The following is a 72,089-nucleotide window of genomic DNA, read 5'->3' as shown; positions in this document are numbered from 1 at the left end:
AGAAAGCCTCATCTACCTCATCCCCCTGGTCCGGTGGTCTATAGCAGACTCCCACCACTACATCACTCTTGTTGCACACACTTCTAAACTTAATCCAGAGACACTCAGGTTTTTCTGCAGTTTCGTACCGGAGCTCTGAGCAGTCATACTGCTCCCTTACATACAGTGCTACTCCCCCACCTTTTCTGCCCTGCCTGTCCTTCCTGAACAGTTTATAACCATCCATGACAGTACTCCAGTCATGTGAGTTATCCCACCAAGTCTCTGTTATTCCGATCACGTCATAGTTCCTTGACATCACCAGGACCTCCAGTTCTCGCTGCTTGTTTCCAAGGCTTTGTGCATTTGTATATAAGCACTTGAGATAACCTGTTGATCGCCTCTCATTCCCAGTATGAGGCAGGAGCCCTCCCCTCACAGACATTCCTGCCTGTGCTTCCTCCCGGTATCCCGCTTTCCCACTTACCTCAGGGCTTTGGTCTCCTTCCCCCGGTGAACCTAGTTTAAAGCCCTCCTCACTAGGTTAGCCAGCCTGCTGGCAAAGATGCTCTTCCCTCTCTTCGTAAGAGCCACTCTTAGTCTCTATTCAAGCCTAAGTTAATTGTATCCAATTTGCAAATGAATTCAAATTCAATAGTCTCTCGCTGGAGTCTGGTTTTGAAGTTTTTCTGTTCTAATATCGCAACTTTCATATCTGTAATCGCGTGACCAGAGAGATTGAAGTGTTCTCCGACTGGTTTATGAATGTTATAATTCTTGACATCTGATTTGTGTCCATTTATTCTTTTACGTAGAGACTGTCCAGTTTGACCAATGTACATGGCAGAGGGGCATTGCTGGCACATGATAGCATATATCACATTGGTGGATGTGCAGGTGAACGAGCCTCTGAGAGTGTGGCTGATGTTATTAGGCCCTGTGATGGTGTCCCCTGAATAGATATGTGGGCACAGTTGGCAACGGGCTTTGTTGCAAGGATAGGTTCCTGGGTTAGTGGTTCTGTTGTGTGGTATGTGGTTGCTGGTGAGTATTTGCTTCAGGTTGGGGGGCTGTCTGTAGGCAAGGACTGGCCTGTCTCCCAAGATTTGTGAGAGTGTTGGGTCATCCTTCAGGATAGGTTGTAGATCCTTAATAATGCGTTGGAGGAGTTTTAGTTGGGGGCTGAAGGTGATGGCTAGTGGCGTTCTGTTATTTTCTTTGTTAGGCCTGTCCTGTAGTAGGTGACTTCTGGGAACTCTTCTGGCTCTATCAATCTGTTTCTTCACTTCTGCAGGTGGGTATTGTAGTTGTAAGAATGCTTGATAGAGACCTTGTAGGTGTTTGTCTCTGTCTGAGGGGTTGGAGCAAATGCGGTTGTATCACAGAGCTTGGCTGTAGACAATGGATCATGTGGTGTGGTCAGGGTGAAAGCTGGAGGCATGTAGGTAGGAATAGCGGTCAGTAGGTTTCCGGTATAGGGTGGTGTTTATGTGACCATCGTTTATTAGCACTGTAGTGTCCAGGAAGCGGATCTCTTGTGTGGACTGGACCAGGCTGAGGTTGATGGTGGGATGGAAATAATTGAAATCATGGTGGAATTCCTCAAGGGCTTCTTTTCCATGGGTCCAGATGATGAAGATGTCATCAATATAGCGCAAGTAGAGTAGGGGCGTTAGGGGACGAGAGCTGAGGAAGCATTGTTCTAAGTCAGCCATAAAAATGTTGGCATACTGTGGGGCCATGCGGGTACCCATAGCAGTGCCGCTGATTTGAAGGTATACATTGTCCCCAAATGTAAAATAGTTATGGGTAAGGACAAAGTCACAAAGTTCAGCCACCAGGTTCGCCGTGACATTATTGGGGATAGTGTTCTTGATGGCTTGTAGTCCATCTTTGTGTGGAATGTTGGCATAGAGGGCTTCTACATCCATAGTGGCCAGGATGGTGTTATCAGGAAGATCACCGATGGACTGTAGTTTCCTCAGGAAGTCAGTGGTGTCTCGAAGGTAGCTGGGAGTGCTGGTAGCGTTGGGCCTGAGGAGGGAGTCTACATAGCCAGACAATCCTGCTGTCAGGGGCCAATGCCTGAGATGATGGGGCACCCAGAATTTCCAGATTTATGGATCTTGGGTAGTAGATAGAATATCCCAGGTTGGGGTTCCAGGGATGTGTCTGTGCAGATTTGATCTTGTGCTTTTTCAGGGAGTTTCTTGAGCAAATGCTGTAGTTTCTTTTGGTAACTCTCAGTGGGATCAGAGGGTAATGGCTTGTAGAAAGTGGTGTTGGAGAGCTGCCGAGCAGCCTCTTGTTCATATTCTGACCTATTCATGATGACCTCCTTTGTCAGCCTTTTTGATTATGATGTCAGAGTTGTTTCTGAGGCTGTGGATGGCATTGTGTTCTGCACGGCTGAGGCTGTGGGGCAAGTGATGCTGCTTTTCCACAATTTCAGCCCGTGCACGTCGGCGGAAGCACTCCATTTAGAAGTCCAGTCTGCTGTCTTGACCTTCAGGAGGAGTCCACCTAGAATCCTTCTTTTTGTAGTGTTGGTAGGGAGGTCTCTGTGAATTAGTATGTTGTTCAGAAGTGTGTTGGAAATATTCCTTGAGTCGGAGACGTCGAAAATAGGATTCTAGGTCACCACAGAACTGTATCATGTTCATGGGGGTGGAGGGGCAGAAGGAGAGGCCCCGAGATAGGACAGCTGCTTCTGCTGGGCTAAGAGTATAGTTGGATATGTTAACAATATTGCTGGGTGGGTTGAGGGAACCATTGCTGTGGCCCCTTGTCGCATGTAGTAGTTCAGAAAGTTTAGTGTCCTTTTTCTTTTGTAGAGAAGCAAAGTGTGTGTTGTAAATGGCTTGTCTAGTTTGAGTAAAGTCCAGCGACGAGGAAGTTTGTGTGGAAGGTTGGTTTTTTATGAGAGTATCCATTTTTGAGAGCTCATTCTTTATCTTTCTCTGTTTGCTGTAGAGGATGTTGATCAGGTGGTTCTGCAGTTTCTTTGAGAGCGTGTGGCACAAGCTGTCAGCATAGTCTGTGTGGTATGTAGATTGTAATGGATTTTTTACCTTCAGTCCTTTTGGTACGATGTCCATCTGTTTGCATTTGGAAAGGAAGATGATGTCTGTCTGTATCTGTACAAGTTTTTTCATGCAGTTGATAGATTTCCACTATTATACATAGTTATATATATTATACATAGTTTACAATAGATAAAGGCAGGCATATGAGATTAAATGATTAGCCCAGGTTAGACAGCAATAGCTTTAAAGTCAAATAGTATGGGTTCTGACTACTGGAAAGACCATCACGCACTCTGTGTTATATTGTAGTAGTTGAGGTTATCTAAGGCACTCAAGTTAAGCCATTTCCTCCTCTCCTTATGGTATAAATAGGAAAGAGCATTCAGCAAGTCATTCCCAGTCATGTGTCACTTGCACTGAACTTTGATGCTCATCATGATAAGTTTTAGGACCCACCTACCTATAGCCCCAAGCACCTCTTCCATTTACAAATGTAGGCATATCTTGATCCTGGAGTGGGGGAGGCTTGACCAGGGAGCTGAGGTACGCTGTGATGGGAAAGGTAGGGCACCTTTTCTCTGTGATTCAAGGAGTCATGGTTGTGTTCCATTGTGGAGGCGATGCGGGGGATGTCTTTTTGTGATCTTGCAACTTAGTGAATTGTACCATTTTAAGTTTATATGCGCCACTCACAGCACCAGATGGATGCTTTATAAACAAGAATTAATATAATAACTACAAGTTTGGATGAGAATCAATACAACATATGTGACAGTTCTCCATCTCTACAAAGACAATTGCTTTACTAATTAAATCTTTGGCAGATATAGTATTAAGACCTGTCATTTTGGGGTGGAACTCTGAGGGGAAGAAGCGGTTAAAAAAGACTAAATCAATGTAATTCTGCACTAATCTCAAACCTTTCCAAAGAACCTAAATCTAAATCCCATACCTGATATGTGGACCAAATCTTGACTATGTAAGTGGCCAAGCTCACTGGGGGTGACATCCTGCCCCCGCCCAAAAAAAGCAGCATCTGTCTCAAGCCCACTGCAGTGATTTTCAAAAACAATTTGCACTTTATCTCTGTGAAACCCAGAGATCACACATCAGCCAACATAGTGCCAAGTATCAAAAACAAATCAACGACTGGCCTACCTCCCATGGTGTGTCCCCTGGTTTTATCATCACTGACAACAGAGTCAGTGTTGTAAGGGCAGTGAAAAATGGCCAATTTATAGGTGTGCTAGGCTTTGCATGTTAGCTAAACCTACCGGGGCATGATTTCCTTGAGAATGATGATAGTAATTAAACAATTTCTGGCACAAGTTCTCAAAAGGGTCACCTGATTTCATCCATCATTTGAAGGCCATAAATGTCTTTCGGAACAGCAGGATAAAAAGTATCCAGTCATGCACAAAATACAAAAGGATGTAATCGCTCAACTTTTTAGATGTTGGAAGCAAAAAGCCACGCTAAGCATATGGAGGCACATAAAGCAGGCACAGAAGAGGCCTCTAGCCACTGTAAAAGAGCACCAGGTTTTTCCACCCTTTTTAGAGGAGGCCACACATATTGCCAGTAAATGGGAAACAGCTGGAAAGTAATCTCTATAAGTCTGAAGCATACTGGCAATCTGAATAGCAAGCTATATTTTGCAGGTGACACTACTTGTTCTGCCATGCTGGAAGATGTTTTATCTGAGGTATTTGATAGTAAAAGAATTTTCCAAACTAAAAATCAAAAGAAGTATTCCCAGTTCATTTTCTCTTGAGAATATAAGAAATTTTAGGAAAAGGAAAAGATTATCGCCACCCAAGAGTCTGTAGTGTTAGCACCCAAGCCTGGTCCTACAGAAATCAGTGGCAAACTCCCATTGACATCAGTGGGACCAGGATTAGGTCTTTAAAATGTATCTCTATTTATCACACTTACTTGCATACCCTTCCATCACCTCCTCCAGTTACAATCTAGGAGTATCTTGAACCCATTTATAGTTGTGCTTCAATCATCTTCTAGTAACTTATTCCATGTTTTAACCCTTCACATCCAGTACCCTACTTACTCCTACCTTCCTACTTCTTAGATCTCTTCCCTATCATATATAATTTATTACCATATTATAAAGTCACTTGACAAACACTTATAGCATGAAGAGGTGATAAGTGCACTGCTCTCTGTTTGTTTGCATCTGACTGATTTTTCTGTAGGTTTCTGATAGAAGAGAATAGAGACAAGGCAGGTGAGGTAATATCTTTTATTGGACCAACTTATTGGACCCAAGGTTTAATAGAAAAAAAAATCACATTAGAGCTTCAGTACTAAGTGATATCCAGCATGGGTATGCTGGGCTCTTTTAAAGAGTCTGAATCTGCTTCAGTCTACTGTTGGTCATACTTATTTGGCCCAATTTAGCTCCACATATTTTGGAGTGATTGGTAAGTGGCTACAAGGCAGTGGAGCCTTAAAGATGGCTCTTCACCTTCTCAGCTGCAAGTCAAATGAAGAATTAGTGTCCCTGAAAGGAGAAATGAGTAAAACTTCTACAACCTAGCTCAGCTTTTGCCCAACATCTGGAGTCCCTGCCTCAGAACAATGAGAAAAACTCTTTATTATGAGAGAAGGAGACACTTCTAGTGAAAAATTTGGTTTAGTTCAAAACCCAATTTTTGACCAAGCCTGCTTCTTAATCCAGGAAGAGCTTGGGGAGGGAATGCGCCTTCTGACTTCAAAGGTTTGAATGCTGCACCATCCTAAAGGAAGGGAGCAGCCAGTCCTCTTGGTGCTTCCGGCCGACCCTGCAGGTCCATGCAGAGGGAGATGGGACATGGTCCTGCATCCTCTCCACGTTCTATCTGTGTGAGATTATGCATGTCCCTGGACACAAAAGGAAGGAGAAGCTCCTGTGTATCTTTGAGTGCAGAGACCTCTCTTGACCTTGGGTCTGTGTGAGTTGTGCAGGGGTGAGGTAAGTGTGGGGAGAAATGTTCCTTGCACTCTCCCTGTTCACCCATTCAAGGGTCTATCACAATCTGTGCCTTTGTCTCCTTTGTCAGTGAAAAGCTTTCACATAATAGTAGGGGCTCTGACAAAACCCAAATAAGGGGTGACTGTGTTTGCAAATTATGAGGCCTTTTAGTTGAGCTAAAGAAATGTAAGCATTAATTGCTCAAGGAGAGGTCCCCCGGGCACAGTTTTGTGTTCCCTAAAGCTCAGCAGCCTCAGAAAAGGATTTGGATTAGCTATAGAAGAAACAAAAACAAAAACCCAGCACTTCAGTAGAGTGCTGAGACTGCTCCAAATAGTGAGGTAAGAGTACATCCTCCCAGTCCCTCGAAGTTTTTCCTTTTAATTCAGGAAGCTATTTTTTCTCTTTCTTTTACACTTTACAATATTTTAATTTTATGCTTTCTCTTCCAGTTTCCATTCTATTAGCTTTTGATTTGACAAGAAACTTCGGCTAATATCTGAATATAACTCGGAATCTATCCAGGAAAACAGCTTACTTACCATATTGATAGCCTTAGGAGCTTGCCGGTTTCTTACTACCCAGTGCACAGAACGATATTTAAAGCAGAGCACAGCTTTAAACAAATATTCAATCTAAAATCTAGGTCACCCTTCATACTGAAGGACAGATAAGAGGTTTGTTCATTTCCTAATGAAAAATCATTTTTACTGGTTGACTTGGTGGTTTGAAAAAGGGGAGGAGGGGGAATAAAATAGCAGTGATATAGGTGACCATGCAGTTAAAAATCAGGAGTAATTTCTCTGCATTGGGCTGGACAGTGTTCAGATGTCAGGGATCAGAATGATTACGACAAATACCTGACACTCTCTTTACAATGCTGCTCTTGTAGCCCTGCACTCTCTTGGAACATAGTTGCAGTCAGGTTAATGTTAATGAGGATTTTCTAACAGTTTTCAAATGTCAACGTGTTTAGCAACCAAGGAGGCAGGCCTGTATGTCCAGGGCAATAATACTATGAGATACAGTACACAACCCTCTGCTAGTGTCATATGTGTTTGTTTTGATATAAAAGCAAACAGAGTGTCCTGACAGAGACTTGTTTGCTCTTAATAATTGTAAATCATAGCCCTGTGTTATCTGATCAGTGCTCAGATTTCCAGCTTTCTTATTTGTTTCACATTCACTCAGTAGTGCCAGGTAAATCTCTCTCTCTCTCTCTCTCACACACACACACACACACACACACACACACACACAAAATAGTCGGATATTTTTTAAATACAAACACCGAAAGGCGGAATGACTTGTTATACACTGCTTTTATAATCACTGCAATTAAAATGGATGAAACAGCTGTTATGCACATGTGAAGGAACAGTAAGATGGTAACCAGGTCATAGACGCTACAGATAAATTTGCTTATCACTGAGGACGATGAGCCAGATCCTCAGCCCACTGCACCATTCCAGTAGCACGAAAGGAACTTAAAGTGCCCGTCACCCAGCACAATGGCAAAGGAGGCATACTAGGGTGGGAGGTTGTAGCATGCTGCACTCCAGGGACCTTTTGCCAGTGCCATGGCTCTTCGGGTATTTTTATGAAGTGGCGCAATTTAGAGAAGCACGGAAGCTGCTGTATGCTAAACGGAATCCAAGCGGGCACCTGCACACTCAAGACCACAGAGGAAGAAAGGTCTTAGAAAAATATTACACCTGGGAAGGGGACCAAGATATTAAACAGGTTTCAGAGGAGCAGCCGTGTTAGTCTGTATCCGCAAAAAGAAAAGGAGTACTTGTGGCACCTCAGAGACTAACCAATTTATTTGAGCATAAGCTTTGGTGAGCTACAGCTCACTTGATCGGATGAATGCACTGAATGCATCCAATGAAGTGAGCTGTAGCTCACCAAAGCTTATGCTCAAATAAATTGGTTAGTCTCTAAGGTGCCACAAGCCCTCCTTTTCTTTTTTTGAAGATATTAAATGTAACTGTGGCACCCTTGGGGAGTCTATCTGATGTGTCAAAATCGGTCCTAAGTTTCACCTGTGTAGCTTTGTAGCAGTCAAAGAGGTTTCTGCCTGGGAGAAACTGAGGGAAGATTGGGCCCACAGGGTACCTTTTTAAAGGGGGAATTAGAATCTAACTTGCTGAGTACAAAAACAATATAAAACTACATAAAAACTCAGTGAGGTTTAACACAATCTGTCCAACAAATTGTCAGACAAAGCAATAAGGCAGCAATAAATGAGCCTCTGGTATCTACATTTTTAATTAACTCTGAAGAACGGTGATGACTCAAAAAAAAACATACTACATGACTCTGTCTCTTCCAGTGCCCACAGAACATTGTTTAAAGAACACAGATTTAATGGTGGAATTAAAATGAAAACAAATGCCAGAAGTCTTCACAGAATTCTGTCCCCAAAATGAAAAGCCTAACCTCAAAGCAATCTGAGCTTAAAGCTGCATTTTGCTACATCTTGCTAGATGTCTCTACATTTGAAGTAATTGTGAATTTGTGCTGGAAATGACCCAACCTGATGATCACTTTAGATAAGCTATTACCAGCAGGACAGTGGGGTGGGAGGAGGTATTGTTTCATATTCTCTGTGTGTATATAAAGTCTGTTGCAGTTTCCACTGTATGCATCCGATGAAGTGAGCTGTAGCTCACGAAAGCTCATGCTCAAATAAATTGGTTAGTCTCTAAGGTGTCACAAGTACTCCTTTTCTTTTTGTGAACTTAGAATGCATCACACAGCCTTTCAACTATGTCTGTCAGAAGGCTACAAAAATGTGGGGCTATATAACAAGCATGAACAATACCAAATTGATGCTAAGTGCTGAAAAAGAAACATTTTGACCCATGATAGTGCTTCAAAAATCCAGTGTTTTAATTTTAATTCCACCATTAAATCTGTGCCCTTTAAACACCTTTCACTATATCTGATTTATCAGTCCTCATCCTCAAAAGAAACCTTCAGAACACTTTCAAAAGACAAGCCTGGGAGCTTAATTTCATAGCGTTGCTACATGCTAAAAATCATGGAATAGAGACACTGGATTTCTATCTTATTACAACAATCTGTGACCCACTAACAACTGCCCCAGCTGCCTTTCCCTGTCCCCTTCCTTTCCCCTCTATGACTGGAGGGCTGTTAATAGGCCACTTCAACTTGAATGGGCCCTAGAAATGTCTGATAACTACTTATGCTAAACAATTTGCTCCACCTTGTATTTAGCTGTGGCACTGTGAGTACATTTCCCAGACCTGAAGAAGAGCTCTATGTAAGCTCTAAAGCAGGGGTTCTCAAACTGGGGGTCAGGACCCCTCAGGGGGTCACAAGGCTATTACATGGGGGGGGGGGTTGCGAGCTGTCAGCCTCCATCCCAAACCCTGCTTTGCCTCCAGAATTTATAATGATGTTAAATATAGAAAACGTGTTTTTAATTTATAAGGGGGCAGGGTGTCACACTCAGAGGCTTGCTGTGTGAAAGGGGTCACCAGTAAAAAAGTTTGAGAACCACTGCTCTAAAGCTTGTCTCTCTCTCACCAACAGAAGTTGATCCACTGAAAGATATTACCTCACTCACCTTGTCTCTCTTCTCTTCTATCAGACACATAAGAAAAAATCGGTCAGATGCAAACAAACAGAGCAGTGCACACTTAATACCTGTTCATTTGTTTATGTTATAAGTGTTTGTCAAGTGACTTTAGAATATGGTAATAAATTATATATACGGTTCAAAACATTTTTATACTGTAGCTTATTTAACATTAGCAAGAAAATATTGAAACACCCTAAACTAGATTGTAACTTTACAATCTAGCCTAAGTAAGGGCAGTGTACAGCTACTGTGTCCCAGTAGCAGTCCAGAGAACCATCGGCTACTCAATCACAATTCCTGATCCACCTTGCTCTGGGGTGAGGGATAAAGGCCCAGGACTTCAAGGGTATTGAGGCCCCCTTATAAATTACCTCCCTTTAAAATCAGTGGGAGATGGGTGTCTAAATACTTTACTTCACCACTTTTCCTGAAGCAGCTTATTCCATGCTGTGGTTGCTGTGCACCTAGCCAGCTGGTCTGGCTGATGAAAATGGGGAAGAGCTAGAGCTCCTTCCATGCACTGCCCCACATGTGTAATTGATACACATTTTTCCAATTTACATACTTAATTTTGGGGGAAGGAGAGGTTCATGCTGCTCCTGGGTTCTCTTTAAAAATTACCATTGTTGGGTTGTCATAAATATAAAGGGAAGAGTAAACCCCTTTAAAATCCCTCCTGGCCAGAGGAAAACTCCTCTCACCTGTAAAGGGTTAAGAAGCTCAAGGTAACCTCGCTGGCACCTGACCAAAATGACCAATGAGGAGACAAGATACTTTCAAAAGCTGGGAGGAGGGAGAGAAACAAAGGGTCTCTGTCTGTCTATATGCTGGTTCTGCCGGGGATAGACCAGGAATGGAGTCTTAGAACTTTTAGTAAGTAATCTAGCTAGGTATGCGTTAGATTATGATTTCTTTAAATGGCTGAGAACAGAATTGTGCTGAATAGAATAACTATTTCTGTCTGCGTATCTTTTTTGTAACTTAAGGTTTTGCCTAGAGGGGTTCTCTATGTTTTTGAATCTAATTACCCTGTAAGGGTATCTACCATCCTGATTTTACAGAGGTGATTTCTTTACTTCTATTTCTATTAAAAGTCTTCTTGTAAGAAAACTGAATGCTTTTTCATTGTTCTCAGATCCAAGGGTTTGGGTCTGTAGTCACCTATGCAAATTGGTGAGGCTTTTTATCCAACATTTCCCAGGAAAGGGGGGGGTGCAAGTGTTGAGAGGATTGTTCATTGTTCTTAAGATCCAAGGGTCTGGGTCTGTAGTTACCTAGGCAAATTGGTGAGGCTTTTTACCAAACCTTGTCCAGAAAGTGGGGTGCAAGGTTTTGGGAAGTATTTTGGGGGGAAAGACGTTTCCAAACAGCTCTTCCCCAGTAACCAGTATTTGTTTGGTGGTGGTAGCGGCCAATCCAAGGACAAAGGGTGGAATATTTTGTACCTTGGGGAAGTTTTGACCTAAGCTGGTAAAGATAAGCTTAGGAGGTTTTTCAAGCAGGTCCCCACATCTGTACCCTAGAGTTCAGAGTGGGGGAGGAACCTTGACATGGATGAAGGAATTTGTGTTGGTTAAATCGTCTCTCTCATTATTATACATCAGGCCTTACATTTGATGTAGACGTAGTGGTAAACCCTCATCTTGTGAAGTAGTTGATTGAACTCCATAAGGTTGAAAAGATTAGTCTAGATATGCAGCAGGGGTGTAAAAACTGGTTAGTCTAAAATAAGACCTAAATATAACCTGAACCAATTTTGAACCAACAACTGAGCTGGATGAAATTTCAAATTTTTTATGTTTGAAAAACAAAAAAGGGGGGGGAACAACCCCTATTCCCCCAAAAATACTTTTTTCTCTTTTTTCAGCAGTAGTGCTTAATTTTTACATGACATGTTTCCATGAAGACATCTCAGTTCTTTGCAAGTTCCATAAATACATATTATAGATGGAACCATGCCATGAATTTCCCAAAATTCATAAATTTTGAGGAGGCTTGAATCCAATCTTCTGATTCAGATCCACGTCATAGATGGATAGAGATCCAAACTACAGAATTCAGGTCGGGATTAATTTTCCCAGTGTTAAAGAGGGATTGGATGCAGTATTCACACAGTATAGACTAGCAATGCATGAGTCACTGCCAATGCTCTGGCTTTGCTATCTCTAGTTAGTTTGCATCCCACATGTTCCTTTAAGGGTTTGCTTTTCACAATAGAAGTTCTTTTCTAATGACAAAAAAGGGAAAGAGTGAAATGTGTCTTGAGAAGTTTAATTCTTCTGCTGAGATCATGGTAGTTCAGATTCATTACAACCTATAATGTCAACTGATATTTCAGGAATTCTTGAGCCACAGCTTATTGGCCTGATCCGCTGGAGTCATCGTGCTCTTTTGCATCAGCATATGCTTGAAAAGAGTGTTATACACAGATCTGTACATGCAAAGTAACTTTTTGTACTAAAACTTTTTGTGGAATATTTGATATTAAGTGGCCACTGTGCATACACATAATTGAATATGCATAATTTAGTTTTCTAAGTTAAGAATCGTGAGCATTTTATGTATATGGGAAGTGAACAAAATTAATAAAAGTGACATATTAATATTGCTGTATGAACCTATGCAGAGTGAAAACAGATTTTGTGCAAGGAGACACTTCATAGAATATCGGGGTTGGAAGGGATCTCAGGAGGTTATCTAGTCCAACCCCCTGCTCAAAGCAGGACCAATCCCCAACTAAATCATCCCAGCCAGGGCTTTGTCAAGCCCTGGCAATTTCTAAGGAAGGAGATTCCACCACTTCCCTAGGTAATGCATTCCAGTGTTTCACCACCCTCCTAGTGAAAAAGTTTTGCCTAATATCCAACCTAAACCTTCCCCCACTGCAACTTGAGACCATTACTCCTCATTCTGCCATCTGCTACCACTGAGAACAGTCTAGATCCATCCTCTATGGAACCCTCTTTCAGGTAGTGGAAAGCAGCTACCAAATCCCCCCTCATCCTTCTCTTCCACAGACTAAACAATCCCGGTTCCCTCAGCCTCTCCTCATAAGTCATGTGTTCTAGACCCCTAATCATTTTTGTTGCCCTCCGCTGGACCTTTTCCAATTTTTCCACATCCTTCTTGTAGTGTGGGGCCCAAAATTGGACACAGTACTCCAGATGAGGCCTCACGAATGTCGAATAGAGGGGAACGATCACGTCCCTTGATCTGCTGGCAATGCCCCAACGTATACATCCCAAAATGCCATTGTCCTTCTTGGAAACAAGGGCACACTGTTGACTCATATCCAGCTTCTGATCCACTGTAACCCCTAGGTCCTTTTCTGCAGAACTGCTGCCTAGCCATTCGGTCCCTAGTCTGTAGCGGTGCATGGGATTCTTCCGTCCTAAGTGCAGGACTCTGCATTTGTCCTTGTTGAACCTCATCAGATTTCTTTTGGCCCAATGTTCTAATTTGTCTAGGTCCCTCTGTATCCTATCCCTACCCTCCAGTGTATCTACCTCTCCTCCCAGTTTAGTGACATCTGCAGGGTGCAATCCACACCGTCCTCCAGATCATTAATGAAGATATTGAACAAAACCGGCCCCAGGACCAACCCTTGGGGCACTCCAATTGATACTGGCTGCCAACTAGACATGGAGCCATTGATCACTACCCACTGAGCGCGACAATCTAGCCAACTTTCTATCCACCTTATAGTCCATTCATCCAGCCCATACTTCTTTAACTTGCTGGCAAGAATACTGTGGGAGACCATGTCAAAAGCTTTGCTAAAGTCAAGGAACAACACGTCCACTGCTTTCCCCTCATCCACAGAGCCAGTTATCTCACCATACAAGGCAATTAGATGAGTCAGGCATGACTTGCCCTTGGTGAATCCATGCTGACTGTTCCTGATCACTTTCCTCTAAGTGCTTCAGAACTGATTCCTTGAGGACCTGCTCCATGATTTTTCCAGGGACTGAGGTGAGGCTGACTGGCCTGTAGTTCCCAGGATCCTCCTTCTTCCCTTTTTTAAAGATGGGCACTACATTAGCCTTTTTCCAGTCTTGCAGGACCTCCCCCGATCGCCATGAGTTTTCAAAGATAATGGTCAATGGCTCTGCAATCACATCCGCCAACTCCTTTAGCACTCTCGGATGCAGCGCATCCGGCCCCCTGGACTTGTGCTCGTCCAGCTTTTCTAAATAGTCCCGAACCACTTCTTTCTCCACAGAGGGCTGGTCATCTCCTCCCCACGCTGTGCTGCCCAGTGCAGTAGTCTGGGAGCTGACCTTGTTCGTGAAGACAGAGGCAAAAAAAGCATTGAGTACATTAGCTTTTTCCACATCTTCTGTCACTAGGTTGCCTCCCTCATTCAGTAAGGGGCCCACACTTTCCTTGACTTTCTTCTTGTTGCTAACATACCTGAAGAAACCCTTCTTGTTTCTCTTAACATCTCTTGCTAGTTGCAACTCCAGGTGTGATTTGGCCTTCCTGATTTCACTCCTGCATGCTCGAGCAATATTTTTATACTCTTCCCTGGTCATTTGTCCAATCTTCCACTTCTTGTAAGGTTCTTTTCTGTGTTTAAGATCAGCAAGGATTTCACTGTTAAGCCAAGCTGGTCGCCTGCCATATTTACTGTTCTTTTTACACATCAGGATGGTTTGTCCCTGTAACCTCAATAAGCCTTCTTTAAAACACTTCCAATTCTATGCTCTTCATGAGCAGAGGCAAACAACTGTGCCAATTTTGTGGTGGTTTTATGATGTGGACAAACAACTACTGTACAGGGAAAGACCATCAAATTAATTTTCACTTGTGATCTAGTCTGAAATTTTCAGTTCAAGTCTCCAGTGGTTAAAGTGTAACACATTAATCTACAGACTCATTTTAAAAAATAAAGCAATGATCAAGTCCTTAGTCCATAATGTGGATTAAGAACAAGGATATTATCATTTTATAATAGAGAGTATGTTTATTAAGTTACCTGCATGACCTAAAACGGTCTAAATATTACATTATTCTACATAACTATTTTCCCCACCCTCCTTCGTAACTTTCATATCTTCAATTTTTTAAAAATCTTACTCCTGACATCTTACAGGAGAAGTTTCAGGAGCAAGATGATTTTTATATGATCTTTACAACATCGATTTCAAATGGCAATGGTGACCGTAAGATCAATAATAGCACTACTGTAATGAATGGAAACAAGGAGTTGAAATAATTTGTTTTGAAAAACACTGCTTGGAGTAGAAGTTTTGTTTTGGGGGTTTTTAGATTTTATTAATTTCATTTCTTTTTTTTAATGGGTTGGGGTGTATTGTGTAGGAGGTTGTTGGGTCATTTTTAGTGTGAAAAGACATTTAGACTAGTAGGTGACAACTGGAATGTACAAATAATCCAGGCATTATTACAATTATACTTTACTCATTGAAATCATTTTGATATTTGAAAATTGCTTTGTATCAATATCTTCAAAGTTTGTAAGACCACCTTAAACTATCCAGTTCATGTGAGATAAAATATATGAAACCAAAACCAAAAATGAATTATTTTGGGGGGGAGGAGGGGGGGACTTACACAATAGATGCCAATACTGAGCAATGTCCAAAACAATTTATAACTCTTATTACAAACACTTCAGTGATCTCAGTGTAATCTCGGCACCTTCTTCCTCACCTGCCCAGTATAACTGCTGGGGTTCTGTTTCATCTCAAGCGTTCCATGCCCACAGAAAGTAGAGCCGGATTTGGCCCAAAATAATTAACATATTGTCATAAGATGAAATTCACCATGGTGTAGACAATTCACACAAGTCCATTTCTCCACCAGGGAGCAGATATGCTTGGGGGTGAGGGCACTGCGGGGAGGGATGTCTGTGGCACATCCCCAGTGTGCTGGAGTAGTTTTCTCATTAGCACTGAATGTTCTGGTGCATAAGGAGGTTGTGAACAGGATGGCTATGTGATCATTTAATCCTGTGACCTAGCTAGCTGTGTAGGGGGTGCAGAGCAGCATCACGTGCTTTTCCAGTTTATGGGAAGGAACGGTGATTGCAGAAAGGCAGTGCCGCAACCCTGTGCCTAAACAGAGGTTGGGATTTGGTGAATTCCAAGTCTTTTGAAGATCCCCTAAATTAAAATATCTCAAGGGATAGTATACATCCTACCAACTATAATTCATGGGGGAGTTAAAAAGAAGATTTGAAGAGAAACAATGTTAAATAATTTGAAATAATTAACACATTGACCTCAACAGCAATAAAGATAAGACTTGTAACTGCTATTGGTTTTCTCTTTGGTTATAATGGCCATGGTTTGTTTAAATGATTAGAAGAAAATGCTTAGAAACTGTTCACAAACTAAAAATGAGGGCACAAACAGAAGAAGAAATTTATGTTAATTCAAAGGATTGTGACATCACAAAATCCTTATATTTTGAACCCGTAGTTGAGCTCCTAACTGAGAGTTTAGCTAGGCAGGCCCAGCATAAGCAGGGCCAAGAACATAAATGTTTTTTATGAAAATACTGAATTTTTTTAACACAATGTATTAATTTACACCTTAAGGCATCCTCTGAAATGCATACTTTTCCCAGTCTTCTCCCCACATTCCAGACCACAACTTTGCATAAAGAAGACAAATTAAAATTATGCAAATCCTTTTGGAAGCTAATGCATTTGCATCTGGTATTTGGAGAAAGATGTGTGTGTTTGTGTGCATTTGAAATATGTGATTGGGCCACGTATTTTAAGTTAAGCAGATATGACAGGCTACCCTGATGGAAACAGTGCGCAATCTGAATTAGCTCTTGTCAAAAGAAAAGATGGACACTTTAATTGATTTCTATATTCCAAGTTGCTCTGTGACTAGTAATCTCAGTTTGAGTGGCAGGCAATGAGAGTTATTGGAATCTCTAATATTTAAATAGGTAAAAAGATTGTTAATACTGTTACCAATTGGCTAAGTATTGCACACACAGCTACTCCATGCTAAAACGTCTTCTTTTTATTACCTGCCCTTCAACCTCCTTGTTTGTCTTATCCTGTGATGCCTTGCCTTTTGGAATGTAAGCTCTTTGGGGCAGGGACTGGCATTCACTAAGGGGCAGATTTTTCAAAGGTACATTTAGACACCTACTGGAATTTACAAAAACATTTAAGCAGCTTAGGTGCCTAATAAACCAATGGTGCTATATCTGCCTATCCTACTAGATGCATATTTGCATCTTCAGGTACCTAAATACCTTTGGAAATCTGGCCCTGCATATTTGTACAGTGTGATCCTGAGCTGGATGAGACATCTAGGCACAACTGCAAAATAAGTGTTAAATAAGAATATTCAATAACAGAGCCTAGTCTTTTTTAATCAAAACTGCTGTCAGTGTTCTCCTTGTGACCAGTATCTGTAGCTTATTGGGTGCAAACTTGCAAGCAGTGTTATGTGAAAGTTAATGTTAATGTAAACTAGAGAGACTGCTTCAACTTTTCCTTGAGTTTCCCATTCACCTAAGACAGTACAGACTCTAGAGTAAAGAATGGCAGCCCCTAATATCGTCTTCTCCCACCAATACTGCATGCCACTCTACCTGACTATGCAAAGAGGGTGAAGTGCACCCCTGTGTAGACAGTCAGACCAAAGCTTCTGCTCCATTAAAGTCCAATTAAAATAGGACTTCAGTGCATCTTTAGTGGTCTTATATTGATTCTCTGCACAGGAGTGAATTTGCAAATATCAGAGCAGCATGCGAGACCTACTAACTTATGACCAGTTCTTGCTTCCATTGAAGTCAATAGCAAAATCCCCATTCATTTCAGTATGAGCAGGATTAGGTCTCTAATCTGAAATGGAGATAAATAAGCGGAATGGAGAAATAACCTGTTCATGTACAGGAAGTTTTCTGGAGGATGGCTATCTTCAATCATACAAAATTGCTGTACTAAACAGGAACATGGTGAAGGTTTCTGGAACTATAAATGTGACCTGCATTACAACTATTCCAACCAAGTGGAGAACATCCATCAGAGTCTAATGATTTAAGTCTTGTCTTTTTAAATCTACCAATATAAATTATCTTCTTCCCCTAATTCCTATTCTCAGATATATGGTGTGAAGGCAGTAATAGAAACACAGAGATATGTATTTCCCACTGAAGAGTCTACTTCTTTAGAATTTGTATGAAGTATATAAGATTACCACCAAGTATTGTTTGATCTATATTGGTGTATCACGGAGCATGTTACATCAGAGACTCAAAGAGCACAGAACCATGAACATTGCTATTGGTAAACATAGAAAATTCTGTTCTAAATATAGAGGAAGTTGGGGATAAAGAATGCTCGATACTTCAAATGTTATCTATTTTTAGAGACGGAATGCTCAGTTCTCCCATTTGTCTGAACTCACTTGGTATGGGTCAGGATGGACATCAGGGAGCCTGTTATGACAGCTGGTTGGAGCTATTACCCTGCAGAAATTTTTTTTTCCCCTTCAAAAAATGAAAATCCAAAACTTGGTTCTTTTTTTTTCAGTTTGGGGGCTAAAAGATTGCTGAAAACCAAACATTTTAGCCCAAAACTGCCAGAACCTGAACAATTTGCAAATTTGGGGGGTTGGTTTTCTGATTAATAAATAATTTTTTTTGAGGAAAGCAGACACTGTCCATGAACATTTTTGTTTTGTCAGCTCCATTACTCTGTGCCAGGCTGGCCTCAGCGTTAGCTGCAGCATCTTAGGAGTGGCAGTGCTGTGCCACTTCCCCTACCAGGGGTGTGTACGGGGCAGTTGGTGCAGGAGCTGGCTCCACTGGCTTTATGCCAGCAGGGGGCTCCCCTCCGCTAGGGGAATTCTCCACTGGCCACACAAGTCCAGAATCCATATGCTTTGCTCTGCCTGAAAAATTCAAAATGTTTGGAATGGAACCAAGAATCTGTCCCAGAAAGTACAACAAATGTCTGCCAGTGATTCAACTTAATAATTCTGGTTTATCTCTGATTAGCTAAGCGGAAGCCATGTTTCCTTCAGAGTTACAGGGTTGCAGTTCTGCAATTATGTCGTAATTGATCTTTATAGGTCCATTCTCTCAGGATTCCTTCCGTCCAGATTCTTGTAAATGAGACTCAGCAATTAGCAAAGTTAATTAATTTCCCCTGAAGATGGTCTGAGTTTGCACACTGAGACATTGGGGTTGGAACAACTTTTAATATATTTTCTGAGCCTCAGGGTTAACTAAAATATCATTTATTTAGTTGTTCCTGTTCTATGCAGAATCCTGTAATCCCTCTCATTACAACACAATACATGTATTGGAATAAGAAACATACTGCAACCCAAACAAACAATAGATAATGAATGTGTGTGAGGTCACTCACAATGAGCTACCAAAATCTAAGAATGAGTGGCTATATATCACTAACTTTAGCAGCCAGTGCAACCATAGAGACTCTGTTCCAACAATCCCCAGGAGCTCTAAACAGGATTGGATGGAAGGCCTGTCATTCATCTCCCTCGGAAGTGCTGGGGGGTGACACTGGGGAAAGTGTTACTGTTTTCAAGGTTCTCTCTTCTATATGGTTGCTTAAAAATAAGCTTCAAAGTTTGAGGAGGTGGAGGCAAACATATCCATGAGGGAGGACTTAGGTGCCTGTGCAGAGCTCCGTGGAATTCAGTGAGACCCGATGAAGGCATAAGGGGCCACATATGTGGGTCAGATTGCAAGATCAGATTTTGCAAAACAAATGCAAAAACTACGGGGTTTTATTTCTTTGGGCTTCTCAAAACTGAGACCCTGTCTCACCAGTTTCTCCAAGTGAAGTACATTCCTTCAGAAACATTTTATAGGAGCTAGTTTAGGAACAAAGAATGAGTAGGAAAGGAAGAATGAATAAAGAGGGAAGAAAATGAGAAAAATGAAGTTCAAGGTTAGAAGTGTAACAAAAAACGTTAAGTAAGGTCTGAACATTGTAGACAGTCTGAACTTGGACTTAATTTCTATATATTTAATAGTTAAACTACATTGATGAAAAAGCACTGAGTGTGCTTATTATTAGTCATAATCATCACCCAGGCCAAAAAGAATCAGAAATCTAAAGCGGGCATTTCTGACAAAAGAAGCTATCCATAGCTACAGCTAATTCATTCAAAGCTGCAGCAATCTTCAGAGATCAGCATTTCAATTTGCTCTTACTAAGTATTTTATAATAGTTTTTTTTTAAACTAAAAACTATTTACAGTTGCATAGGGCATTGCATAAAAGTGAAGAGTCTGACAGTTACATGGCTGCTGAACTGAAAGAGAATTTTTCAGTACCATGCTCTTGAAGACATCACTACCTCATCAGTATGTGAACTCTTGCGGACTGAACGATTCTTAAAGTTCATCTTGTAACACTGAAGTCAATTGGAGTTTTAACATTGACTTAAATGGGTGTTGGTTCAAGCCCTTATCTCCTGATCCCACAAACACTTATGCACAGGATGAGTAACTTATGCACTTGAGTAACTCCACTGACTGAATGGCACTTCTCCCATGCATAAGTGTTTGCAGGTATGGCGTTTGGAAACTGAATGTTTCTGAGGTTGATAATCTATGTGGCAGCCATTGCAGTCACATCATCCTCAGTCTCTATTGTGAAGCCTTAATGTAGTGTAAAGCATTTCAATAAAGGGGGACTCTGAGACTGTTATTTTAAAGTAACCAAGATTAAAAGAAAAGGAGTACTTGTGGCACCTTAGAGACTAACCAATTTATTTGAGCATAAGCTTTCGTGAGCTACAGTGAAGTGAGCTGTAGCTCACAAAAGCTTATGCTCAAATAAATTGGTTAGTCTCTAAGGTGCGACAAGTACTCCTTTTCTTTTTGCGAATACAGACTAACACGGCTGTTACTCTGAAACCGAGATTAAAAGGAATGCAGTAGGGTGATAAAAGCCAAAGCCAGTGTAAGGGTAGTAAATAGACTGCAACTGGGATATGAGTAATTTGGTAATAAGAATATGATTTGTGAGATAAAGATTTGTGTGTATCCACTGTCATTTAATCAAGCTCATCTTGAGACACCTAAAATTTGTTTCCTAGCCGTATGCTGCAATGTTACTGAATCTGTGAGAAGGCATTTCACACAGTATCACAAAGCATAGGATGGTCTCATAGACCCACCCATCCGTAAAGTGTCATCCTAGAGCCTTCCCTTACTGCAAGCTGCAGTCATACTACTTTCTAAAGAGCCTACTCCCTGCACACAGAAATATTATTACCATACAAACCACTGTCATGCACAAAGAGACACAAAACACACACTCTTTAGATAGATGGACTTTAAATATATCTTAAAACTAACTTTACCTGTAGCTCTCACTAAATTCCTGACCACAGTCATGCAGACCATCCAGAATTCAGCTCACCATAGGATTTGCAAACTGAACAATTTGGTTTGTAAGGACTAAAAATATAACCATGACTGTATATCCACTTGGAGGTTTGAGTTCAAGAACTTGAACTTTCAAGGGGAATTACCCTCCCACCAAAAGGGGGCCTTTCTATCCTTTCCAAAAAATCCCAGGAATTCAGTTTAGATATTTTCTGTGGGGCCTTATAACCATCTCCCCCCCCCCCCCCCCGCCTTCATTCTTCAGCCTGTCCCTCTCTCCCTCCACTGTACCTCCCACAAGTGTTTTTGGAAGCCACTCAACAGGAGACAGCCAGGTCTGGACAGTCACCTCCCACAACTGTTGTGAGGTCTTCTGGGGCATTATATTCCTTCATCAGTCACATTTCAATTGGCAGGCAATAGTTTTCCATTATAAGCTTCCTCTCTTGAATACACTTTTCATATGGTGGCTATCTGCATACACACTAATAGTGGCAAGAATTTTATCTAAATTAAATTTAGAAGACAGGCTTTTGATGACAGCTGGATTACACTGAATTGCTAGTATGTGGTATTAAACAGTGTCTCCTCTGTTTTGCAGCTGGCTAAAACATTATCAGATGAAATTCTTCTAGAATCATACAGTTTATAAGATTAATAAGATTTAATTATTTTACAATTTATCTCTTTCACATTAGTGATCCTGCTACACTTGCAATGTCCAAAGGAGCAATATATGGGTTGAATGATGGAAGATAACTCCAGTGTAGAAATATTGGTAATATACACAAGGTCAAAAAAAAGGCAAGAGTAATTTGCAACAACTTAATTGCTTGATGTAATCGTTTGGCTTGATAGTCTTTAAGAGGAGGCTTTACATAAGTCAAAGGTCTTTAGAGCAATATGCAAATCAAAATCCTACCACTTTCCTAAATCCTTTTAATCCAGCAGGTAATCTCCGTAATGACCTAGTTTTTGGACCCTTTACTGTGCTCAGCCACTTAATCTCATTACCTAGTTTTTTTCCTGTGCAAAGTTTGAAAGAAAATATCCGTGCATATAAAATCCTGCTAAAATTTAGCTGAAGCTCAGGCTAAACAAAAGAGTGCTTCAAAGAATAGAGCAGTACTCAGTGTTGTGTCATACAGTCTCTCTAAACCACACTGCTATGCAATTTTACAGTATGCAGAAGAGCTTTGTCCATTACAAAACAAAGATGCTGATGCCCGAGCTGCCACCTTAGTCCAATGAATGTTGGAGAAACATCAAAGGGAGGGCCTCAGTTCAGAATCATAGAAAAGTCTTGGCCAGTAAAGAGTGAACAGGGTCAAAAGGTTTGGCCTTCTCTGCCTATCCAACCAGCTACCCTGTGCTGTACTGCTGTTTTCCTGTATGAAATAAACAAACATGTTTAAATAAATAAAGTGTTTGTAACTTTGTGCCTTGAAGATACCATACAGAGAAAAGTGAATTGCACCAACTTGAGCTGGATATGAAAAGAGACATTAATGTATGCGCTCTATCCATAGAGTCACAAAAGATAAAAGCATTTGTTAGTGCTGTAGGGCCTGAAAGGGTATGACAGGTACAGTACATGCTCTAATAACTAGGACACAACAAGTCTGAGTTGAGTGGTATCTCTTGATAAATTCACACGGGGCAGATCCCCAGCTAGCATGTATATAGAAGTTGCTCCATTGACTTGAATGGAGCCTTCCTAGTTTACCCCAACTGAGAATCTGGATCATAGACTTTAATAGTGATGATACCAAAAGTGTTCTAAAGAAATTTAATAGTTATAGAAAATTACTGTACCGTTTAGATTCACAAAGGAACTTTGGCATGGTGACACTGACCATTGCCACACCTAACTTTTAAGTACCTAGAAAATCACTGGGATTGTAGAGAAAATTTTCTGCAAGAAGGGTGTTAACTAAGTATAGAGAAATAAGTTTCCTTCCAACAGCAAACCACATAGAGAATAGAAATCTTTATTGTGGGGTGGAACACTTTTCCTCCCAAAATGTCAGTGGCACAATCAGGGCAGGCCGTTCTTCAGATGATCCTTAGGAGTAAGATGTGGGCATTTCCAGATGCTGTGGAGACTGGACAGCAGGAGAGAAACACCAAAAGAAGATTCCTGGATTATGTTAAAATGGTTTTCCATTAGCACATGCAATAAGTAGGGCCTGCTGGTTGCTGCGTATGTGGACACAGCAGATAACAAATGGCTGGTTAATTTGCTGTCCACAGCATCATCCTATCAAAAACTAATGGGGTGGGGGGAGCATATCTATTATGCATATTATGATTCACCAGAAATCCATGTTGTCTGTTGTTATTTATACTTTTATATTATGGTATAATATAGTATATAAAGGCCCAAATCAGGATCATGGCCCCATTGCTTCAGGCCCTGTCCTGACAAATATAAGAGATTTCCCTGTGTTGAAGAGATTATAATCTAAATAGACCTAGACAGTAAGTGGGCAGTAGGGAAAAGAGCTATAATGTACAAATAGTTACCAGAGTGGTGGTTGGCAAATACCATGTTAGTTCAAAGGGCTTTTAAAAATACTTTTGGGGGGGAAGGGTGCATTCAATTTGTGCTTATATACACCCACACATATATTACACATTAGGGCCCCAGTTCTGAAAATACTTAGTCACATGCATAACTTTATATGCATGAATATTCCCAGTTAAGTCAATGTGAGTACTCATGTGCATAAGGTTAAGTGCACACATAAATGTTTGCAGTATCAAGACTGAATGTAAAATGGGGCAGGTCTGTGGTGAGGAATGGGGACAGGTGGGGTTAGTTCATAGAAGCCCAAAGGAGGAAACAAGTTACTGAACAGTACAGACAGCTATAGGGTATCTGTTTGTTAAAACAATGACATTGTTTTCCCTTTCAGCGATGCACTGGAACTTCACAAATGTCAGACATAATGAAGCAGAACACAATAAAATCATGCTATATTCTGGGAGATTTCACATATAGCAGATGCATGAATAGCTTAGCTCACATATTTAATGGGGAAAAGATTACACACACACACACACACACGTAAAATGCTTTATTTACTGTTCATTTAGAGCTGTGTGAATAACTGATTTTTCAGTTTGCTGGCAATTCCAAAAAAAATCAAAACCATATTTTGTTTCAGGTCGAACCAAACAAAATTGTTTCAGAATTTTCAAAAACGAGGAGTCCTTGTGGCATCTTAGAGACTAACAAATTTATTTGGGCACAAGCTTTCATATGAAGTGGATTTTAGCCCACAAAAGCTTATGCCCAAATACATTTGTTAGTTAGTCTCTAAGGTGCCCCAAGGACTGCTCCTTGTTTTTGCTGATACAGGCTAACACGGCTACCATTCTGAAACCTGTCAAAATTTTCAGCAAATCAAAAAAAAATTGGAAAAATTCATTTTGATTTTGAGTCTTTTTGATCTTTTAAAATAAAAGGAGATGAAGGGCAGGATTCGCAATATTGGAGCAGCGGCCATATGCACCGTGGCTCACTGATTAGGGCACTCATCTGCTAGGGAGGACAACTGGGTTCAAGTCCCTGCTTCATAGGAGGGATTCAAATCTGCCTCTTCCACATCCCGGATGAGTGCTCTAACCATTGGGATATTTGACATAGAGGGTATTCTTATTCCTTAGTGAGATCTGACAAAGGGAAGAGAAGAGATACTTTTTCTAATCTTTCTACTTTCTAGCAGCTTTTTAAACAGCAGCAAAATCTGCTACCATAGCGTGGCAGGTTCTGTGTATCCAAAGCAAGAGCAGCCTTTTGTGAATAGAAATATGTCTAGCATACGAAGAAACAGATGGTTGGTGGAGCAGGCGTCAGTCTGCCACCAATCAATAATGTGAAGCCTGGTGCTATATGATTCTAATAGAATCTGTGGGAATGAGAAGTGTGTGTTGGCTCATAATTCAGACAGATATGATTCAGACATAGAAAGAAGAAAAGAAAAATCAATATTGGGAAATCTCATCTGTGGTTGCCATCTGCAAGCTCTGAAGATTGAGCTTTCTGTAACTTGAAACATTAATCTTGATGATCTGCAGGGGTTAGGGAGGAAGGAAAGGGAACACTGGATAACAGAATAAGACCTCTTAATTTCATCATGCCCCATTTTCTGTGCCACTCAAATAAAAATTCAGATGGAGAGCACAAAGATGTGCTAAATACTTCGGACTTAAATATACATATTGTGATAGACCCAGGCCAGTTGGGATCCAGAAAGTACAGCAGAGTAGCCCTATTGGGATCTGGGATCCCCCCCCCCCCCCCCCAGCCTAAGAGGGGGATCCACAGGACCTGGACACAAAATAAATACAGGGGACAACTAATGAAATAACAGGGACAGGAGTGCGGTCAAAGGGTCAAATGAAGGGAACCGGATGGGGACACTGTGCAGAGAATCCCGGACAGCGCCCACTGCTCCTCAAAGGTGTCAAGGGAGTCAGTGGACGCCGCCCAGAGGAACTCTGCTCGGGTACATGAACGGACGGAGGATCGGAAATAGGCCGCACAGTCACAGGAGACTCCACCGGCCAACCTCCTCACTCTGGTTTTATAGATGGCCATTTTAGCTAGGGCCAGGAGGAGGTTGACCAGGAGGTCCCGTGACTTTGTGGGGCCATGGATAGGGAGTGCATAAATAAGAAGGTGAGGGGAAAAGTGCAACCAAAGCATAACAAGATATTTGTGAGGAGCCAGAATAGGGGCTGCAGCCTGGCACACTCCAAGTGTATGGGTGCCAGAGTTTCCCTCATGCCACAAAAGGGCAGGTGTCTGGGATAGGGGTGAACTGCGCCCATGCTCATGGCTCCATGAAGGAGCCACCAACTGATATCCCCGACGGGCCTTGGGACCAAGGTGGAATATAGGCCGGCCCACCAGGGCTCCTCACCCTCCAGAGGTGGCAGGAGGTCCCGCCCTATTGTATCAGGGCAGGACGCGAGGGTGAGGACGTGAAGGGTGTCGAGCACGAGCGTGTATAGATGCAGACCGGCTGCAGCTCATGCAGCTGGCTCACGGTGAAGGGGCGGGGGGGGGGGAGTCGGTTGGATCCACGGGACAGGGGCCATGAAAAGGTCCGGTGGGCCTGGGGTGGTGGGTGGGCGGGGCATGCCCTCATGCAGGACCCAGTCGAGGTAAACCCGAGCAGCGGGTGGCAAAGCGGCCCTCACGTCCTGAAGTATGCACTGGGGAGTACGAGGTCTGGAGAGCCCCATGCGCTGAGCGAGCATCAGGGGATCCAGCCAGTCTCCCCAGTCATAGCCCAGGAGGTCTCCAACTCTTGTGACTTCTTCCAGGACCAACCTCTGGCGCACCGAGGGGGACTCCGCCACCTGCACGCGGATCTGGGGGTTATGTAGCAGGGCCTCCGCGAGGAGATCTGCCCCCTTGAGGAGATCTTCCCCCTTGGTGGCCGCCACGGACCTGGTCATTGCACGCAGTTTCCAGGTCCGGAGGAGGTCCTGGTAGAAGACCAGCAAGACCTCTCCAGGCTGCCGAAGACCTCTCGGATGGAGACAAAGGAGCTGCCAGTCATAGCGGAGCCCTCGGAAGCAGCGCAGGAAAGCGTGCGCCAGTATGCTCCACGCTGGGCTACCTGCACCATAAAGGAGCCTCTGCAGGGCCTGGAGGCAGAAGACATGGACCTGAGTGTGGAGACACTTCAAGCCCTGCCCTCCCTCCTCCAGGGGTAGATGGAGAACCCCTGCAGAGACCCAGTGTAGTCCTGACCAGAAGAACTCCAAAATTGATGTCTGGAGGTTGGCTAGGAAACCCAAGGCTGGGACCAGGGTGTTGAGCCGGTACCAGAGCATGGACAAGACTAGTTGATTAAGCACGAGTGCCCTCCCTCGAAGGGAGAGGCACTGGAGTAGTCCTGTCCATCTCCAGAGCCGCTCTACCACCCTTCCCTCTAAACGGTGCCAGTTCTCCAGCGGAGACGGATGCATGGCAGAAAGGTAAACGCCGAGATAAAGCAGAGGACCCGCGCTCCACTGGATGGCCTGAAGCTCGAGTGGGAGGTAGCTCGCCTGCCACCAGTCCCCTACCACCAAGCCAGAGCTCTTGACCCAGTTGACCTGGATGGAGAAGGCTGCCGAGTAGATGGCCTGGCAAGCCTCCACCTGCGCCTATTTGCCCGGGTCCTGGACCAAGAGAAGCATGTCATCAGCGTACGCCGACAGGACCAGCCACAGCTCTGACTCCCACAGCGCCAACCCCGTCAACCTCCTGCAGAGGAGATAGAGGAAGGGCTCAATCACCAGAGCATACAGCTGGCCCGAGAGGAGGCACCCCTGCCGTACTCCTTGCCCGAAGCTGACCGGTTCGGTCAGGGTCCAGTTGAGCCTCACCAGACACTCTGCAGAGGCGTACAGCATCTGGAGAAAACCCACAAACTGGGGTTCGAAGCAAAACGCTTGCAGAGTGCTCAGGAGATACCCGTGGTCCACCCTGTCAAATGCCTTCTTCTGATCCAGGGACAGGAGAGCGAACGACAGACCATCCCTACACCTGAGTTCCAAGAGGTCCTGGACCAGATACAGGTTGTCAAAGATGGTGCGGTCCGGGACTGTGTAGGTCTGGTCTGAGTGGATCACGTCCACCACCACAGACCCTAGCCGCAGTGGGATGGCTTTCGCTACAATCTTGTACTCTGTGCTGAGGAGCAAGACGGGACGCCAATTTCGTAAATCGCAGAGGTCCCCCTTCTTTGGCAATAAGGCGAGTATGGCTCGCCTGCAAGAAAGAGGGAGGACTCCGCTCTGCAAAGACTTGGCCCAGATGGTGACTAGGTCTGGGCCAAGGACATCCCAGAACACGTGGTAGAACTCCACAGTTAGCCTGTCCATGCCCGGAGATTTATTGGTAGGCATGCGATGGAGGGCTTCTGAGAACTCGGCCAGAGAGAGAGGCAGCTCTAGCCGGTCTCGGTCGCCCGCGCTGACCATCAGCAGTTCATCCCAGAGCACTCTGCAAACATTAGGATCTGTCAGATCTGGGGAGAAAAGGCCTGCGTAGAAGGCCCTGGCCCTCCCGCACATCTCCGCCGGCTCCGTGAAGGGGGTGCCGTCCTCTGCTAGGAGGCAGGTGACCTGCTTCTTGGCCCCCCTCTTTTTCTCCAGGGCGTAGAAGAAGCAGGAGCCGTGATCCATCTCCGGAAGGAGGTAGATGCAGGATCGAACAAACGATGGTCCTCGAGGGTCCGGAGCTCCTCCTGCTTCTCCCAGCACACCCCGCAGAAGGATGGATCCTCCGGGCTGGCAGCTAGATGACTCTCCAGCTCTAAGACCTCCCGTTCCAACTGCCCTATCGCCGCATCCCTCCGTCAGCTGGCACCCCGGGTGTAGTCACGGCAGAAGAGCCAGGCGTGCACCTTTCCCAGGTCCCACCACTGCCACGCTGAGGGAAAGGCACGCTGCTGCCCTCGCTAGGCCATCCAGAACTCCCGGAAGGACACCACAAAGCCCACATCCTCCAACAAGCTGTTGTTAAAATGCCAATAGGCCGGCTCCGGCCTCTCTGCACAGAGAGAGGCCGTCACGGTGGCTAAATGATGATTGGAGAATGGGGCTGGATGGATGCTGGAGGAGTGGGCCCGTGAAAGGTGGAAACATGATACGTAGATGCGGTCCAACCAGGAGTCGCATCACCGATGGGCCTCCACCTGGACAAAGGTGAACGTCAAGACGTCGTCCGGGTGGTGATCCCGCCAGACGTCCACCAGGGAGTGATGGTCGACTATCTCCCGGAGGACGTCTGTGGCAGCCAGGCCCCAAGGGTAGTATTAAAGTCCCTGCCCAGGACCAGGCACTCGCGAGGATCCAAAGTGCCGAGGAAGGCGGACGCCTGCTGAAAGAAACGCAACTGCTCTGGGCCAGATGTTGGGGCATAGACATTAACAAGGTTGACCACGAGCCCCTCCATACGGACCTGGAGGTGCTGCAGGTGGCCCAGCACAGTCTCGGTGACCCCGAGCACCTCGGGCCATAGGTCGGGGGAGAACAGGGTCGCCACTCCAGCCGTACGAACTATGAGATGGCTAAAGTAGACCCTGTCCCCACATTCCAGCTGCCAGCTGTCTTCGGCAGCTGGATCCGTATGGGTCTCCTACGAGAAAACCACAGAGTACCCCCCTCCCGAAGGAAGGAGAGCACCTGGCACCTGCGGAGACCAATCCTACAGCCTTGGGTGTTCAATGTTGCAATGGTGAGAGGTGCCATGAGGAGGGCTGGGGGGGGGGATCCTCACCGGCAGGGACGCTCGCGGCTCCCAATGGGCCGTGCAACAATCCGTGACCTACCCCGTAGGTGAGTAAGGAGTCATGGAAGAGGCGGACCCGCTGGTAGTCAGCGGCGGCCTGCTTCCCGGTCCTTTTACTTTCCCCCATGAGGGCCCTCACGTCCCGAAGGATTTGATGGAAGTCCCCCCATCACTGGAGAATGAGCTGCACCTTGTTATGGGAGCCACGGACATCCTCAAGGAACTCCCGCAGCTCCTCTCGCAGTGTATGGGGAGCTGGGTTCACTAGCCCCCGACTTTCCTCCGCGGGGACCACAGACACAGCCCCGTGGCCCACCGAGACGGGCAGGCAAGGGGCGGACCACCAACGTGGCACCTGATGGGCTCGCGCCACGCAGCCCCCCTCACACCCTGGCTCAATTCGGGGTGGCGGAGGGAAGATAGCAGCCCCTGGTGAGTCAGGACAGGGAAATACAGAGGTCGCTCCCTGGGGGCTATCCTCTGGGAGTGAGGAGATGACAGCCCCAGGGGCGGCAATGGTATCACGAGAGGTGGAGGGGACAGGGACGGGGTTGGCATCAGGGGCAGGGCAGGGATCCAGAATAGGAGCAGGGCAGGGGTCGGGAGCAGAGTCAGGGAGAGGGGCAAAGGCAGGATCCTGGGCCCTGGTAGCCAGGCTGCTGGGAAATGGCCCCTCTTGGTCAAGCTCAGGAATCTGGGGGGTGGGAAGAAGGCCCTCCGTGATGCTGGGCTCTGGCTCCATGGCTGGTGTAGTAGCAACTGCATTGTCAGCGCGGTCCTCACCCGGGAAGGAGGTCGGTTGCCCCAAGCCCATGAGGGACATCCCATGGGGCTCGGGTCCCAGCCGCATGACACCGGCTGTCGCCTCGGTGGGCTTAGCGGCCAACAGCAGGGTGCCACCTGCGGCCAGGCAGATGGAGGAGCCCAGGGAACCCTCGGAGGAGGGAGCAGAAGCAGAGGTTAGGGGGAGGGAGCATGGAGAAGGGGAGGCCAGCATGAGGTGGCTCAGATCGAGGCCTGCTGGCAAAGGGTCGTCCTCCCGCTGGGTGATCGGGGTCAGACCCAGGGCCTTGGATCTCCTCGTAGATGGAGGGGAGCTCTTCTTCCACCACCCTGGAGTTCTCCCTGCCAGTGCCTGAAGCGACGCTCACCTCGGGGCTCCAGATGGTAATGGGGCAGGAGGGGCTCCATTGGGAGGCCTTGGAGGGAAGGGACTCCAATGGAGAGGTGGTACTGCCCTCCTGTGCTGCCACGTCTTCCCCAGCCGGTACCAGTGGATGGAATGCACCCGCAGGCAAGGCAGAAGGCTCGGCATCAGTGCCACGCTTTCTGGTCTTCCGGGGGGCTTCTGCATCGGCGGAAAGGAGCGGAGCTTGAGCCTTCCGCTTGCCCCACTTCCCCTGGACTAGGGCCCAGCCCTCCATGGCATCATCCTGGGGGAGGGGGGAGTGTCGGCAAACAGGGGTCAGGTCGGGGGGCAAGGGCAATGGCTCAGGGACTGTAGGAGGCAGCGGTGGGGCGGCATGAGGGAGGGAAGATTCCCCCTGGGGCGGGCCCTCTCCCATGCTCGGTGGTATCCTTACCACACCCTCCTCTAGGGGCCCCGCCGGATTGCAGGCAGCAGAGGCGGGGCTCCCCCACTCGTCTGGGCACTCTGGGGGAAGCAACCCTTGGGCCCGAGCGGGAGCACTGGTGGACTGAGTAGGAGGAGGGGCGGCTCCAGGCGCCGGAGAGCCAGGGGCGCCGGCGATGACGGGGCCAGCGCCCTGCCGGGGCTCGGGGGTCCCGGATGCCCCTCGTTGTCGGGCCGTGTCCCATCTCCCGGAAGAGGTAACACCAGGCCACCCCCGTGGAATAATGGACCCGGTAATGGGCCCCCTGATAGGGACCAAGAATGACCCCTCAAGCACCTCTCCGCCACACGCCACCGGCAGCAGTTGAAGCTGCACTTGCCGGTGGAACGGGAGGACATGAGGGAGGGTGGGGTCTTTGCAGCCCAGTGAGAGGGGGCGCACGACAGAAATGGGCTTCTTTAGGGTTAAAAGGACGGGTATTAGGGCGGCATTGGGAAGGAAGAGAAGGACAGAGGTCAGGACCAGGCGGACACCCAGATCCTCTAGAGGCTCCAGGGGGATGAACACCCACCCCCACTGCCAGGCCCTTCTCCACCGCCTCCTGGGTGGCAGCCTCTGATGCCAAGAAGACGACGACCTTGCCATACATTTTGGAAGCAGCCACAAGGGCTGTGGGCCCCACCACCATCGCCCGCACATAGGTCTCCACGTGGGGCGAGACGGGCACCAGGAGGCAATGGACACCGTGCTTCCTGGTCATGGTGGGAAAGGGGCCCCGGCTGCTATAGATGATAGCGGAGGCGGTGGGCGGGAGAGATGACGTAGCGGCTCCTGAGGGCCAGAGGAGGGGCACCTGCAGAGCTGGTGGAGAGAGCAACAGGGGGGGACGCCGCCGCGGCCGGGGCTGTGGCAGTGGGGGCAGCCCCTGCCATGGAGGGCCTGGTCTTTTTAGTGGGGCCCTTCCTCTTCTTCTTACCCTGGCCCTTCCCACCAGTTGGGGGGAGGGGCTCCCGCAGAATCTGAGGGGGCGAGGGACATGGCAGCAGCGGAGGTCAGCCCGGTGCCTGCTGCTGCCGGTGCCCCAGCGGTTTGGCAGCGGCGGTTGAGATAGAGGCTTGGGGGGGTGACTGAGGGCCAGGCAGGGGAGGGGCAGCTGGAGGGGCCCCACCCGTCGTGTCCCCTGCCATAATGAGCAGGGAGGGAGGGGAAAACACCAGAGAGAGGAGGGAAAAGGGGAAGCAGGTAGACCACTCCTCCCCGCTAGGCTGCAGGCATGGGAGGAGGGTGCCAAAAGGGGTGGGCTGGACAGGGGGGCTATCAAGGGCTTGTGGGGGGCAGTCACCAACTCAGGATGGGAATCCAGCTCCTCTAGCTCCACTAGGGGAGGGCGGGGTCATAACGTTGTGGGGGTGCAGTGAGATAGGCAAACTCAAACAGGGGACGAGCACAAGTGCATGGGAGGGGGCATGGGCGCACTGAGTAAGGGGCCAATCAGGGCAGGGGTACCACGTGGGGAGGGGGGAGAGCCAGGCTGGAGGTAGGATAGGGAACCAAGGAGCTAGCTTCAGAGGCCGAGGTGGGGCAAACAAACAAAAGCTGCAGAGGGAAAAGGGCAGGGCAGGCAAACAAACTGAAGCTAGTGAGGTGCTGGGGTAAAAGGGGGGGCTAAAGGCTGCAAGGGGCAAAATGGGGCAGGTAGCAAGGGACAAAGCTGGGGGCTTGCTGAAGGGGGTCAGTCCAAGGGGGGGGGCACGTGCGACTACGTGCGCTTGCAAAGAGTCGGTATGGGCTGGCTGCTGCGTTTGGCACAAAAGGTGGTGAAAGGGCATGGAAAGCCAGGTGAGCAGCTGAATCCCAGAGGCAGGAGCTGAAGGCAGATGGTCAGAGTCCACTGGGGGTGGTGGAGGGGGCAGCAATGACGGTGGTGGTGTGGGAGGGCAGGCACACGGATGGACTAGGGGGCAGGCTCCACGCCACACCCCCTGTGACCCCACAAACACAGTCAAAACCCCCACCATAAGAGCACAGTTCAAAAGTTACTCAGTCTTAAGGCTCCCTCCACAGTGGTCTGCAGAGTCCCTGTGCGCTCCCCCAGCAGCAGATGGCCTCTTCCCCTCCTCCTTTGGGGTCCAGGAGCTCCAGGCAGCAGCCCAGTGGCCAGGCAGGCAGAAAGGACCCCTCACAGGTGGTGGTGTCCACAGCAGCAGTAGCAACAGCTGAGGTAGCAGCTCTACTAGCCACTGGATGAACAGGTTTCTGTTCCCTGACTGACCAGGGCAGGGACTGCTCCAGGCTAATGAGAACACCTGACTCCAAATAACCTGCAAAGAGTCAGGTGAGGCCATTAAGCTAATGTGACCACCTGACTCTAAGGCCCCTCTGATAATATAAAAGGGCTCACTCCAGTCAGGTAGATACGAGCCAGAGGAGAGGAAGGGTGGTTGAAGGGCTGGTTAATGATGACACTCTCAAGCCCTTGGTAAGGGAGAAGGATGAGAGTTGTGGGGAAGTGGCCCAGGGAAATGTAGCAACTCTGGCAGTAGAAGGTTGGCTGCCAACAGCTGCTACCATTAGGGTCCTTGGGCTGGAACCCAGAGTAGAGGGCAGGCCCAGGTTCCCCCTAACCCACCACTACAGAAACACCTCCTGGGAGGGGAAAACAGGCCCCTATCAGGACAAGAGGCTAAACTGTTTTGGCATGAGGCTGTAGGAGTAACAGAGACTGTGGGAATTCTCTCACCAACCTCCACTGCGGGCTTATGATGAAAAGGGCTCAGTAGACTGTCTCCCTGGCCCTAGAGAGAGAAGTGCTATGTGGAGGGTTGCAGTGAGCCTCTGAAGCTAACATAAATGCCTGGAAGTGTGGGACCCACGGGGACAAGGTTGGAGCTCTGCCACCAGAGGTGAAAGTAAGCCAGTACACCCCAGTATGGCGTACCGGCAAGAGCCGGTGTGCGTAACAGGGTGGATCGGCTTCTCCAGGTGCAATTTAAAGGGCCTGTGGCTCCCAGCAGCAGCTGGAGCCCCCGGCCCTTTACATTGCTGCCAGAGCCCTGGGGTAGCAGCGGCGGGGCTGGGGCGGCAATTTAAAGGGCCTGGGGCTGTAGCGGTGGCCGAGCCCTGGGACCTTTAAATCGTCCCCGGAACCCTGCCACCACTTCCCCAGTGCTTAGGCAGGCTCTGGGGATGATTTAAAGGGTCCGGGGCAATAGTAGCAGCTGGAGCTTCGTCCCCGGAGCCCTGCTGCCGGAGCCCTGGGGAAGCGGTTGTGGGGCTCTGGGGACAATTTAATGGGCCCAGGGCTCTGGCTGCCACTACTGCCCAGGGCCCTTTAAACCGCTGCCAGAGCCCCCAGCTGCTGCTGTTACCCCGGGAAGGGGGAAGGAGGCACTTGCCGGTACAGGATGGGCCGTGGCTGGCTCTGATCTCCCCCAGCCCTGCCCCTTCTGCCCGAGGCCCCACCCCTTCCGGGGGTCAGAGCCAGCCCCAGCCCAGCCCCGCCCTGTACTGGTAAGTCCCTAGACTTACTTTTACCCCTGTCTGACACAATATATATATATATTCAGATTGTTTAGGAAGTTATCCTGCTTGCTCAGGAGCAAAATGAAAGTCACATCACTATGGTAACCTGAATATAAAAGGAATTTAGCACAAACATCCTTTTGAAAAGTCAAAAATGAAGATACTGGTGAATCCATCATTGTGTCCCCCAAACCCACTTCCAAGTAAGAAGTCAACAGCTCTTTCTACAGCACTTTTCCCAAACACACATGCAGCTATATCAAGAAGGTCATGCTTGCCCAGGTCATAATTTAACATAAAACAATCTGTAGTAGATGAGCCATTTTTTAGAAAGTTACCACAGCCACTGCAGCTTAATACAGAAAAGAGATTAATGTATTCAGTACAACCAACTGTAATTTAAGGGTTAAAAGGGCAAAAGGCCTAAAATTGTAATCAACTCAAATCCCATCTAGAGTGAAAATGATTCAGGGCCCGGAAGGAAATACAAAGGAAAAGAGAAGCTAGATACAGTAAATGATGATTTTTTTAAAGTGCTATTGCATCAGAACTGCACACTATTTATATCTGAAATTCTCTTCTTAGACAAGGGCTTAGCCAACCTATCCAGATATGTGATATAAATGGTAGAAAAATCATGCTGATTTCCAAAGCTTTTTAGAATGCTTACTTTAACTCTGTTTTTCTGGTCTATGTCTTAATCAAATACTGCTGTTGGAAGTTAGCCAAGGGACACAACTGGAGCAAATGGTAGGAAATCAAGGAATATAATTTTCCTGACACAGAAAGATTGAACATTTTAGGGTCAATGTGCTTAGTCAGTAGTGAAAGAGGAAGAGGGTAACAGAGGAAGAGGGTAGACAAACTAACTAAATAGCATCTAGACTGAGAGGAGAGCACCTCCACTGCTGTGTTCATAATACAATATTAACACTGGCTTTGTAAGATGAAAAGAATCATGTATATTTCTCATTATAAGTTCTAAGCCAGTGGTTTTCAGTCTGTGGTCTGCAGATCCCTGGGGGTCCGTAGACTATGTCTAAGATTTCCAAAGGGGTCTGCACCTCCATTTGAAATATTTTAGGGGTCCGCAAATGAAAAAAGGTTGAAAACCACTTTGCTAGGCCATAGGTTGGCAAGAAAATAAAATAATGCCAAGTTTTTTCCACATGTGAAGCCTCCCTAGCACACAGCTGCAAAAGGTGTTCTGCAAAGTTTAGCAAAACATTAAGAACAGCAAGGTACCGCCTAACTATTTGTATGGTTGCCTGCTGGCTGCTATGCAAGAACAAGGATTTTTTAGCTTGTGTAGGGCTGTAGAAAACCTATAGTTGACCCTGTGTCTGACTATGAAGAAAAAACTCATTGGGGCTCTTTCTTACATGTAATACACTTTATTAAGTAAGGAAGTATTAAGTAATGGTGTTTAGGGCGAGAGGGGCCCACCAGATCATCCAGCTTGACCTGTGCTCCACTGGTCACCCAGCCAGCCCACACCAAGCCAACAACCAGAACCAGGCCAAAGTATTATAGTCCTCAGGATTGTTCAGTTATGCTCTCCAGGAATAAATTCTAGAAGCCTTACTCAACTAAAAGTCCCACTGAAGTAAATAGAAGTCTTGACTGAGTTAGGCCTCCAGGATTTGGCCAAAGGGTTCCTGTTAGACACAGAAACGACCTTTTTAATGACATTTGATTATATTTTAGAGTTTGACTTTAGAGCTTGTTGAATGCTGCAATATCTGTTCTGCAGGTGGTCAATGGATTTATCATAGAGATTTTTTTTTTAAAGCAGAAAAAAATTTTATTTGTGTAACACTTACAAAAAATCACCAAAGAGAATAAAGCAAAACTATGCAACAAAACAAAGCAAACAGAAGTTATAACACAGCAGCCTTCAGGAGGGAGAAGTGTTCAGGCTAGCCTGGGCCCAGAGCGGGGGGGCTTCCTCGACACTCGTGGTCTTCCACCCCCTCGAGTTACCTAGTGTCACACCTAGTGTCACCGATTATTCCTCTCTTGAGAGTGCCCGACAAGATGGGCACGGCTGCGGGGGGGGGAGGTTTGGGGGTGGGGAGGGTACACCCATGTGTTATAGGACCCCTCCTAGGTGACAGTGATGATGGTATCCACAGCGGCAACGGCTGGGGCCTCTCGCTCTTCCCCTCAATCAAAGGGTCAGACGGAGGGAACTGGACGGGGTCACCGAGCAGAGAACCTCGGACAGCGCCCACCGCTCCTCGAAGGTGTCAACGGAGTTGGTGGATGCAGCCCAGAGGAACTCCGCCTGGATACGTGAATGTACTGAGGATCAGAAAACGGCCCTACAATCGCAGGACGCTTCATTAGCCAACCTCCCCTCTCTGGTTTTATAAATGGCTGTTTTAGCTAGGGCTAGGAGGAGGTTAACCAGGAGATCTCGCGATTTTGTGGGGCCACGGATGGGGAGTGTGTAAATAAAAAGGTGAGGGGAAAAGTGGAGCCAAAAGTGTAATAAAATATTCGTGAGGAGCCGGAAAAGGGGCTGCAATCTGGCACACTCTAAATATACGTGCGCCAGGGTTTCCCTCACATTGCAAAAAGGGCAAGTATCCAGGATGGGGGTGAACCGTGTCAAAAACATGCCCATGCTCACAGCTCCGTGAGGGAGCCGCCAACTAATGTCCCCGACGGGCCTCGGGACCAAGGTGGAATACAGGCTGGCCCACCAAGGTTGCTCACCCTCCAAAGGTGGCAGGAGGTCCCACCACTTTGTATCAGGGCGGGACACCAGGGTGTGGACGTGAAGGGTGTGAAGCGTGAGTGTGTATAGATATTTCCGTGGTGCGATTTGAAAGCTGACCGGCTGCAATTCATGCAGCCGGCTCGCAGTGAAAGGGTGAGGGGTTTGTTGGGATCTACGGGGTAGGGGCCCAATTGAAAGGTCCGGCGGACCTGGGGTAGAGGGTGAGCGGGGTGCGCCCTCGCGCAAGGCTCAGTTGAGATAAGGCCGAGCAGCGGGCGTCAAGGTGGTCTTCACCCCCTGAAGTACGCGCCGGGGGGTACGAGGTCTGGAAAGTACCATGCACCGAGCGAGCATTAGGGGATCCAGCCAGTCTCCCCGGTCATAGTCCAGGAGGTCTCCAACTCTCATGACTTCCGCCAGAAGCAAACTCTTGTGCACCGAGCGGGACTCTGCCACCTGCACACGAAGCTGGGGGTTGTGTAGCAGGGGCTCTGCGAGGAGATCTGCTCCCACGGTGACCGCCACGGACCTGGTTGTTGAAAACAGTTTCCAGGTCCGGAGGAGGTCCTGGTAGAAGACCGGCAGCCCAGAGAGGTCTCGCGGAAAACCTCTCGGACAGAGATAAAAGAGCTGCCGGTTGTACTGGAGCCCTTGGAAGCGGCGCAGGAAGGCATGCGCCAATATGCTCCACGTCGAACTACCTGCACTATAAAGGAGCCCCTGCAGGGCCTGCAGGCGGAAGACATGGACCTGAGTGTGCAGACACTTCAGGCCCTGCCCTCCTTCCTTCAGGGGTAGATGAAGAACCCCAACAGGGGCCCAGTGCATTCCTGACCAAAAGAACGCTAGAATCGATGTCCAGAGGTTGGTCAGGAAACCCGGGGCCGGGACCAGGGTGTTGAGCCAGTACCAGAGCGTGGACAGGACTAATTGGTTAAGCACCAGTGCTCTCCCTCGGAGGGAGAGACGGCCATTTCCGGAGCCACTCTATCACCTAGCCTTCTAAATTTTGCCAGTTCTCCAGTGGGGAAGGGTGCGTGGCAGAAAGGTAAACGCCTAGGTAGAGCAGTGGATCCGCACTCCACCGGATGGTCTGGAGCGCGGGTGGGAGGGAGCTCACATGCCGCCAGTCCTCCACGGCCAAGCCAGAGCTCTTGACCCAGTTGACTCGGGCGGAGGAGGCTGCCGAATAGATGGCCTGGCAAGCCTCCACCCGCGCCAAGTCGCCCGGGTCCTGGACCACGAGGAGTACGTCATCTGCGTACGAAGACAGGACCAGCCGCAGCTCCAGCTCCCGCAGCACCAACCCTGTCAACCTCCTGCAGAAGGAAAGGACAGGAAAGGCTCGATCGCCAAAGCATACAGCTGGCCTGAGAGGGGGCACCCCTGCCGCACTCCTCGCCCGAAGCTGACCGGTTCGGTCAGGGTCCAGTTGAGCCTAACCAGACACTCCGCGGAGGCGTACAGCACCCGGATAAAACTCACAAACTGAGGTCCGAATCCAAACGCCTGCAGAGTGCTCAGGAGGTACCCATGGTCTACTCTATTGAACGCCTTCTCCTGATCAAGAGACAGGAGGGTGAACGACAGACCATCTCTATGCCCGAGGTCCAAAAGGTCTCGGACTAGAAATAGGTTGTCAAAAATGCTGCGACCCGGGACAGTATAGGTCTGGTCTGGTCTGGGTGGATCACATCCGCCATCACAGACCCTAGCCTCAGCGAGATTGCTATCGCTACGATTTTGTAGTCCGTGCTAAGGAGCGAGACGAGACGCCAGTTTCGTAAATCGCAGAGGTCCCCCTTCTTCGGCAACAAAGCAAGCAACCCTGCAAAGACTCAGCCCAGACAGTGGCTAGGTCTGGGCCAAGGATGTCCCAGAACGCGCAGTAGAACTCCACAATCAGCCCGTCCATGCCCGGAGATTTATTGGTGGGCATGCGATGGAGGGTTTCCGAGAACTCGGCCAGGGTGAGAGGCAGCTCTAGTCGGTCTTGGTCTGCCACTCTGACCGTGGGGAGTTCCTCCCAGGGCACGCTGCAAGTGCCAGGATTGGTCGGATCCGGGGAGAAAAGGCTTGTGTAGAAGTCACGGGCCCTTCCACACATCTCCACTGGATCCGTGAGGGGGGTGCCATCTTCTGTTAGAAGGCAGGTGACGTGTTTCTTGGCCCCCCTCATTTTCTCCAGGGCGTAGAAGAAACGGGAGCCACGGTCCATCTCCCGAAGGAGGCGGATGCGGGATCGAAAAAAGGCACCTCGGGTCCGATGGTCCTCGAGGGCCCAGAGCTCCTCCCTCTTCTCCCAGCACGCTCTGCAGAGGGACGGGTCCTCGGGGCTGGTGGCCAGGCGCCTCTCCATCTCTAAGACCTCCCGTTCCAACTGCTCTATCGCTGCATTTCTCCGTCGGCTGGTGCCCCGAGTGAAGTCACGGCAGAAGAGCTTGGCGCGCACCTTCCCCAGGTCCCACCATCGCCGCGCCGAGGAAAAGGCACGCTGCTGCTCTCGCCAGGCCAGCCAAAACTCCCGGAAGGACGTCACAAAGCCCTCAGCCTCCAACAGGCTGTTATTAAAATGCCAATAGGCAGGCCCAGGCCTCTCTGCACGGGGGGAGGCTGTTATGGGGGCTAGATGATGGTCGGAGAATGGGGCCGGCCGATCAAAGAGATAACAGGCAGGAACATTTTGTGTAGTTTAAACAAAGTTTAAATGTCATTTCCATTTGCCCCATTTTTCTCCTGCAACTTTTGGCCACAGACTTGCATTGGGGGCAGTATAGCCCTAAGACCTAATTCACCCCCATACTAAACTAGCCTTGACCAGCCTAGTGTAGGTCTGGGACTTACCTCACCCCCATTCTAAACTAGCCTTGATTAGCCTTGGGATTTCACAGCTAAAATGCTCCACTGCTGCTAAGGCACCCCCATCTCGAGAATGCCCCTAACAAGAGTTATAACACAAAGGGTTGTAAATTAGACACCCAGGCACTGGGAAGTTTAGGGAGGATACAGAAAGACCCAACAAAGGGTAAAATAACCTTTGACCAGCGAATTTATGCTGGCCATCTGCACAAAAAAAGAAGGTGATAAATAAGTTACAATTCGGACATGAAAGATAAAATGTAAACAAAGATTTAAGCAGGGAGGAGGAAACATAGGTGCCAGTGCGTGGTTGGTTAAATTTTGTTACCTAGGGGTATTGAATAATGGGATTGGTTTATTGAAGTTAAAGGAAGTAGCTAGTTTTACCTATATAATGTGAATAAAGAGCAATGTTCTTTGGGAACCATCTCTGGACTGCAGTTCAACATCAAGCTGCCAGCACTCTGACCCCTTTGCATGTGGAGAGGCATCACCGGAAACCCCCAGTCGAGCGAATCCTGACAGGCCATTGGGTGAAGTTTGTCTGGATATTGGGAGTGGTGAGCATAAGAGATTTACTTGGCATAGGCATTCTCTCTGTGTTGCTAATAAATAGATGTGTAGAGCACAGCTGTGTAAAGCTCTTTCACTGCGAAAATGTTCTGCAGACCTCTATGGTCCTGAGCCCTGTAGGTAAGGGTGGGTACTTAAATTGACCAGGATTTCTCTGAGCCCCTTGGGTAAAGATAGATACTTTATACCCCATGCCCTCAATAGGGAAAGGGTGGGGGTACCTAAATTAACTGGGTCATGCCTTGAGCCCTCGGTAGGGTATAGGAGGCATGCCCTAGATTTTTGCAGGTAACAGCAGTGCAGAACCTCAGCACCCCGGCAGGAACATTATGCTTCACAAAGGCCACAGGTGCACAGGGGAATGCACCTACTGCTACTACCCTTTCAGAGGGTGCAGCATATGCTCCCCTGCACAGCCAGCCAGCTGTGCAGACTGCTACAGAGAGAACACAGCCATAGCCACCTTGGAGCCATTAGCACCCCAGCGGGTGTTGGCAGGGAGTACTCTCTGCACTCAGAATAGTACAAAGACTTCAATAATACATAATAATTATTATTTATTAGCACAGTGGCACCCAGGTACCCCCATCTGGGCCCAATTGCGCTGAGCACTATACAGACACATACAAAAGATGTGTCCATGTATACAAAATAAGAAATTGTGTCCAGCATCAGTCCACAATGAGGAGTGACACCATGTGTAGAAATGTAGGAGCCAGCCAGCCACCATCTATTTTGAATTTTCACACTGCATGCAAGTGGCAATTTCCAAATATCGATGTCTAGGAGATCGTAACACAAGTCTGTATTTATGAAGTGATTCCTGTAATGACTAGATGGTTAATAAATATTTCTAGGATCTATTTGGGCACCAGGTAATTCATAGAGATACCACTAGCCCGCCTCCATTTTCACTGGACTATACTCCTTTATCTCAAGGATCAGTTTTGTTTCAGCAACTGACCAGGAAAACTCAGTTAAAACCCTCCTTTGTCCTTCTGATTACAGGTAATGCATGTTTCATTCTTCCCTGAAATTAGAATAGAGTTGGCTCTCCTTAATTTCCACCAACCAAAACAAAACTAAATAGCACTCCTCCACAAGTTCTCCACTTTCTAGAACAAACCATTATATGCTTTTCAGATAAGCAATGAGCCCCAATGTACTTCAGCAAGTACCTAACTAGAGCAGGACAGGAAATGTTGTTTGTTCCCAAAAATGTTTTTGATGAAAACAAAAATGACTAGCTTCTGGTCAAGGTCCCTTGACAGGCCTGAGAAAATGGAGAGGGCATGTTCTTTCCATTCACCTGCAGGCTTATAGTACATCAGGGGCCATTGACGTCTGTTGATATCAGCACGAGAACAAACCTGCTAGGTAGTATGGCATTTTTACCTGAGTTAGATAATAGTTTTAAACAAAGTTGTATTATGGTATCTGTGTCTCATTAGTTCTGTGTCCATGGCAAGAAAAACTCTTTACATTGTGGGCTGTCTTAATTCTAAGGGAATTATTCCTATGTTGTCGTATTTGGTTGTTTCACACAGTATTCTTTCAGGGCATGCCTGTACACTAATATATCTGGGACTAACTTCTTTCCCACATCACACTTCTTTTCTATTTGGCAATAATTTAACTCACACAGACCTGTTTCTAAAATACTAATTAACTGAGACAACTTAATGCTGTAGAATCAAGGCCAAGGAAAGTCTTCAGTTTTTATTTCACAAGTGGGTGAAACTCCACGCTATCATTATTTTATTTATTATTTATCATTATTATTACTAGTTCAGTAGCACCATTGAGCCTCAGCTAGGTCAGGATGCTGTTAGAGACTGTACAAACCTGTAGTAAAAAACAGTCAGTACCCTGAAGAGTTTACAGCCTATGGTGGGATTTTTCTGCCTATATTTTCTCTCTCTCTCTCGCACACACACACACTCTGTCTCTCTTAATTAATGTAAAGCTGCTCCAGGGTTCCTTTTAATTATATAAGCCTCATTATAAAAACAATACAATTTAAAACATAAACCTAGGCATTACCAAGCATGGAAACTATCATTTAAGGATTATAACTATCATATTTACATAATTACTGGAGCAACCATAACTATAAATTAACTATTTTTTGCATGGAAATTTCCCAGTTTTTAAACTCCATCCCTAAATCAATGTAAAGAGATCTGAAATTTAAAATCAAGTTGGGTAAAAAGTGTATGCATTGGGTGGCATTTGTTTTATGCACTTAAATATGGGTCTAACTAAAAGCATATACGTAGAAAGGGACTGTCCAAGTAACTGAAATTATGGAAGTGAATTGGAGGTCCTTCCTAGGGTAGAGTGCAGAAGGAGGGTCTGAGCAACTCCAACATCATTCTTGGCCTGCCAATGACACATGCCTTGCTATATCCTGTGAGCTGTCTCACAATTTCTCCTTAGAAAAGTTTTTAAAATGAAAATACAGCCTGTTTTCTTGTTTTTTCTTCCTCCTAATCACGCTAAATCCTAATCAGTACAAGAAAGATAGCAACCATTAACTGAAATTACCAATAATGATAAACTAATATTTCTCAATACACCAATCAGGTTTCTTTGTCCTTTCTGATCATGACATGATGTCATTGTTCTGCAGCTTTGGCCTATTTTCTGCATAGCATACAATGGGTGGATTTGATGAAAATAAACATCTTACATAACAGCCCGGCTGTGCACTCCGCCTTTTTTTCTTGTTCCAAGGAGATTTTCCCAGCATGAATTCTGCACATACAATTAACGTTTGCCAAATTTCATCTGCAAAATCTGTTAGGGTATATAAACAGATTAAAAAGCACAGCTGATGTGCTCCACCATCCTTTCCTCCCTATAATCATCACAGCTTTGTACTAGGGGACGAGAGAGAAAGAGGCAGGTTAAAATTAAAAATCATTCTCTTGAAAGGAGAATTTAAATAGAAGATTGTGGATCAGAGCGATTGTATGGCTGGGATTAAATCAAACCTTTTCAGCATCTGTCCGCAGAGAACACAAGAGATCCACCATAGACTACAGTCACAGTGGAACAAAATATGCTGACCTGGTAGCTTGCAGTGTTCTGTTAATAGTACAGACAGAGATGGATTGTTTTACATATTGTAATCATTAACACAGGCTATCGGCTCTCTTTTATTTTACTGCTTCATGTAATTGTTTTGACTAAATATGGGCCTTTATTTGTATGTACCAGGATGGGATAGGCTACCGGATTGAGGCATGGGGAAGAAGTATATGAAAAAATAATCTTTAACAAAAAAAGATTAAAAGGAGAAAATTCCCAAAATATGAAAAAAGGAACTACCATTATCCAGTTTAAAGAGCCATATGCTGAAGTCTTTCAGACACGCAGGAAAGTTTGTACACGCTGAATGGGATTTTCAGGAGCATTTAACATTGGTCTCTTTTCCTACTGAAGTCAATGGGAGTTTTACCATTGATTTTAATAGGAGGAGGAGAGTTGGGTCAACGTTGAGTGCTTTTGAAAACAACACTGCCAGCCCTAAACTTTCAAACTCATGGGATTGGTTTAAATAGCATGAGACTTAAAAAAGTAATATATTTATGGTCCCTTTTCCTTATCTTCTGGTTTTGAGCCTTAAGCTCTCAAGTTTCCAAGCTTCCCTCCATAACCATGAGGGCGAGGAACTTACTCCTATAAAGAAATGAAGCTGTGATTCTCATGCAATCATATCACTCCAGGAGCTGGAACTTTAAACACACACAAACAAAAAACAAATATCATGGACTCATGATAGATGTCAAGAACAATCAGCATTGTGAAAATATCACCCTGAAGCTCACCCTTGGAGCCATTATTTTCCCTACATGCTTGCTATTTCTGCCACTGCAAAACTGCTAAGAGGCCCATGTAACCCAGCACCCACCAACTCCCATCTCCTCCATGATCTTTGGGCTTCTTCCCTGTGTTCTCCTGTCAAAGCCCTTTGTGATGCACTTTAGTGAAAGAGGACACCTCTGTCCATGTTCTATTTGACTGAGATCATGAGTGGGGATTCAGGCTCCAGAAACTCTTTACCCTTCAGCCCAACCCTTTACAAGTAGAGGGATTTTTGTTCCTTTCAGGGCAGTTTGCAACAGACAACCATTCAAGAGTGGACTTCTTCAAACAAGATTTATGAAAAACCGAAAAAATAGTAGCAAAACAAAAGGAATGGCTTCTATAACATACCTCATATGAATAATTTGCAAAGCCCACCTTAAGTTACAGAGAAAAAGAAGATGAAATCTTATGTCTCTCGAAACCAAATTCCCTCAGACTTTTTTTTTTTTGGTCAGCCTGGCAGCCTCCTTTGCTGTGTTCAGAGATCTCTCTTCCCCTGCCCCCCACTCTCTTCCACCCAATCTGTTTATCAAGTCCTTGATGTTAGAGTTCATTAGCATATCATGATGAGATTTCATCACTACTTCCAAAGGAAAGTTTTATCAGGAGTACTGTCCTTGAGGAAATGCTCATGTAATGTCAATTTTTCCCCTTATCTCTCTGACTTGTTCCCCACCTTCCTGTCTCCAAGTCCAGAATTTCAGAGGCCATCTTGATCTCCCTAAACAGTTCTTCCAAGTCAAGGTGATTGGCTTTTGATTCAGTTATCCGTTGTTCTGGGCTACAGGACTTAATTCATGCTCTTATGCTTCTTTTAAAATCTCCCCTATCGGTTTCCCTTGCAATGAAATATATACCACTGACATATCCCAGACCCTCTGTCACAGGCCTCTTCTGGCTATTCAGTTTAGCCCTCTCTCAAGAAGACATGGGGCTTGATTCTTCACTCTGTTATACCAGTTTTATCTTTGTCCTCTGATTTTAATGGCATCATCGTAGCAGTGAACTGGTGCAACAGAGTAAGTGTCAGACCCACAATTCCAAATGCAGAAGAATTAAAATCTTCCTCTTTATTAAAAAAGAACTAATTCACATGTGATGCAGCTAACTGCATAACTCATCTCTATATTTTAATAAATAAATAATTCTTAAACCCAACTACTTTAATTTACCCTATTGCAAACATGCCTCCCATAAAATGGCCACCATGCTACAGAACTACATTTACCAAATGCCAGGCTTAGTGTCAGGGTTCATATCTTCTCAGGTTTAACAAGCTCAAACTTCTAATCCTGTCTGCAACATGGCAAGTTCCAAACTATAAGGGAAACAGGCAGGATAAGTACAAGTGTTCTCTCTCCCACTGGCAAACTCCCACTGGCAAACCCACTAGATAAAAAACATATAAATCAATTTACAGCAAGGAACAAAACAAGATATCCTTTACCAATTGTAATAGAGCCCTTAGAGGGCCAGGTAGTCTAGTGGGTAGCACACACAGCATTGCCTCTCTGTAGGAAGGCCATTCAGTTCAATTCCTCACCCAAGGATGTGTTTAGCTTCACCTCGGATTTGCAGTGTCCTTGCCCTCCTCCAATCAGAGGGTGAGTTAAATTGGAATGTGGCTTATGACCCACCTGCAGCAGAGGCATCTGGTAGGGGATCCTTGGCCCTCCCACTCCACCGGGCTCTGATGTAGGGCCCTATGAGAGTCAACAGTGTCTGGCACCTTGGAGTGCCCTCAGAGTTACCCTCCCTGGGTCACTTCCTACCATCTGTCTCTCCTCCAGTGGCTCTAAGTTCAATATAAGGTAACAAAAGAAAAAGAAAAGACAACTAAACCTTCAGCTCCAACTGGACTCAGAGGACAGTCCTATTTCCCACAGGGAGGCTTCTTTGGCATGCTTGTCCAGGAGCCTCAGGGTAGGTATCTCTTCCTTTCCAGCCTCCCCCTTCTGGGCTGAGTTGCTCCCTTTTAATCTTCCTTTCCTGTGTTAACATGCTCTGCAGGTCTGGAGGGGCAGGGGTTACCTGGTCCCTGTACTGTCCCTTAACTGCATTTGGATCTATGTGGGGTTTGTACACTCCATCACACCAATCAATACGGCATTCACCACCTCTCTCTGGGGAGCATGATACAATATTTAGTTGACCACTCAAATATTTACATTTCCCCAGAAATAACTCATCCTATAGCTGACCTTCTTAAAATGTAAAGGCTTTTTAAAACATTTGTTTCCCCAATATCCTTCTGTCTTTGGGTAAACTCTCTCTAACCTAGCCTAAAGGGATTATTATAACAGTATTTCAAAGGTCATTTTTAAGATACCTCTCCCCTAAGTCCCCTTCCCTCCCATTTTCTTCTTTCTCTTTCTTGGTAAATTAAATTACCATATTGGTAACATTAAGGAACATATTTTGAAAGGAGGCATAACCCAACATCTAAATTAACACCCACTCAGCAGTTCTTTGGGCTACCCAAATCTTGTATTTGCATATGCTAATAAGGATTTAACAGACAAGCTATCCAATTTGCATGTACATATCCATGTAGGTTTTTATGCCTGAAAATGTATTCATGCAAATGCAAAGACTGCTTCTGAAAACTTTATCCCAAACAATTAACACCTATAAAAGCAAGAACATTTCACCCTGACTTTGAATAAAGTATATTCAATGTGCTCGACTTAAGCCAAGCTGCCTCTTGTAATGTTACAGAAATATGTGATGCTAACGACTAATACATCAGATCAAATGAGAACATATCCTTGCAGTTCTGACTTGTCAGTGACACTAAATTCTTAACTCATGTTTAAATTTAAATGTGCAGCATAAATTAAGGCTAATGAAATTATATAAAATTAAATTATTGGCCATGAAAAGGTTCACTCTTTATTAAAATTAACTCCATGTTTAATTTTCATTCAGAACCTTCACAGATTGTGGACATTAAAATGCCTACATGGTGGGCTTGAAATCACTAACAGACAAAGAATATGTGTACTATGAATATGGGGCCTGATCTGTAATTTCATTAGATTGAAATCAATGGGAGTTGTGATAGTGGGGAATCAAGCCCATAAGCAGCAAATGATCTGAAACTCTCAACAATGTGAATTATTCTTAAAATTTGACTTCTTAGACACAATGAATTTGAAGTAAGAATTTCTTAAATAGTCTGTAGGTGAACTTGAAAAGTACAAATTGTGGAGCAATTGGTATCACATTTAAGGCTCAATAAGAGAATGACTTTCAATTCCCTGGTTCATAAGTGTGCTATTGATGGCGGGGTCATGGTGTATCTTTGTTGGGTTTGATCTCAGAGACGCTCCTTCAGATGTAAAACACTGAAATAGTGGCTGCTCTATCGTGAATGCAGAAGTTGCAGAGTTGGCGTAGGGCTAAAAGACAGCTTAGACTGAAGGAGTGTGGCAAACTCAATGACCGACTGACTTTTTTTTTTTTTTTTTTTGCACTAGACTGAAACAGAAAATGCAGTCATTCCTCCCCAAGACAGGAAGTTTGATTCTGTGCAAAAAGAGTTTTTCCTGCAGCCCAGTAGGGCTTGAGTGAAATTGACTGAGTTGCACTTATTTCTTTCAAGTGCGGTTACTCTTGCCAGCTCCTTTGGGAAGTATACCATGCAGAAGATGCAGCTGTGATACTGCTCTCCTACGGAGGAATTTTGAGAATGGGGAATGCTTGCAATCACATGACTAATTCAAGCACCTGGAAGGGTTTATGTTTTCTCTCAACCAAACTGTGCTCTTGAGACACTTCAATGTGTTCCTAACTTTAAGCATGAATCGTTCCATCGATAGCAATGGGATTACTCATATGCTTAAAGTTCATCATCACATGCGTAAGTGTTTTGCTGGATCAGGACCTGTAACCACTGGTGCTATGACGCGTGCTGTTTTAATGTGACTTTGTTTAGTTTCTCATTTAAAGTTGTTTCTAAAAAAAAGGGGTCATGTAGTGCCACAACCATTGCCTTATCTATGGGAGAAAAATATGGTTCATTAGCTAAAAAAAAACTCCCCAGGTACTCTCCCCTAAACTCCCCAGGTACTCTCCCCTACTCATAGGTGTTTGAAAGTGGACTTGTGTATTCTTTCCAGGTTCATAGCAGAGGACAGAAAATACATGAGTAGAATCCACCATGGTTTTGGCACTTGAGGACTTCAGACGGGTTACCAAGGGAGTCCGTGCTGCTCCAGCTAAGTTTGCATTTGCATACAGTCCTCAGATTTCTCCAGTTCTGAAGAAGGCACACGCTGACATTGGCACATACTGCCTGTTTGACACTCTCAGTTTGTCCCTTGCCCTGATAAAATAAATGAGACTTTCTTCAGCTTCCCATTTGGTGTGTAGGGATTATATTTTATTAGGTTTGGAGTTTGAATGCCTGGTTTCTGCTTTAAATATCTGTATTCACTAGAATAGTTTTTTTTTTAATTTTTCACAATGATCAACAGTTTAAAATTAAGGCATTCTAGAGTGTATATATCTTATTCCCATAGTCCCTAACTGTTGGTGAAAAGAAATGCATGGCTGCTAATTGACGAGAGATGAGTAGTAACAATTGCAAGCAGTATTTACCACCCGGGTCTTGATGAAAACATTTGAAGGAGTGATATTACTTTTCAGAATATATATCATTAACATTTGGTTATTTTGAAAAGAAAATCTCCTACAACACCATAGTATTTTCTACAGGCTCTTTGTCAGGCAAATTTTTAAAGCTGCTGTTTGAAATTTCCCACAGCCATCACACCAAGCCCTTTTCAGCATCAGCTCCCAGCACAGGTCTCAACAAGGTGCACTTCAGTTTTGATTCCCACAGTCCTTCCACCAGTATTTTGAAATGTCAGTGTTTGCATAATTGATTAAGTGTGATTCTTTCATAAGAAAATAGACACAGGCATATCCTGCAGGAATACAACTATTTATATAGAACCCAGCCTAGGCTGGGCACTTATGGCTCTTGACAAATATGAACATGTCTCAATCACTACCGGGTGCACCGGTTTGGATAAAATTAGAAATTCTCACCCTGCCACCCAAAACTCAAACCAAACCTGATTTGAAAATATTTCTCCTCATTCTTTGTCATTTCTGTGTTCACAGACAAGACCAGGAGTGAAAGTGACAAAGTGCAATGTGAGAGGCTATTCCTATAGTATTTCCAGCCTGACTAAAAGCCAAAATTATGGGGGCTTGATTGTCCATTGGTTACCACAGTATTACACCAATGTAACTCGGTGGCCATATTTTTGATGGAGACTCAGAAGATCTGAGTTTAATGCCTGGCTCTACCAAGACTTCCTTTGTGTGATCCTGGGCAAATACCTTTGTGAATACTTAAATACCTTTGTGAATTTCACCCTAACTCCCATTGATTTCAATAGGATTTAGGCTGTGATGGGTTTGGTCACAGAGACCTCTTTGGGACTGTCTCCTGACATGCTGAGATTACCTCTGAGACCATTTTCCCTGCCAGCTTGGGACTCCAGAACCCTGCCTTGCTGAGCCAGACATGCTAGCCTACTGCAACACAGACCCAGGTCTGGTCCACACCCCCCAAAGCTGCAGACTTTAACCAAAAACTGCTCAGCAGGTCATCTATCTCAAACACCCAAACACCCAGCTCCCAATGGGATCCAAACCCCAAATAAATCCATTTTACTCTGTATAAACCTTATACAGGGTAAACTCATAAATTGTCTGCCCTCTATAACAGTGGTTCTCAAAGCCAGTCTGCCGCTTGTTCAGGGAAAGCCCCTGGTGCACCGGACCGGTTTGTTTACCTGCCGCATCCGCAGGTTTGGCTGATCGCAGATCCCACTAGCTGCAGTTCACCGCTCCAGGCCAATGGGGGTTGCGGGAAGGGCAGCCAGCATGTCCCTGGGCCCGCGCTGCTTCCCGCAGCCCCCATTCGCCTGGAGCAGCGAACCGTGGCCAGTGGGAGCTGCAATCAGCCGAACCTGCGGACGCGGCAGGTTAAACAAACCGGACCGGTGCACCAGGGGCTTTCCCTGAACAAGCGGCGGACCAGCTTTAAGAACCACTGCTCTATAACACTGATAGAGAGCTATGTACAGCTGTTTGCTCCCCCAGGTATTAATCACTTACTCTGGGTTCATTAATAAACAAAACTGATTTTATTAAGTATAAAAAATAGGATTTAAGTGATGTGACAGGGTCAGGCCAGATGGCTACAGGGGAGTATTTTTTTTTTTTAAGCAAAAGATGTTTTTTTTATTTGCATAACACACTTACAAAGTAAAAACAGCAGCATATGCAATGTGTAACACAGCAACCAATCACAATTGTTTTCTCATTAGCTTCAGGGGAGGGAAGTGTTCAAGCTTGCCTGGGCCCAGGGTGGGGGGGCTTCCTCGACTCTCGTGCTTCCACCCTTCCGAGTTACCTGGTGCCACGCCTGAGTGTCATCAACAATTCCCTCCTCTGAAAGCACCCAACAAGAGGGGCGGGCTGTGGGGTGGACAATCCAGGGGGGGAGGGGGAGCCCGTGCACCCACGTGTGAAAGGACCCCTCTAAGGTGGTGGTTCCGCAGCAGCAATGGCTGGGGCTGGGGTCCCTTACTCTCTCCCCCAATCAAAGGATCAAACAAAGGGACCCGGACGGGGACACCGAGCAGAGAACCTCGGACAGCGCCCACCGCTCCTCAAAAGCATCAAGGGAGTCGGTGGATGCCGCCCAGAGGAACTCCACCCAGATACATGAACGGACCGAGGATCGGAAAAAGGCCCCACAGTCACAGGAAACTCCATTGGCCAACCTCCTCTCTCTGGTTTTATAGATGTCCATTTTAGCCAAGGCCAGGAGGAGGTTAACTAGGAGATCCCGCGACTTTGTGAGGCCACAGATGGGGAGTGCATAAATAAAAAGGTGAGGGGAAAAATGCAACCAAAAACGTAATAGGAGATTTGTGAGGAGCTGGAACAGGGGCGGCAGCCTGGCGCACTCCAGATATACATGCGCCAGGGTTTCCCTCACTCCACAAAAGGAACAAGTATCTGGGACGGGGGTGAACCGCACCAAGTATGTGCCCGTGCTCACAGCTCCATGAAGGAGCCACCAACTGATGTCCCCAATGAGCCTCGGAACCAAGGTGGAATATAGGCTGGCCCACCGGAGCTGCTCACCCTCCAAAGGTGGCAGAAGGGCTCGTCACTTTGTGTCAGGGCGGGACACTAGGGTGAGGGAGTGAAGGGTGTGGAGCACGACCGTGTATAGATGTTTTCTTGGAGCGGTTTGGAAGCGTACCAGCTGCAGTTCATGCAGCCGGCTCGCAGTGAAGGGATGAGGGGGTCGATTGGGTCTGCGGGGCAGGGGTTCAATTAAAAGGTCTGGCGGGCCTGGGGTAGAGGGTGGGCGGGGCGTGCCCTCGAGCAGGACCCGGTCAAGGTAAGGTCGAGCAGCGGGCGGCAAAGTGGCCTTCGCCTCCTGAAGTACGCGCCGGCGGGTTTGAGGTCTGGAGAGCCCCATGCGCCGGGCGAGCGTCAGGGGATCCAGCCAGTCTCCCCGATCGTAGTCCAGGAGGTCTCCGACTCTCGTGACTTCTGCCAGGATCAAGCTCTGGTGCAACAAGCGGGACTCCGCCACCTGCACACGGAGCTGGGGGTCATGTAGCAGGGGCTCCGCGAGGAGATCTACCCCCTCGGTGGCCGCCACGGACCTGGTTGTTAAAAACAGTTTCCAAGTCAGGAGGAGGTCCTGGTAGAAGACCAGCAGCCCCGAGAGGTCTTGTGGAAGACCTCCCGGACGGAGATAAAAGAGCTGCTGGTCATATCGGAGGCCTCGGAGGCGGCGCAGGATGGCATGCGCCAGTGTGCTCCACGCTGAACTGCCTGCACCATAGAGCAGCATCTGTAGGGCCTGGAGGCGGAAGACATGGACCTGAGTGTGTAGACACTTCAGGCCCTGTCCTCCTTCCTTCAGGGGTAGATGAAGAACCCCTACAGGGGCCCAGTGCGTTCCTGATCAAAAGAACCCCAGAATCGATGTCCGGAGGTTGGTCAAGAAACCTGGGGCCAGGACCAGGGTGTTGAGCCGGTACCAGAGCATGGACAGGACTAGTTGATTAAGCACCAGCGCTCTCCCTCAGAGGGAGAGACATTGGAGTAGTCCTGTCCACTTCCGGAGCCGCTCTATCACCCCGCCCTCTAAATTTTCCCAGTTTTCCGGCGGAAAGGGATGCGTGGCAGAAAGGTAAACACCGAGGTAGAGCAGCGGACCCGCGCTCCACCGGATGGTCTGAAGTGCGGGTGGGAGGGATCTCGCCTGCCGCCAGTCTCCTACCACCAAACCAGAGCTCTTGACCCAGTTGACTCGAGCGGAGGAGGCTGCCGAATAGATAGCCTGGCAAGCCTCCACCCGCGCCAAGTCGCCCAGGTCCTGGATCATGAGGAGCACGTCATCAGCATATGCCAACAGGACCAGCCACAGCTCCGGCTCCCGCAGCACCAACGCTGTCAACCTCCTGCGGAGGAGACAGAGGAAGGGCTCGATTGCCAGAACATACAGCTGGCCCGAGAGGGGGCACCCCTGCCGTACTCCTCGCCCGAAGCTGACCGGTTCGGTCAGGGTCCAGTTGAGCTTAATCAGATACTCTGCGGAAGTGTACAGCACCCAGAGAAAACCCACAAACTGGGCTCCGAAGCCAAACGCCCGCAGAGTGCTCAGGAGGTACCCGTGGTCCACCCTATCGAACGCCTTCTGATCTAGGGACAGGAGGGCGAACAACAGACCATCTCTACACCTGAGTTCCAAACGGTCCCGAACCAGAAATAGGTCACCAAAGATACTGCGTTCCGGAATGGTGTAGGTCTGGTCTGGGTGGATCACTGTCGCCAGCACAGACCCTAGCCGCAGCGAGATTGCTTTCGCTACAATTTTGTAGTCCGTGCTGAGGAGCGAGACAGGATGCCAATTTCGTAAATCGCGGAGGTCCCCCTTCTTCGGCAATAAGGCGAGCACAGCTCGCCTGCACAAAAGAGGAAGGACCCCGCTCTGCAGAGACTCGGCCCAAACGGTGACTAGGTCTGGGCCGCAGACGTCCCAAAACACGTGGTAGAACTCCACGGTCAGGCCGTCCATGCCTGGAGACTTATTAGTGGGCATACGATGGAGGGCTTCCGAGAACTCGGCCAGAGTGAGAGGCAACTCTAGCCGGTCTCGGTCGCTCGCGCTGACCGTAGGGAGCTCCTCCCAAAGCACTCTGCAAGCACTAGGGTCGGTCGGATCTGGGGAGAAAAGACTTGCGTAGAAGGCTCGGGCCCTCCCGCACATCTCCGCCGGTTCCGTGAGGGGGGTGCCGTCTTCTGCCAGGAAACAGGTGACATGTTTCTTGGCCCCCCTCGTTTTCTCCAGGGCATAGAAGAAGCGGGAGCTGCGATCCATCTCCGGAAGGAGGCGGATGCGGGATCGAACAAAGGCGCCCCGGGCCCGATGGTTCTCGAGGGCCCGGAGCTCCTCCCGCTTCTCCCGGCACGCTCCGCAGAGGAGCGGGTCTTCGGGGCTGGCGGCCAGATGCCTCTCCATCTCTAAGACCTCCGGTTCCAACTGCTCTATCGCCGCATTTCTCCGTCGGCTGGTACCCCTGGTGTAGTCGCAGCAGAAGAGCCTGGCGCGCACCTTCCCCAGGTCCCACCATCGCCACGCCAAGGGAAAGGCAGGCCGCTGCCCTCGCCAGGCCAGCCAGAATTCCCGGAAGGATGTCACAAAGCCCTCATCCTCCAACAGGCTGTTGTTAAAATGCCAGTAGGCCAGCCCCGGCCTCTCTGCACAGAGGGAGGCTGTCACGGTGGCTAGGTGATGGTCAGAAAATGGGGCCAGCCGAATGCTGGAGGAGTGGGCTCGTGAGAGATGGAAGTGTGATAGATAAATGTGATCCAACCGGGAGTGGCTCGACCGATGGGCTTCCACCCGGACAAAGGTGAACATGGAAGTGTCATCGGGGTGGTGGTTGTGCCAGATGTCCACTAGGGAGTGATGGTAGACTATCTCCCGGAGGGTGTCCGTGGCGGCCGGGCTCTGCTTGGTCCCCGAGCGGTCTCACTCCTCAAGGGTGGTATTAAAATCCCCTCCCAGGACCAGGCACTCATGAGGATCTAAGGTGCCGAGGAAAGCAGACGCCTGCCGATAGAATTGCAGCCGCTCCGGGCCCGATGTTGGGGCATAGATGTTAACGAGGTTAACCACGAGCCCCTCTATACGGACCCAGAGATGCAGCAGTCGACCTGGTACGGCCTCGGTGACCCCAAGCACCTTGGGCCATAGGTCGGGGGAGAACAGGGTTGCCACTCCAGCCTGCCGAATCGTGGAATAGCTAAAGTAGACCCTTTCCCCCACTCCAGCCGCCAACTGTCTTCGGTGGTCGGATCTGTATGGGTCTCCTGCAGAAAAATCACAGAGTACCCTCCCTCCCGAAGGAAGGAGAGCACCTGGGACCTGCGGAGAGCCATCCTAAAACCCCGGGTGTTCAACGTTGTAATGGTGAGAGGTGTTATGGGGGGAGGGGGGCGGGGGGGATTCTCACTGGCAGGGACGCTCGCATCCCCCAGTGGGCCGCGCAACAGTCCTTGACCCATCCCGTAGGTGAGTAATTGGTCACGGAAGACGTAGACCCGCCAGTAGGCCGCAGCATCCTGCTTCCCCATCCCTTTACCTTCCTCCATGAGGGCCCTTGTGGCCCGGAGGATTTGAAAAAAATCCCCTCATCGCTGGAGAGCAAGCTGTACCTTGTTGCGGGAGCCACGGACATCCTCTAAAAACTTCCACAGCTCTCCTCGCAGCTCATGGGGGGGTGGGTTTACGGTTTCCCGGTTGTTCCCCAGTGGGGCCCTTGGTGCAGCCCTGTGGTCCACTAAAACGGACAAGCAGGGTGCGGACCGCCGACGGGGTGCCTGATGGGCTGGAACTTCTAGGCCTACCTCAAGCTCTGGGCGATAGGGGGCGGTGGAGGGAAAATAGCAGCTCCTAATGGGTAGGGGCAGGAGAACACAAAAGCCGCTCCTTGGGGGCCATTAGTTGGTAAAGGGAAGGAGACAGCCCCGGGGGCGGCAATGATATTGCAGGAGGAAAATTGGATAGGGCCAGGGGCAGGGGCAGAGGCGAGGTTCTGGGTTTCGGGAGGCAAGCAGCTGGATGGTGGCACCTCCTGATCAGGCTCAAGTGTTAAGGGGGTGGGGAGGGAGCTCTCAGTGACACTGGGCACGCGCTCTGTGGTGGATTGAGCGGCCACAGCATCAGGAGGTGGATTATCTTCTGTAGGGCCCCCGCCCGGGAAGGAAGTCGATTGCTCCGCACCAACGGGGGGTACCGCGACTCGTGCCCCAGCCGCGTGGCGCCGGCTGTCACCTGAGCAGGCTCGGTGGTTGTCAGCGGGGTGCCATCAGCGGCTGGGTCAGTGGAGGAGTCCAGGGGCTCCTTGGAGGTGGGAGCGGAAGCAACAGTTAAGGGGAGGGAGCATGGGGAAAAGAGGGGTGGAGTGAGGTCGCCCAGATCGAGATTTGCTGGCAAAAGGTCGTCCTCCCCCTGGGCGACCAGGGTCAGATCTAAGGCCTCAATCTCCTCAAACATGGAGGAGAGGACACTTTCTGCTGCCCCAGGGTTCTCCCCGCCGGCACCCGCCACGACGGTTGTCTCGGGTTTCACGGGGGCTTTGGGTAGCATCAGGACAGAAGGGGCTTCCTCGAGGGTCTTGGAGGGGAGGGTCTCCCACGGAAGGGAGACACTACCCTCTGGTGCTGCCACATCTTTCCTGGCTGACACCGGTGGATGGGATGCACTCGTGGGCAAAGCAGAAGGTTCGGCATTGGTGCCCCCCTTCCTGGTCTTCCAGGGGGCCTCCGCCTCGGGTAGATGAGGTGGAGCTCGAGCCTTCCGCTTGCCTCGCTTCCCCTGGACTAGGGCCCAGCCCTCCATGGCATCATCTGGGGGCTGGTTAGCAGGGGTCGTGTCAGGGGGTAAAGGCAATGGCTCAGGGACTTGTGGGGGGGGAATGGTGGGGCAGCATAAGGGAGGGAGGATTTTCCCTGGGACAGGCTTTCTCCCATGCCTGGTGGTATCTCTGCCACACCCTCCTCCATAGGCCTTGCTAGATTGTCAGCAGTGAGGGCGGGGCTCTCCCACTCATCTGGGCGTTGTAGGGGAGGTGCCCCTTGAGCCTGAGTGGGAGTAGTGGTGGTCCGAAGAGGAGGGGGGCGGGTTTGGGTAATGGGCAACCAGGGGCATCGGCAATGATGAGGCCGATGTCCTGCCGGGTCTCAGGGATCCCAGGTGCCCCTCCTTGCCAGGCTAAGGGGCAGTCCCTCCGGACAGGCCTCGATGCCTGGCAGAGGTAGCACCGGGCTTCCCCTGTGGAAAAGTACACCTGGTAACAGGTCCCCTGGTGGGGGACTAGGAAGGACCCTTCAAGCGCCACTCCGTCGCACACCGCCGACGGCAATAAAAGTTGCACTTGCCGGCGGAAGGAAAAAATGTGACGAAGGGTGGGGTCTTTGCAGCCCAAAGGGAGAGGGCTGATGACAGAAACAGGTTTCCCCAGGGTGGAAAGGGCGGGTAACAGGGCAGCACTGGGGAGAAAAGGAGGGACAGAGGTCAGGACCAGGCAGACGCCCAGGTCCTTTAGTGGCTCTAGGGGGACAAACACCCCCCGCCCCACCGCCAGGCCCCTCTCCACCACTTCCTGGGCAGCAGCCTCTGATGCTAAGAAGAAGACGACCTTCCCGTACATTTTGGAGGCCGCCACAATGGCCAAGGGCCCCACCACCCTCGCCAACGCCCACACGTAGGTCTCCACGTGGGGCGAGGCGGGCACCAGGAGGCATCGACACCGTGCTTCCTTGTCATGGTGGGAAAGGGGCCCTGGCCGTTATTGATGGTGACGGAGGCGGTGGGCGGGAGAGATGACGAGGCGGCAGACGGGGGGGCTGCCACCACCCGGGCATACGTCCTGGGGGCTGAGGGAGGGACATCCACAGAATTGATGGAGGGGGACAGCGGGGGAGGACACCGTGGTCAGTGGCAGGGTCGCAGCAGTGGGGGTGGCCCCTGCCATGGCGGGCCTGGTGGTTTTAGTGGGGCCCTTCCCCTTCTTCTTGCCCTGGCCTTTCCCGCCGGCTGGAGGGGCTTCCCTAGAGTCTGGGGAGGCGATGGTTATGGCAGCGGTGGAGGTCACCCCGGTGCCCTCCATTGCTGATGCCCCAGCAGGGGCAGTGGCAGGTGGTTAACAGGAGTTGGGGTCAGATAGAAAGGGACAAGCTGTGGGGTGGACAATTCGGGGGGGGCAACATAAACCACCGTACGCTTGTCCAGAGAGTCCTATTTGGTTGGCTGGTGCTTCTGGTCCACGCGGTGGAATCCAGGTGAGCAGCTGAGTCCAGAGGCAGATGTTAGATAGCCAGCAAAGATGGCGGGGGGGGGCACTGAGGAAGGTCGTAGTGTGGGGGTTGGGAGGATGGATGGATCGGGGGGCATCTCCATGCCAGACCCCCCCATGTCCCTACAAACATAATTAAGACACAGTCAAGGCCTCCCCCCACACGAGAGCACAGTTCAAAAGTTACTCAGTCTTAGGCCCCCTCCACAACGATTTGTAGATTCTCCGGGCGGTGTTCCTCTGGTGGATGGCTTTTTTTCTGTCTATTCCGGGTTTTCTTTTTCTCAGCAACAGCATTCCAGAAATGCCGGAGTAAGTGATAAGAATCCTCTCGACCGAAAATAGGTCCACAGACAAACAGCAAGCGGCTGGGTCTGGGGGCTGGGTCCTTCCACTCCCCCGCTCCGGGAAGCGGGCCGGCATGCCCCCCCTCTCTCGGGGTGGGGGGTTCAGCTGAAGTGGCAGCAGCATCCGAGAGTGGGGGGGGCCTAACAGCCGGCTGGCAGCCGGCCAGCACTCTAGCAACAGCAGGAAAGAAAAAAAAACAACAAATAAAAAGAAAGGGAGGAGAAGGCGGGGGGAGTGTCTGTCCGGGTCTGAGGGGAAGCCAAAAGCAGGGGCAAAAAGCAAGGAAAGCCCAGGCCAGAGGGCAGCAGTAGGAGAGCAGGCTAAGTAGGTCCCTTTTCCCTGGGTAAGGTAACAGGGAAGGTTCCAGAACAATCTTGAACCTTCTGGAGACAATTAAGACAGACAGGCTGATTAGAACACCTGCAGCCAATCAAGAAGCTACTAGAATCAATTAAGGCAGGCTAATTAGGGCACCTGGGTTTAAAAAGGAGCTCACTTCAGTTTGTGGTGTGTGTGTAAGGAGCTGGGAGCAAGAGGTGCTAGAAGCTGAGAGTGAGAACACATACTGCTGGAGGACTGAGGAGTACAAGCATTATCAGACACCAGGAGGAAGGTCCTATGGTTAGGATAAAGAAGGTGTTGGGAGGAGGCTATGGAGAAGTAGCCCAGCCCGAGTTGTAGCTGTCACACAGCTGTTCCAGGAGGCACTCTAGACAGCTGCATTCCACAGCTGGAACCCAGAGTAGAGGGCAGGCCCGGGTTCTCCCCAAACCTCCCAGCTCCTGGTCAGACACAGGAGGAGTTGACCTGGACTGTGGGTTCATGAAAACGGCCAAACTGAGGGCTGCCGTGAAGCTCCAAGGTGACCAAAGCTGCCAATAAGTGCAAGACCCACCAAGGTAGAGGAGGAACTTTGTCACAGTGGTTCCAAGTAATAACAGACAGAACAAAGTAAGTTACCAAGCAAAATAAAACAAAACACACAAGTCTAAGCCTAATACATTAAGAATATGTTTACAGGTAAAATCTTACCCTCAGAGATGTTCCAATAAGCTTCTTTCACAGAGTAGACTCCTTCCTAGTCTGGACCCAATCCTTTCCCCTGCTACAGTCCTTGTTAGTTCCAGCAGACATCTTAAGTGAAAAGCAGGGGCTTTCTCATGACTGGAACCCCCTTTGTTCTGTTCTACCCCCTTTTATAGCTTTTGGCACAAGCCGTGAATTTTGTGTCTCTCTGGGTCCCCAACCCCACTTCCCAATGGAAAAACACCAGGTTTAAAATGGATGCTAGTTCAGGTGAGTTTATATCTTATTTTCCTAAATCCAGACATAGAAATGATACATGCAGACAAATAGGATAAACACATTCAGCAGATTATAACCTTTGTAATGATACCTTACAAGAGACCTTTTGCATAAAGCATATACAGTTACATTATATTCACATTCAAAACATGTTTTCATAGAACATTATGGAGTGCAACATCACATAGGCACCTAAATATCTTTGCAAATCCCACCTTTGACCTCTCTTGAGTCCCGTTCCCTATCTGTAAAATAGGGATACTACTACTCTCTTTCTTTCACCCTTTATATTTCTGGCTATTTAGACTGTAGGACACTCTTCTGGTCAGGACTGTCTCTTACTATGTTTTTGTGTGAGGTACAGTACAAAGTGCTTCCATCTCATTTGGGGCTTCTAGGTGCTACCGTAATAGAAATAAATAATAATTTACCTTACTGTGAAGTTTGTTCTAGTGTTGCCCATAAACACTGATTTTTTTTGTATACTGAGACATTTAAATAGCTCTTTGCAATGCATTTATAATAAAATCCTGCTTTTCTTTTATTACTTAGAAATGGTTTTATTCTGTTTTCAGGAGGGGGGACCCTGATTTTAATGCTTTGTCTCTGATATTTTTTTCCCAGCCTTGCATTTTGGTTTTCTGAGTCACTCAGTTCAGCTATGTGAGAGCAGTCAGGGGAGATTTATGCCTTCTGTATTAGCTATGTGATATTTAGTAGTAAATTTTGCTACACTGCTGGATGAAATATAATCAATTGAAGCCACAATCTTTTTAGATTTTGTTACTGTGCAATTATTCCCGTTCCTAGATTGTGGCTACAATGGAAGCTAAATTCACAACTAACCCTTTAACACGTTTAGATTGGGGCCAAGAAAATATAGATAGTTAACTAACACATGCTAACTAACATGTTTGAGGGTATGTCTATACTTCAAACTGGAGGTATAATTCCCAGCTCAAGGAGATCTACCTGCACTAGCTCTGATTGAACTAACATGCTAAAAATATAAATGTAGTCACAGTGGCACAAGAGGAGAGAGGGGCTAGCCATCCCAAGGACATACCTAGCATCTAAGATGGGTACATACTCAGGGTGGTTAGCTCCTCCTGCCACTTCTGGTGCTGTGGCTACACTTTAGCTTTAGCACAGTAGCTCAATCATGGCTGGCATGTCTACCCAAGCTGGAAATTGGACCTCCAACTCAAAGTGTAGACATACCCTGAGAAGCCGCCTAGAGTAGGCAAGGCACACTGCTTTAACATGCGTTAAAGTGGTTGAGTTAAAGCCTAGAGGGGAAGCTTTAATTTGCCAGTTTTAGCACACATTAAAGGCAATGTGTCTTGTCTACAATAAACTTTTAGAATGTGTTCACTTACACATGCAAGCATCAGGCCTTATTGAGTTATGGGCAGAGTGTGCAATAGTAGCCACTGGAGTTAGATCCTGAGCAGGAATTAAAGTACAGTGTCCTATACCACTCCTGCATGCAACTCCTTTATTAGGGAGAAATGACAGGGGGCACTATAAGGAAAAGAAGAGAATATGAAGTCACGAAAGTTGCATGATCCCTGTCCTTCATGCCGGATATTCTTCATGCTTTTGGGGAGCAAGAAAAGGAGCTGGTGGATTCTTTGGAGGTGCTTACTTGCCTGTCTGTCTGTTGTTAACCTTGTGCCTGACACATGGAGCACTTCTTTTTGGGCTGGCAACAAGTAACTGAGCCCAACAAATGTGAAAATTATTTTGGGTGGATGGAAATTAGTCTTTTTTTTCTTTAGGCTTGGTTCAGATTCAGTTTGAGTTCTGTTGAAAGGCACAGATCAGTTTTCATGAGAGCTAACCTGTTTCACACATTCCTAATTATGGATCTGATCCAAAGCCAATGGACTTCAACAGGCTTTGGATCAGGCCCTATGTGAATAACATTCCCAGATGTCCCAGTTTTACCCAATATCTCCATTCTACTTTCATTTTTAGGGGGATAGTAAATTAATTACATGTCATATTACTGCTTGTCCTTCTTGCCTATCAGTGAGTAAGGAATCCAGCCCTATCTCATACACTGGTAGCTAAGGAGGTAGAATAGTGAACAGAAGCTTCTTTTTGCTTTGTTTTAATCTTCATGGAGTAGACTTCCTGCCTATATACATAGAAAGAGAGAGAGTTATAATGGGATGAAAGTTTTCCTGCTTCATTCTGGCTCAAAGCTAAGACTGTTGTGGTGTGACAACATATACATTATTCTATACTTGATAAGTAGGGTTGCCAACTCTTGAAATTTTATTGTGATTCTCACAATATTTGGTGTTTTTCCTAAAGGCCCAGCTGCTGGAATCAACAGATTACTTTAAAAAAAAAAAGGAGAGAAAGTTGAGAGTCTCATGGATTTTCTAGCCCTTATAGCTGAGGAGAAAAGCTTAAAAATGTGAAGCAAGAGCAACCCTAAAGATTTAGAAGGCAAAGAAAAGGAACCTAAAAATTATTATTTAAAAAAACTCATGATTTTTTTTGGTCCTGGCTCATGATTTTTAAAAGCATGGTGGTGAGTGTACTGTATAAGACTAATTTGTTTATTATATGGGCAGTGAAAGATTTACAATGTTCTTAACTATTCATTTCCTTTAAGTGTTTGTGTCTTGTAAATTCCTTGATAGAGAAGTGCATTGTTGTCACTCAGCAACATTGGTTTATTTTTGAAACTTTGGTTTACTCTTGGAATTTGACATTTTTTAAAAAAAAAAAACTTCTTTTGTGCGGCTGCATGCAAGCCACGCTTTTTAAAATTATAAACACATTTCACAGGACATGTCAGCAAACTATTTAATTAACGGGTTATGTGATGCTATCTAAGGTGCTAATGGCTTCTGTTGAGCTCTGCCTCATTCACAGAACACTTGACAATATAGTAGGAAGGGGTAAGCAGGGAAGAAGAGTTATAGAAGAATGCATATTGCAAAACTGGTTAAAACAAAACAAAATTCTCCAGAAAAACAGTGTGTAAGCAAAGCAATTAGATTTGTTGACCTCCAGGAAGAAGTGTGAGTAATGTGAGAAGTAAATACCATGATAGCACATTAGCATAATGCCCCATACAGTGTTATTTTTCACTGAATATGAGCATTAGAATTTCATAAATTAACAGTGACTTGTCTCAGACACACCAAAAAGTTGAAAATTGGGACTCATATACTACACAGGTCAAAAAGTTCTTGGAGCTTTGGGAATGCTGTAGCAGACTATAATTATGGACATTTTTGATGGGGTTTTAAAGGGGGCAGGACCCTCCTATTAGGATCTATTTGCATGCCTCAAGGAAATATATTAGTCATTCTAGATTTGCTATCAGTATACAGACAAGCATAAAAGCCCAAAGCAACTGTGCTATAAATAGTGTGGGCCTGATTCTCAGTTGGCATAAATCAGCGTATCTCCACTGATGCTGTGGAACCTATGCTGATTTACACTGGCTGAGAATCTGGCTTGTGAATCTATGGCTCCAGAGGAGTATTTTACAATGAACATGGAAAAGTTGTCAGGGAGAAACCTTTACATAACCTGGACTGTGATGCGCAGGAATTGTTGATTACTTCATGCTTTGGAGAATTGGTAGATCACTTATAACAGAGGTGGGCAAACTATGGCACACAGGCCACATCCGGCCCGCGGGACCGTCCTGCCCAGCCCCTGAGCTCCTGGCCCAGGAGGCTAGCCCCCGGCCCCTCCCACGCAGCCTCAGCTCACTGCTCTGCCGGCACAATGCTCTGTGCAGCGGGGCTGTGAGCTCCTGGGGCAGCGCAGCTGCAGAGCCCGGCCTGACCCAGTGCTCTGTGCTGTGTGGCATGTCTGCCTGTCCTGTGCAGCCGCGCTGCCAGCAAGAGGTGCTCCAGGCAGCGTGGTAAGGGGGCAGGGAGCGGGGGGGGGTTGGATAGAGTTGGGGCAGTCAGAGGGCGTGGAACAGGGTGGTTGAATGGGGGCAGGGGTCCTGTGGGGGGGCCGTCAGGAAAGAGACGGGGGGTTGGATGGGGCGGCGGGGGGCAGTCAGGGGACAGGGAGAAGGGGTGGTTGGATGTGACAGGGGTCCTGGGGGGCCGTCAGGAAGGAGGGGGGGTTGGATGGGGCGGCGGGGGGCAGTCAGAGGCAGGGGGTCTGGGGGCAGTCAAGGAGAAGGGTTGGTTGGATGGGGCAGGGGTCCCCGGGGGGGCAGTCAGGAAGGAGAGGGGAGTTGGATGGGGCGGCGGGGGGCAGTTAGGGGTGGGGGGTCCAGGGGCGGCCAGGGGACAGAGAGCGGGGGGTGGATGGGGCAGGAGTCCCAGGTGGGCTGTCAGGGGGCAAGAAGCAAGGGGGGTCAGATAGGGGGCAGGGGCCGGGCCATGCCTGGCTGTTTGGGGAGGCACAGCCTCCCCTAACCAGCCCTCCATACAATTTCAGAAACCTGATGCAGTCCTCAGGCCAAAAAGTTTGCCCGCCCCTGACTTATAAGGATCAGGAGGGATGTTTCCCTTCCATTGCCTTAAATATCCAACAGAGGCCACCAAGCTATGGGGGACTGCAGTGCCTATGTGATGCCCAGTCTACCCACATGTTGTAAATGGCAGGTTTATGGTAGGCTTTCATTTCCAGGTGCACAAAGCTGGACCAAAGCTTTGAACTAGTGTTTCAATGCCTGGGTTTCTTTGTCAAGCTCCATTACTTTAGATATGTTAAAATAAACTGCTTTTTGACCTGTCATTTGCTAGTTAGCTTACTGTAATCACATAATTGGTTCTGATGGTTTTGTTTTGATTTAGCCATTTCTTACTTAGCAAGCTGCTCTTTAGCCAGCTGGTAACATCTCCAAGTGGGTGTACATCCCCACCTCAAAATCTTTTTCTACACTTCTATGACTGTAGGACTTGTTATTAATCTGTTCCTTAAAAACTCCAAAACAAAGATGCTGAAAGCAATGAAGGCACAACAGGTGAGAGTCACATGCCAAAAAGAAAGAGACCAAAGGTTATCTAAAAAACTTGCTGTGTAAATGAGAGCAAAGTCTAGGCCATGCCAAGTAAGGTGATTTCTTAAGTCCCTGTGTTATGCTTCTACCCATTTCCCTATCCGAGTCACTGAACAAAGAGAACAGCTAATGTATGGGAGCAGGTTTAACTTAAACACTGTTCAAAATGTAGTTTAATGTCACAACCAAGTAATACAAAGAACTGGTGGTGTATTTCTGACGCAGGGCAAGGCAAAAAAATCAAATATATTTCAATTGCTTCTGTATTACATTAATTATTATATTATTATTGTGAGCTGAATGGGCTATAAAGCATTTATGTTCTACTCATTAGCGATGAGTATCCCTGTTTGTCACACAAGGAGCCAGGACTCGATTCCTAAACAGGGAGGTCTTGGGTACTCCCAAGTCCCCCTTGTCTCATCTTGAAGGTCAAACTAAATGATCATAACAAACTCACCTGGCCTTAAAATTATTTTCTATTTGTATTATGCTTACAACAACATAATGTACCCATTGTGCCAGACACTGTAAAGACACATGGTAAGAGATCGTCTTTGCTCTGATGAACTTACCATCTAAGGAAGTATTCTCAGTTGAATACTGAAGAAATGAACAAAATTCCCTTATTTTAGGCACAAAATAGACTATTTGCTCTGTAGTAAAATGAAATTACAATGAATTGTTAAATAAAAATGCATAGGATTATTGTGTTGTGTCTGTGAGTCAGGTATCCTTTTCTATGCTTTTCACTCCTATTTTTTCATACACCACCAGCATTTTCCAATTCTCTAAAATATCTATGGCAAACCACATTGCAACTTAGTATGAAACATGCATTGTCGTTCCAACACTATTTTTAAACATTTTTTTAAACAAATTGGTTTGCAAAAAGCTACATAAATAGGATAGATACTATTAAGTACCAGAGGTTTCCGCTCAGGTCTCTTAATTTGGAACCAGAACTGAACAGACACTTGTCAATCAATTTAATGGGCCTGAATTGTTCAAAATACTACAATGGGCTTTCAAAGCATGTATAATATATAAATCTAAAAGTGATGATGTCCACCATCAGCCCAAGAAGGTACTTTTTGCATATATTAAAGACTCTTATTGACCCTGTCCTGTCTTCATGCTATGTGTTCCTTACTCAAACTTGTTGATATCAGTAAGAATTTTCAATTACAAATGCAGAATGTCTGAAGAGCAGTCCGTTTCTTTTCACCCACATTTTTTCTCATATATTTTCTTATTCAATCAAGGGCTTTGGAGAACTGCAAAGACTGCATTATGTCTCATTAATTTACAGTTCCACCAGAGCCATCATTTCAGCTAGATAACGACGAATTCGAGTTTTTAAATCAACATTCCTGGTTCTCTAAAAGACATATGTGTATATGGATAGTTATAGGTGTAGCTGGGGACATCAAGGCTTGTCTTTTTGTAAATGAGGTTTGTCACAGCCTTCACCACTCTCTAAGGACAAACCTGCATCCTTCATTTACATCTGGTGAAATTCATAGAGTTTAAAACCAGAAAGCACCATTATATCATGTAGTCTGACCTCCTATATATCACGGGCCATTAAATTTTATGCAGTTACCCCTGTGTTGAGCCCAGTAACTTGTGTTTGACTATGCACAACTTGTATTTGAATAAAGCACATCTTCCAGAAATGCATACCATCTTGATATCAAGAGATGGAGAATCTATCACTTCCCTCGGTAGTTTGTTTCAACGGTTAATCACCCTCATTGTTAAAAATATGTGCCTAATTTCTAATTTAAAATTGTCTGGCTTCAGTTTCCAGCCATTGGTTCTTGTTATGCCTTTTTCTGCTAGCGTTAAGAGCCCTTTAGTACCTGGTAGTTTCTTCTTGTATTGGCACTTATACACTGTAATCAAGTCACTGCTCAATCTCTTTCTGATACGTTAAACAAATTGAGCTCTTTAAGTCTCTCACTATAATGCATTTTCTCCAGCCCTCACATCATTTTTGTGTCTCTTTTCTACACCATCTCCAATTTATTCAAAATCCTTTAAAAAATGTGGGCACAAGAACTGTAGAGTGTTCTAGTATCGGTCTCAGCAATGCTGTATACAGAAGTACCCTCCTCTCCCTATTCCTACTCACTTCCCCATTTATACATCCAAGGATCGCATTAGCCCTTCTTACCACAGCACCACACTGGGAACTCATGTTGTATTGCTTGTCCGCTATGAGCACTAAATCCTTTTCGAAGTGACTGCTTTCCAGGATACAGCCCCTCATTCTGTAGGCATGTTCTGCATTCTTTGGTCCTAGATGTATAACTTTTCATTTAACTGTAAGGGATTCAGATTGCTCTGTTTGACTGCCTTATCCTCATCATTATTTATCATTCTGCCAACCTTGTCATCCACACATTTTATCAGCAGTAATTTTATAATTACTTCCAGTTCATTGGTGAAAATATTAAACAACATTGAGGGCCCAGGACATGCACAGGAATCAAAACTTGGCTGCTTTTGGAGGGGCACTTTATGTACCCCCTGGGGCTGGAGGAGCTAGGTCTCTCTGCCTCCCCCACAGCTGGAGGAGCTGGCTTTCCTCCCCTCTTCCCTCCTGCTCCCCCTACTGTGCAGCCCTGGGGCCAGTGGAGCTTGCTCTCCCGCAGCATCTGGAGGAGCTGTATCTCCATCTGTGGCCCCAAGGCTGGGAGGAGCTGTCATCCCCCAACCCAGCCCGGGCTGGAGGAGTTTGCTCTCCGCACCCAGGCCCCAGAGGAGTTCTGTGCCCCACTGACTGGGGGGAGCATGTCCCTATTTTCCCTTTCTTGTGCACACACCTGATGGAGCCTAATAATGAGCCCTGTGGAATCCACTAGAAACACCCCCATTCTTTGACTACTACATTTTGAGATCTGTCAGTTAGCCAGTTCTTAACCCATTTAACATATGCTCTGTTGATATTGTACTGTGCTCATTTTTAAATCAGAATATTATATGGTACTAAGTTGAATACCTTACAATAGGTAAAGTATATTATATCTATGCAATTACCTTTATCAAACAAATCTGTAAAAATCTCATCAAGGAATGAAATGTTTTGTTTAACAAAATATTTTCCACAAAATGTGTACTGGCATTAATTATATTCCTATTTAACTTTTAATTCTTTGTCAGCTGAATCCCATATCATTTTTTTCAATTAACTTGCCCAGGATTGATCTCAGATTAACCAACCTATAGTTATTGGGGTATTCCCAATTGCCCTTTTTATTTTATTGCCACAATGTTAGCAATCTTGCAGTCTTCTGGAATGTCCTCAAATTCCAAGTTTTATTAAAAATTAACATCAGGAATCAGAGGTCTCCTAAAACAACTCTTTTAAGACTGTTGGAGTCAAATTATGGAGGCTTGATTATTTAAAAATGTGTGTACCTAGTAGAGGATGTCTAACGTCCTCCTCTCTTACTAAACGATGGAACGCACTTAATCGTCCTTGTATGATATGAGTACCTAATCCTGCTTCTTTCCAAGTACAAAACAGAAATAGTTATTGAACATTTCTTGTCTGCATCATTATAAACATCTAGTAATTGGCCTGTACCATTGTTAGGATTCCCCCTCTCCCCCACAAAAAAATTGTTTAAAAAACACTTTCTTATTGGCCTTTACCCCGTGGATTTTCCCCTGATGTCTTTAGCTTCCTTTATACATGTCATAACTTCTATATTTTCTACGTCATAACTTCTCATTTATATATATTTCCACCTATTTCTCTCTTTTTCCATTTGTTTTATATCATTTCTTTATTTCTAAATTGCTGCCTTCACTTCTTCACTGAATCAGGATGGTTTTCTAGCCACTGATATCTGCTTTCTTGATTGTGGAATCATGGCTTTTTGGCCATTTAAGAAACTCTCCTTAAAGAATTCCCAATTTTCATTCAGTTTTTAGTTTCTAAATTTTTCCACACAGTCAGTTTTGCTCTCAATTTTCCTCAGCTTTGGAAAATTAGGCCTTTTGAAGCACCCATATATTGTTCACTGAGGCTGTCCTCTGTTTGCCCAGTCCATGATCACTCGTCTCTAGGCAACCACCAACTTCCAGTCCAGCGACTAATTCATCTTTATCTGTCATAATGAGGTCAAAAATAGAGAATCTTCATGATAGGTGCAATATCTTTTGTGAGAAAAGACAGACACCTTGGCATTTCACATGCATATTCCCCATCAGACCCAGGAATTGGGGGAGCGCAAAGGTGGCCTAAAGCCACCCACATTAGCTGTGCTGAGTAGAGCTCTGAGGTCACTGAAGATTTGTGTCTACATATTTATTCTCTCTGTAAAGAGCCATGCCCAGATATGGAGATATATACAAATATTGTTAATGCTGGCACAGGCGCCAAATGCCACCCACTCATATCAGCGATGTGGGAACCTGATGGAGCCAGCGGTGAAAGGGGGACACTCACGAAGGGACAATAAGTAGCTCCTCTCCCTGGGAGTCTTTGGCACCAATTGGCCAGCTGAGGGAAAGGGGTGCTGGTTGGCCAGCATTCCCCAGTTCACCGGATTTAGCCTAGCACAGGGGGCATGGGGAGCCTCTTTTGGTTCTGTTCCTGAAGCCCACACTACCCACCTGAACTAAGAATAGGAACCCATCCTGACAGATGCTGAGGGTCTAGCCAATTGCCTGTTTAGGGGGTCAGGAAGGAATTTTCCCTCCCATGGATCAAATTGGCAGAAGATCAGAGAGATTTTTGCCTTCCTTGCAGCACCTTCAAGCCACAGTGGCTTATGAAAGGTGAAGGATTAGCAGCCGTGGAGACTGTGTAGTGCAGGGGTTCTCAAACTAGGGGTCGTGACCCCTCAGGGGGTCACAAGCTGTCAGCTCCATGGGGCTGACAGCCCCAATCCCCATTCAATTACTTTTACCCCCCCACACACACACCATTTTTAATTTATAAGCGGGGGTCACACTCTGAGGCTTGCTGTGTAAAAGGGGTCACCAATAACAAAATTTTGAAAAACACTGGTCTAGTGCAAGATTCATCTCCTCACCCCATGAATGTGATCTGAAGAAGTCAACTTTAGAGGTGAAAGGGCAGTTTAGTTTCAAAGTTCATTCAAAGCTGATCTCTCTGCTGACATTGCTAACAAGGCTGGCCAATTTGTGCAGTGGTTCTGTGACTAGGATGTTTGGCCACTAGGAACAGTCTATAAACGCTAACTCACTTAATAAAGGTTACCAAACACTCACACTTATTAGGTTGCAATAATTTTGAGTTACTATTAACCAGGGCTGGATTCAAACTGGCTACCTTGAGATTTAAATCTCTAACTTCTGAGTTTGTCCAAAAGAACTTCCAATCAAGGTTATATTTTTATGACTGTTTAGTTATCAGGGTTTTGTTTGGTTTTCTGTGCATGTTTTGGAGGCCCTTTGTTTCAGGCACATTTCTTAAAATCTGCTTCATAAATGTACTTCTCCAGTGATAAGTGTCTTACTTATTACCTAAATAGGATTTGTGGGATTTCATCAAGCAAAAATGCTAATGAAGAACAAATTCTTACTTTTTACCCTGAGGGCAAACTTAATCCTGGAATTGTAGCTCTTCTGAGTACATCAATATCTGCAGTACAATAAAAAGAGGGTTTCTGTATTCAGTATTGCCTTCCAGTCAGTCATGCAGAAATGTTTGTAATTTCAAGAAATGTTTAAAATTTATAAAAAGTCAGCGAAGTATATTGTAACAAGAGCTGAGTGAAATGTATCTATCTCACAAACACACATATATATATATATTTCACATGACATATCACATGATTATGATTTCTTGTTATTCATGAGCCTTGTGTTTCATTTTTCACAAATATTTGGTTGACCCCAGCTAATTTGTAAAGAATATTCACAAAACTCTGATCCTGTTCCCATCAAAATGTGTAGGAAAAATTCCATTGATGTCACTGATGCTGGATCAAGCCCAAACAACAAACATTTCATGAACTCGTCTTATGCAAATAAATTTTCATTCCAATATTCATACCGGAAGTAGTTCCATGAATATTTTGAAATTTCTTTCTTGATGTGATGAGTGAAAGAGGAATGAATTTTGGGTAGAGGTGAGGGAAGAAGTGAGGAAAATAAAAGGAGTTAGTTGGACTAATAAGGGCTTGTAAAATACACCCTTTGGAAATGCCACTGTGAACAATTACAGAATTACTGCTGACTTCAACTGATTGTGATAAAGAAACAATAAGATGGTAGAAAATGCAGATGGTAGAAAATAAGAAAGCAGTGGATTCAAGAAGTCTAAAGACTAAAATGGTAACATGTGTATCCAATGAGATGCCTTACACCAGTGAGGAGTGTCCCTGAGGCCCCTGGTCAGAGAGTTGCCACTAGTACAGTTAGGGTCAGATTTACAAAACGGTTTAAGGGCCTAAAGATACACATAGAAAGATAATGGAGCAAATAATTAAGCAATCAATTTTCAGACAGCTAGAAGTTAATAAGGTGATAAGTAACAGTCAGCATGGATTTGTCAAGAACAAATCATGTCAAACCAACCTAATAACTTTCTTCGACAGGGTAACAAACTGTGTGGATGGAGGAATGTGATAGTTGCTGTATATCTTGATTTTTTCATACTGTCTCACATATACTGTCTTTTTATACTATCTCCCCTTCTCATAAACAAATTAGGGAAATACAACCAAGATGGAGCTACTATAACTTGGGTACATAACTGGTTGGAAAATCATTCCCAGAGAGTAGTTATTAGCGGTTCACAGTCAAGCTGGAAGGGCATATCAAGTGGGGTCCTGCAGGAATCAGTTCTGGGTCTGGTTCTGTTCAATATCTTCCTCAATGTTTTAGATAATGGCAGAGAGAATACATTTAATAAGTTTGCAGATGATACCAAGCTGGGAGGGGTTGCAAGTGCTTTGAAGGATAGGTTTAAAATTGAAAATGATCTGGATAAAGTGGAGAAATGGTCTGAAGTAAATCGGATGAAATTCAATAAGGACAAATGCAAAGTACTCCACTTAAGAAGGAACAATCAGTTGCACACAAACAAAATGTGTAATGACTGCCTAGGAAGCAGTACTGCGGAAAGGGATCTGGGGGTCATAGTGGATCAAAATCTAAATATGAATCAATAATGTAACACTGTTACAAAAAAAGCAATCATTCTGGGATATATTAACAGGAATGTTGTAAGCAAGGCATGAGAAGCAATTCTTCTGCTCTACTCTGTGCTACTTAGGCCTCAGCTGGAGTACTGTGTCCAGTTCTGGGTGCCATATTTCAGAAAAATGGACAAATTGGAGAAAGTCCAGAGAAGAGCAACAAAAATGATTAAAGGTCTAAAAAACATGGCCTATGAGGGAAGATTGAAAAAAATTGGGTCTGTTTAGTTTGGAGAAGACTGAGATGAGACATGATAACAGTTTTCAAGTACATAAAAGGTTGTTACAAGGAGGAGGGAGAAAAATTGTGCTCCTTAACCTCTGATGATCTGACAAGAAGCAATGGGCTTCAATTGCAGCAAGGGAGGTTTAGGTTGGACATTAGGAAAAACTTCCTAATTGCTAGGGTGGTTAAGCACTGGAATAAATGGCCCAGGGAGGTTGTGGAATCTCCATCACTGGAGATTTTTAACAGC

Source organism: Lepidochelys kempii, chromosome 1, assembly GCF_965140285.1.
Source record: "Lepidochelys kempii isolate rLepKem1 chromosome 1, rLepKem1.hap1, whole genome shotgun sequence".
Taxonomy (NCBI): Eukaryota; Metazoa; Chordata; order Testudines; family Cheloniidae; genus Lepidochelys; species Lepidochelys kempii.
The sequence above is the reverse complement of the archived record's forward strand: the minus strand, read 5'-3'. Positions refer to the sequence as shown.